This window comes from Phyllobates terribilis, unplaced genomic scaffold (genome assembly GCF_046119375.1).
Source record: "Phyllobates terribilis strain yellow unplaced genomic scaffold, ASM4611937v1 Scaffold_12__6_contigs__length_324123572, whole genome shotgun sequence".
Classification (NCBI taxonomy): Eukaryota; Metazoa; Chordata; class Amphibia; order Anura; family Dendrobatidae; genus Phyllobates; species Phyllobates terribilis.
This window is the reverse complement of record NW_027362772.1, coordinates 153706931-153779019: the sequence shown is the minus strand read 5'-3', so window position 1 is coordinate 153779019 and position 72089 is coordinate 153706931. Positions and strand designations below refer to the sequence as shown.

The following is a 72089-nucleotide window of genomic DNA, read 5'->3' as shown; positions in this document are numbered from 1 at the left end:
TTATACGGACGTGTGAAGGGGGCGTTAATCTGAACGGTTGACGTAACAGAGCCGAAGTGAAGTAGATGTACTGAAAGTCTTAGCATGAAGAATGGGGAATGGCCAAGCTGGTAGAGAACAAAACCTCAGTGCTGATCCTCATTATTCATTTTCTGTTCACAGAGGTGTAATAAGTCATTAATAATAGTATTATATACATTACCTGTCCCAAGTCTTTGTGCTGGATCTTTTCTGAGCAGCTCAATGATGATATCCCGAGCTGTGGCTGGAAAAGCCGAATTAGTAAGTTTCCAATATATGTCATCTGTTATGTAAAAAGCAAATATTACAGAAAATGAAACATCTTAATTTATTTTATCAAAACAAAAATCTTTTATATTAACAAAAGTAACTAAATCACACAACTAATCTATTCAAATAACAATGACATTACACAGCAATCAGATTATTTTACTTACCCCTGACAATATGGCTGTAAATGTCATATTTGGAAGGCCCATAAAATGGTACACGTCCTACAAGAAATGTATATAGGATGATCCCAATTGACCACCAGTCAGCTGGCCTTCCATAGCCTTCCTTTAAGATAACTTCTGGGGCTATGTAATGAGGGGAGCCAGCAATCTGGAAAAAACAGAGGAATGAGATAATGATCAGAGAACATAATTGTGACAAATAACATCAGTGGAAACGTTTTCTAGATGAGAAAGTATAAGAGAAGGAGAAATGGAGGAGATGAGTAAAGAACAAGTTCCTGCCTACCTCCTTATCATGGAACTCTCTGGTGATGTCCTCAATTGGAGCCTTGTAGATCTCTGATGTTGGTCTCATGAGGCAGAGTTTGGAAAGCCCAAAATCTGTAACTTGAATATGACCAGTTGACGTTATCAGGAGGCTGTGAAAAAAAGAGGATGTCAGCCCCAAGTTGCAAATAGATTGTATAATAAACGATATCTTTTTTCCCCTTTCTTATACTACAAGTGTCACTTACTTTTCAGGCTTCAGGTCTCTGTGCATTACACCATAGCTGTGCAGATATTCCACAGCTAGAACCGTTTCTGCAATGTACAGACGAGCCAAGGGGACAGGTAAACACCCATAGTTCTTCATAAAACTGCCACAGTCTCCTCCTACAGCAGAAAGCAAATATGACAGGAGAGGGTTTGTTACAATGTAAGTGACACATGAGGAGTGTGAATGAGAAATGAGCGGAGACATTGGGGCAGGACGTCATACACAGAGATATACTGTATAATAATGCAAAAAACCCTCCATTGGAGCATACCCGAATAGTAACTAGGACTGCACTAAATGTCTATGAAGCAAAACCACAAAGGTGCAAGAGCTGCACAAATAAGTGCAATGAAGCAACATCCCATATAAAAGCATGAATCTTTATTAGTCACGTGGAATAAATATTTAAAAATAACAAGGTAACTCATACAAAAAAGAGACACTATTCTGGCCAAAAAAGTATGAGCTATATATACTATGTATCTTGCAATAAATAAATATATAATTAGTTAAAGGTGTTAGCAGTCTCATTTGTGGTTTTGCTTTATATACTGTATAAGGCCGGTTTCACACGTCCGGATATTTCTGGTACCGGAAAAACCTGTGTCGGAGATGTCCGTGTGCCGCATCAGGAGCACACGTACCGGCGTTTGGGAATCAGTGTACAGTTAGCGTTATTCCCAAAAGCCGGGTACTGAACGCTGCGCTCATCATTTTCCCCTGCCGGCACTGCGATCAGCACCAGCAGGAGTTAATAATGAGAGTTGTAGTCTGCTCCCGGTGTCTCCACCTGTAAAAATAAGAATAAAATAAAAAAAAACCCTTATACTCACCTACCTGTCCTAAGTATCTCCTGCTGTAATCCATGCGACTACTCAGCAGAGGAGCTGGGGAGAATGACTCCTGCAGCGAGCGACGCCAGACCTCAGCTGAGCTCAGTGAGTGACAGGACACCGCTCGCTGAGCTCAGCGCAGATTCGGGGCCGCTCGCTGCAGGAGTCATTCTCCCCGGCTCCTCTGCTGAGCGGTCTCATGGATTACAGTGGGGGACATTTAGGACAGGTGAGGGTATAGATTTTTTTTTTATTCTTATTTTTACAGGTAGAAATACACTGGGAGAAGACAACCCTCATCATTAACCCCTGCTGGTTCTGATCGCAGCGCCGGCAGGGGACAATGATGAGGGCAGCGTTTAGCACCCGGCGCTAACTTTATCGCTAATTCCCAGGCGCCGACACATGTCACACGGATGGCATCCGTGTGCGGTATGTGTTTACACTGAACCATTGACTTGAATGGGTCTGTGTGATCCGTCCTGCTGGCCAAAAACAGACATGTCTACGTGTGGATCACATGGACACACGGTCCGTGGAAACACTGACATGTGCGCACATGTGTCAGTGTCTCCAGTACGTGTGGTAAACTGTCACCTCACGTACCAGAAATACTGAAGCGTGAAAGAGGCCTAATGTAGAGCGTATAAAGCAGAGTGACCCAATATAAAAAGACAGAGCCGTGCCTCATCTGCAAGCCTCTTATTCATTACTCTGTGAAATGCTCATCTATACAAACTGTTAGAATTGAGTCAAATCCTCCTTTTATCCTCAGTGGATATTTTTGCCATTCTCAGTGAGGACATTCACCAGAGACTTTCACAGAGATAATGATTTTCCTGGCATCTTGGTAACAGATAACTTATAGTAAATGCAGTATGGACATGTATCCGTCCATGTGGTCACATTCAGATTATGGAGAAGATGCTAGAGATAAGCAGATTGAGGCTGGATATAGGCACAATGGATATGACTTACCTGCTGCATACTCCATGACCATACACAGATGATGAGGAGTTGGAAAGGAGCACAACATGGAGGCCACAAAGGGACAATCAGCAAATGTTAGGATGTCCCTCTCTAGAAAGGCACGTTCAAGTCTTCTTGGAATATTCACGTTCTCCTTGTCCAGCTTCTTCATAGCGAATAGCTGGCTTGTGTATTTGTGTCGCACTAAGTGGACGGCTCTGGAGAGAAGGAAAATCCATGATTTATAATGAATTCTTACTAACATTTTGTCTATAAACCTCATCACATGATTGTCTGGTTACTACTAGATGTCACTAGAAATCCATGTAGAAATCCATCAAGTTACACAACATAAATGATGACCTATGCGAGGTCCTCATCTATGTCACGTCCTAACTGACCTAAATAATGACATATAGATGTGGCCAGTAGACATGAGCTAACACATTTGAGTGGAATTAAATTCTACTCAGATTTTGCAAAATTCTGCATTCACCAAAATGGCGTTTTGTTTTTTTGTTTGTTTTGTTTTTTGTAATTTGCTTACTCATGGATTTAGCAAAATGTCAAGCGTTGGCCACCATTTTCAAAATCTTGAAAGGCCATAAAAAAGTTTAAAAATAAACAAATTTTTATACTCACTTCTACGGCCCCTCCGCCTCAACCGTCCGTTCCTTGCCGCATCCTCAAATCTCTGCTGCTAATGCTGAAATCCAAATGCCTCTCATACTGGGACGGGACTTCCAACATTGATGAGATCTGGGAGGATTATGCACAAGCGCAAGAACAGTCACGGTGTCACAATGTTGTGACTTTTTATGCTCTTGCATAGAACTCTCTCAGACCTTCTCAAAGCCTGAAGTCCTTGCATAGCGTGAGCGGTGGCAAACTGAAGAGGCAGTGAGGACCGGACGGGTGACGGTGAGAAGTGGAGGGGCTAGAGAATTGAGCAGTAAGGGGAGTATAAGTATGTTTCTTATGCTTATTATGTTCTGGGGCCTGGTGAGGCCCCAGAGCATAATAAGGGACATTAATTTCTCCTTGAATCGTATTTTCACAAGTCCACGTGAACAAGCAAATTAGAATTTTGCCTGATTCGCTCATCTCTTGTGGACAGTATGGACTCAGAGCATTTCTCTGTTGTACGGGCTGGGCACAGAGACAGAAGCATTGTCATAAGGAACACTAGGAAATGTATATTATGCAAACATAAAGCTCACCCATAAGCTCCACTGCTGATCAGTTTGATTGGTTTAAAGTCGGTCTTACTAGGACTTGTCTCCAAGTTCAATGATCCGGTCAAGGCCTAGAAATAATAAGAAATGACATTAAGACATAGAATCTGCAGGAAAATAAAAGCTCCAGATGCAGGAACTTCTCCTCTATATTATGTCCACGCTGATTACATTGCAGCAGATGTAGAGGACATGATGCAAGCCGGACCCTCCACAGACAGTATTATATTTTAAGGGGATATTCCCCATGCATAGATATCACTGTACTGCAGGGTATGATAAGGGGCATCACACAGAAGAGGCAGAATAACAATGCCATCATTACTCACAATAGATCTGATCTACATAAAAGCAAAGATATCCCATTGTCATCTGGGGTATAATATTATATGTGTAATTCATACCCCGTTATCTGATGATAAACAGACGTCTCCTCTGATACTTACACTGGCAGATTCGTGGATCTCTGGTGTCTCACATATTCCACCATCAGTACTGGCCGTCGACACAGTTATTTCTAAAATAATGATAAAATAATGAAAAGATGTCATGTATCAGTCTATATCAGTACTTAATATATAACACATCCATATAATGAAGGACATGACAAGATCTCTGTAAATGATATAAAAACTAGATATCTGGTATTCTGCACATACTAAATATACAGTATTTATGGCACATCCAGAGATAGATACACTGGGCGATTGTTCAGGATCTGATTACCGTATTTTTCAAGTTATAAGACACACTTTTTTCTGTAAAATGGGGGTGCGTCTTATCCCAACGTAGCTTACTGAGGGGGGGGGGGTTGCGGTGAAGCGAGGCCCCAGGACGCAGGGTCACTGCTGCAGGAAGCTGGCGGCGGCAGGAGTGGGGCGATGCTGTGGGCCCCAGGCTGGGAGGAGGGGGTGTTCGGCGGTGCAAGGATGCAGCGGCCCCTGGGCTTTCAGAAAATGTCGCCGGAGACTCCGCACTTCCATGATTTTCAGTGTGGTGGACTTCGGAAAAATGGATTCTGGAGATGGCGCATGCAGATTGAGATCTTGTCTCCCGAGATCTCAATCTGTGCATGCGCCACCTCCGGTGGAGATTTTCCCAAGGTCCACCAGATTGAAAACCATGGAAGTGCAGGGACTTCAGTGCAGCATCGCCCCACTCCTGCTGCTGCCATCTTTCCGCCGCCTTTCCCCTAGAAAAGTTACCACAAAATTGGATTATAAGTTGCTCCACCATTTTATTAAAAAAATGTTTTTCCTATTTTCCGCTCCAAAATTTCACCTGCTTCTTATGGTCCGGTGCATCTTATAGTCTTCAAAATATGGTATTTTTGAACAATTACATGATTGGGGATCTATGACCCTCATTTTGGAGCCGAGAAGACCACACAGGCGTGAAGTAGAATTACATGATCCCTCTCCATTACAGGGAATGAAGAGTAAATCTACATATTCTCTGCCATTCTCTATAATATCTGGATATTTGAATGTAAAATATTAGATGATCGGCTTACCTTCAATCAGATCAGTTTTTAGCTCTAACTGACTAATATTAGGGTCAGGCATGTTCACGGTTTGCCCCTCTTCGGAGTCACCTTCGGATGTTTCCTGATGGTTATAATATGTACAATTAGTATAACATTTCACAAATACTAAATTATCATATACAATAGATAGGAAGGACTAAACATTGGATTTACTGGTAATTTCAGTATTGGATGGACTATACACAGCCACTCCCTCCAGTAAATCAACGATAATATATAAGGTACTTGTATATACAAGTGATCTCTGTTATCAGAATTGCAGCATTTACAAGAAGGAAGATTGTGATGATCGAGCAAAACAGAGGCAGAAATACAAACTCCCACCGCTGAGTACAGACTGCCATCACAGATGATGGAGCCGCAGGGACAGGCGGTCATGAAATATCCTGTGCCTGCCTGGAGGGGACAAGGACATGTGATATAGAAGATGATGGCTCCTTACCAGGTGCTCCAGTGAGCGGGCCGGACTCTCCAGTATATTCAGGACATTTTGGGCCAGTTGTTTAAAAAAGGCCAATTTTCCACTTTGGGCTTTTTCTTCAGCCTATAAAGATGGAAATAAATACAAAAGGAAAATCATGAGAGAAAGTGCAGAATGGAGGAGGCCATTTATGTCACCATTTTACTCCTGTCTATCTGCAGCTACAATTACTACACATTTGGTACATTTTATATATTATATTGGTGTCGATCTAAAGAACAATTTTCTGTAAATAAACTTGTATTCCATTATTATTATTTGATTTGTATTATTATTATTATTATTATTTTTTATACAGCATAAAAACACTTGTATAATTAGTGGTGGTGAATTATGATGTCATAATAGCAGTGATGTCGTGATGGAATCTTGTGATGGAATCTTAACGGGGCATCTCACCGTGAAAGGAAGTTTCCTAGCAATAGTTAAGGTGGCAAAACCATAGTTTGTGCATCAGTACCAGATGCTTGAATGTAAGAAAGAACTGTGGGTACTTTACATTTCTAATCAGTGAGGCTAGTTCTATGGTCTGAGATAAATTATTAATATTTGTTATACACAATAAAAATCATAATTACATATTTATAAGAAATCCGGATTAAGGTGCTAAATGAAGTGTCTTTACTAAGGGACAAGGACTGGACTAGGAATGAAATCTAGCCCTGACATTTGAATCATACAGGCTCATGCTGCACTTTTACACCCTCTTCCCAAAATGGGGATCTCTATTACAAATATGACCCTGCCTGACACTGAAGAAAGTCTAAATTTTATTACTACCAATAATACCACTATACAGTAAGGGAGACCAACTAGACATAATAATAATAATTTGTGCAGATTGTCTGCTATTTACCTGTTGTACTAATGTCCTGATGTTCTGCTGTAAATGCTGAAGATATTCTGAGGTAATACGACCTTGGTAGTATTTGGTCAAGCAGTCCCGTACAAGCTCCATAACCAGCCGGTAAGTGAAGCTGAGGACGCCATCGGGTAGTGGTAGCACACAGTTAGGGGTATAGGTGGTAAGAATCCCCTGGAGTAGTGCCAACTCCTGAAGTCTGTCTGGAGAAATTCCAGACATTTCAATGAAATGCGCAATCAGTATATCACTAGATAAGTAGCTAAACACTGACAACAATGACACCGGGGTATCAAAGTGACACTGAAGTGTAAACGCTTGTATAAGTAGTGGTTGTGAATTATGATGTCATAATAGCAGTGATGTCATGATGGAATCTTGTGATGGAATCTTACAGGTGCATCTCACCTTATAAGGAAGTTGCCTAGCAACAGCTAAGATGCCATCTACATAGACTGAGCATGAGCATCAGATGCTTGAATGTAAGAAAGAGCTATGGGTACTTCACTTTTACTTTGATAGGCAGGTGAGTATAAGGATTTTTTAATTTTATTCTTATTTTTACACTAGGACACAGCGGGAGCAGACTACTACTCTCATCATTGTCCCTTGGTTGTGCTGATCACAGCGCCAGCAGGTTACAATGATGAGGGCAGCATTCAGCACCCGGTGATTGGGAACAGCGGTAACTGTACTGCTGATTCCCAGGTGGCGGAATGTGCGCTCCTGATGCGGCACACGGTTGCCACACAGGTGCACATGGACACGTATATCTCCCGTACCGGTTTTTCCGATACTGGAAATATCAGGACATGTGAAACCGGCCTAACTCTGGACTCTGTAAACAGAAAAAACTGATGGCACTTCTAATACGAGAAATAGGTGTGAACAGGTGCTTACTAGGAGAAGCTACCTCCATATACAATTAACAAATAAAGTAGCAAACTGCAATGCTAAGTATGTAAGCATGAAATATGGAATATAAATAGCATTACTGCTATAGAAAATAGAAATAAATGAGAAATCTTAGCGCATAAATTGGCCAATTCATGTGTACCTGTCCCTTAGAGAGGTATTCACATTGGTAGGGTCCTGGCACTGAGAAACGCCTTACCGTGGCTGCCAGATACACATGAATTGGCCAATTTATGTGCTAAGATTTCTCATTTATTTCTATTTTCTACAGCAGTAATGCTATTCATATTCCATATTTCATGTTTACATACTTAGCCTTGCAGTGTGCTACCTTATTTGTTAATTACTCTGGACTCTGTGTGGCCTCTGTTCAGCGGTGTTCTTTTTATCAGAGGCTCGCAAAACTGTGGCCGACGGCACTTTTATTCACGCCTAATAAAAAGACGGACACCGTGGGATCACAGGCCAGACGGTGCCTCCATCTGCCTCATTACAGGGAATCTTCCGCCGGAGGCTCCGTCTGGATCACGTATTTCAGAGATTTACATGGAAACCCCGGTGTAAGCGCTGAGCGTAGAGCACAGGATAAATGTGGGCAGAGCCATATTGCGAACTCTGGGAGGCTGAATGAACAAACCAACAGCAGGTGAAGAATTGGTTTTATTTATTTATTTACACCGTTCCTCGTGCGGTTTAAGTGATTAGATGACTTTATTCTTCGGGTCGGTGCGATTACAGTGATACCAGATTCATATCGGGTTTTTACATTTGGCAGCTGTCACACACTAAACTTTTTTTTTTGCAAAGACTAGTTTTTGCATCGCCATATTTTCAGAGCTATAATTTTTCCATATTTCGGTCGACAGAGTTATGTGATAGCTTGTATTTTGCGGGACAAGTTGATGTTTTTATTGGTACCATTTTCGGGCATGTGACATTTTTTGATCGCTTTCTATTCTGATTTTTGGGAGGCAGAATAAACAAAAACCAACAATTCAGTAATTGTTTTTTTAGTTTTTTTTATGCAGCTCTGCGTGTGGTAAAATTAATAAGGCAGCTTTATTCCTCGGGTCAGTACATTTACAGCCATACTGCATTTATATCTTTTTTTATGTTTTGGCGCTTTTACACAATAAAAACTATTTCATAGAAAAAATCGCTTTATTCTAAGAGCTATAACTTTTTTATTTTTTGGCTGATGGAGCTGTATGGTGGCTTGCTTTTTGCGGGACAAGATGATGTTTTCAGTGGTATAATTTTTATTTATATTCGTCTCTTTGATCGCGTTTTATTCCACTTTTTGTTCGTTGGTATGATGATAAAGCACCGTTTTTTGATTCTTTTTTTTTTACTGTGTTCACTAAAGGGGTTAACTAGTGGGACAGTTTTATAGATCAGGTCGTTCCGGATGCGGCGATACTAAATATGTGTACTCTTATTGTTTTTCTTCATAATAATATTTTATTTTTTTATTATTTTTTTATTTTTAAAAAAATATTTTTACAACTTTTTTTTCACTTTTTTTACTTTGTCCCACTATGGGACTTTCACTTTCAGCAGGCTGATCGCAGTTCTAAGGTATAGCAGTGCAGGATCACTGCTATACCTTGTAAACTGTCAGTGCTGCAGACACAAGCTAGTTTGATCATGCACTGCGCATGGTCAAACTAACTTGCTGGTGCCTGGTGACACAGGTGTCGTCATGATGACATCGTGTCACCATGGCAACGATCGGGACCCCGTGAGGACAGCGCAGGGTCTCCGATCCAAGAGCAGAGGTGCTTCTGTCCCTCCACTCACTTGCTAAATGCTGCGATCGCAGCATTTAGGGGGTTAAAGTGCCGGGTGTCAGCTGTCAAAATCAGCTGACAACCGGTGGCGATTGATCCCGCACAGCCTGTGTCGTAATAATACGTACCTGGTCCATAAGGCCCAGGGCACAGGGACGTATTATTATGCACAATGTCAGAAAGGGGTTAAAGCTTCTGACGCGCCCCTGGGCCTGCTGTGTCGTGCGGCATCGCGCGCACGGGGGCTTACCCGGAGCCGGATCAGATGGGGGTAGTAGTCTCGTGGCGGTGACCCGGTCCGTGCCCAGGGAGTCAAACTGAGCGGCAGTATTTAGCAGTAGATGTTATATTGCTCGACTACGCCACCCGTTGAATGCAGTCATGAGACCGCCGCTGCAGGGCAGACCGCTGAGGCCGGTGGTACGGTTGTGCAGCGGGGATGGTATAACCCCCAACGGGAGGGGTATGGCCTCAGGGCAGCGGATGTGGATGATGAAACACTCAGAGACGGTGCGGTGTAGTTCAGGGTCTTTACTGGTGGCAAAGGTAGACCCTCCCGGAGTACTGGCTAGCGATCGGGGCCTGGTCAGTCCGTGAGCAGATGGAATCTTCCCTGGCCAGGCGGAGTTGTAGGCCTCCCCAACTAATCGTACTCTTCTGGCTACCTTGCTAGAGGCTGGTAAAAGTAGCCCACGTCCCTGAGTGTACCGTGTGGTGCTCACCCGTATGGCCGGTGACTCATAGAATCATAGAATCATAGAATGGTAGAGTTGGAAGGGACCTCCTGGGTCATCTGGTCCAACCCCCTGCTCAAAGCAGGATTCACTAAATCATCTCAGACAGATGTCTGTCCAGCCTCTGTTTGAAGACGTCCATTGAAGGGGAACTCACCACCTCTGGTGGCAGCCTGTTCCACTCATTAATCACCCTAACTGTCAAAAAGTTTTTTCTAATATCTAATCTGTGTCTCCTCCCATTTAGTTTCATCCCATTGCTTCTAGTCTTTCCTTGTGCAAATGAGAATAAAGATGATCCTTCTACAATGTGACAGCCCTTGACATATTTGTAGACAGCTATTAAGTCTCCTCTCAGTCTTCTTTTTTGCAAGCTAAACATTCCCAAATCCTGCAACCGTTCCTCATAGGACATGGTTTGCAGACCAGTCACCATTCTGGTCGCTCTTCTCTGAACTTGCTCCAGTTTGTCTATGTCTTTTTTAAAATGTGGTGCCCAAAACTGTACACAGTATTCCAGATGAGGTCTGACCAAAGAGGAGTAAAGACCGATAATGACTTCACGTGATCTAGACTGTATGCATCTGTTAATACATCCCAGAATTGTATTTGCCTTTTTTGCTGCTGCATCACACTGTTGACTCATGTTCAGTCTATGATCTATTAGTATACCTAAGTCTTTTTCACATGTACTGTTGCTTAGCTCTATTCCTCCCATTCTGTATATGCTTTTTTCATTTTTATTGCCCAGATGTAGTACTTTGCATTTTTCCCTGTTAAAAACCATTCTATTGGTTGCTGCCCACTGCTCCAGTTTATTTAGGTCTTTTTGAATCCTCTCTCTCTCTTCTCTAGTATTAGCTATCCCTCCTAGCTTTGTGTCATCAGCAAATTTAATCAGTTTACCCTCAATTCCTTCATCTAAATCATTGATAAAGATGATGAACAATACAGGTCCCAGGACGGAGCCCTGTGGTACCCCACTTGAGACATTCATCCAGCTGGATGTGAAGCCATTTACAACCACCCTTTGAGTCCGATCACTAAGCCAGTTATGAATCCACCTAACAGTTGCCTGGTCCATTGCATACTTGGTCATTTTTTCAATAAGGATGGTGTGAGATACTTTGTCAAATGCTTTGCTGAAGTCAAGATATACTATATCTACAGCATTTCCCTGATCCACCCGGGGCCTTCTGGTAGCTTCTGCTCCACGACGGCGGTGCTGGTCCCTTGCGTGTGACCGTGCCTTCGGGTTTCTTGGCCAGAGGACCTGAAATCCCCTGCCGGGCGGTTTCTGCTGCTGGGTAAGGATTAGTCCCCACAGCCTCGGACTCCGGGTCCGGTAAGAACTCTTCAATCAGGGCGAGCTCTACAGCTTCCAGCCCCTGATCTCTTTTAGCACAGCTCCCACAGAGCTCCTGATCTTTCTTGCTCCTAAAGCTGCTCCACTACAGACCAGACTGTGTCTCTGTCTGTGTTCTCTCACTCTCTTCTAACCCTGCCTCAGCCCCAGCTTTATATAGGGGAAGTTCTTCCCCTCCCAGGACTGGGCAGGAGGTGTGGCATGCATAGGATGTCTGACCAGGAAACCTCCCACCTGCTCACAGACGTAATATTGCTATTACTGTGGAAACCAGACCCCTGGGGTGCCACACTTCCGGCGCAACTTCAGACACCGCTCAATATACAGTGATCGGCAGCTGTAACAACGCCCCGGCACTGACTGACAGCTCAGCAGTACATCAGTACAGATCCGGCTGTCAGTCTTTACAGGGAGCGATTACAGGGGCCGCTTAGCCGGCTGTCAGTCAGTGCCAGGGTGCGGTTATAGCCGCCGCTCACTATGTACTGAACAATGACTGAAGCCACGCCGGCCGCGCCTCTATGACTGAAAGCTGGAGGCTGCCGTGGGGAATAAAGTGCATTTCCTCCCGGTAGCCGGCCTTTCAGTAAGACGCCCGGCAGCTTTATAAACCTGCAGATTAACCCCATATCTGCAGGTTAATAGCGTTTAGGGACATGACAGGTTCCCTTTAAAGTATAGAGTGAAAACCACCGGTGGCAGAGCTTCACCAAGGACAACTCACCGGCGTCTAAATGATGTGCACATACCCTTAGGCTACGTTCTCACAATGAGTTTTGGGTGAGTTTTTTATGCTGTATATTTTCGAAAAAAATTCAAGTAACCTATTTTACTTAATGGGGCAGAAAATCTGCTATATCTAAAACTCACTAGAAGCTCATTGTGGGGACGTAGCCTTATACCTCGAAAATCAGAGGGTCCGAGTCATCATTTTGCTTGTTTTTTTAACAATTGATAGCATGTGAACCCCTCTTAGTAATCCTGCAAAACCTTTACTAAAATCTGTGCTGTGCCGTCATAGGGCCCAATACAACATTGTATTTTTTCAAGTCCCTTTTCTCTTTTGTATCATTTGATTTTTTTGTGCCAAATTCCTGAAAGTGGCGCACCTGGTTCATGGATTTTGCCCAAAATCAAAACTGTATTTTTTTTGTCTTTAAACCTTTTTGTGTCTTTGTATCGCAAAAAAGTGGCATGCTAAAATGTTGCAAAGTTTGTGCAAAAAAACCTCCCGGACTACAGAACACAAAATCACTTGAAATATATTTGAGTAAAAATGTGACAACTTTTTAAAAAGTCACAATTAGATAATTAGCCGGAAACCCCATAATGATCAATGAAAAAAAAGGGAACGCTGCAGACTTCAAAAAGGCGCAAATTAAAAGAAGAACAAGGCGCAAATGAAAAACACTAAAAACTAGAAAAAAAAGGTGCAAATACACTAATGAATTGTCCCATAGCTTTATAACAGTGCCATAATATGCAGCTTGTGTTGGAACACCCCCCATTATAAAGGGGAACGTGACATCTAGTAGTCAGGTGGTATTACATTTCCAGGAACAGCACAATATGGAGGTCACAGAAGATACATGAACTGTTCCTTCATGGAGGATATTTTATAAAATGAACACGCGGTATCTATACGCTATGGGGGAGTCACTTACATGAGGGTCCGCATGGTCCATAGCAATCTTGTGGAGGTCCAGCAGAGCCTTATTTACGCCCTTTTCAATTTTCAAGGCATTCTCCATAGCATTGGTGCCATTCCCCCATTCATCGGCCTCAGATTTGTGGAGCAAAAATGGACAAAACATTTCATTAATGGCGGATAAATAACGACTTCTATCTACGGATATCTACGCACAACCTGAAGTGACATTCCCTCCAGGTTTCATAATTTCACCTGATTTGTACCTTAAAGTCCAAGTGTTTTCATCATCTAGGTAGATCCAGGTATGGGAGTAAGTTAGTAGCAGCGAGGGCTTCATGCTTCTTGGAGGACCAATACCGGCTTGGGATATTTTTATGGACGTTATTCCATAATGTCTACAAGTCTCAAAAACTCTATTTCTTCAGAGCAGATGTCCGTCCTGACAGACTATTGACCAACATCTGCTAATTGGCTGCAGAGGACATAACAAGTCATAGCAATGTCCGGAAAAAGCGGTGCTGAAGTCCTAAATGTAATAAGCTGGGGATGTGCAGTAGTGGACAACCCCTTTAATGAACTTGATTACTTAAAGGGGATGTCCACTAATCAGACAACCCCTTCTAAATCCCTATGTTTCTCCCCAGTAAAATAACACTTATATTCACCTTCGGTGTTGGTGTTGTACCAGCTGTCTCGGCACTGGCTCTCCCGGGGCTCATGTCACATAACAATGGCACTGGCATACCGCTAATAACGGCAGACCCCGCAGCTGCTTTGCAACTGTGAGACAGGTGGCGATGTCAGCACAGGCATCGGGCCCCCCGCATCCAGCATCACACTTTCAACTGTATCCGCATTCTGGATGCAGATACAATTGAAAGGAATGATGGAGGAGGGAACCGTCTGCTCCCTCCTCCATCATTCTCCTCTGTGCTTCTGACGTCTCAGCTCAGTGGACGTGATAACGTCCCAAAATCGCGTCCACTGTGCCGAGCTGAGCATAGTTTCAAACCACATGCTGCAAAGACCAGAACAGCAGGGGAATGGGGAGAGGTGAGTATTTTTTTTTTAATTAATAAGTAGTTTGTGAGGGCCATCATATTATTTGGAGGGCAAACTGGAAGGCCATGATACTATTTGTAGGGCTACTTGGAGGCCATCATATTATTTGAAGGGTTATTTGGGGGGCATCATCATATTTGGGGTGCTAAAATACTAATTTTAGGGCTGTCTTGGGGACCATCATACTATTTGGAGAACTATGTGGGGGCCATCATTCTACTATTTGGAGGATTATGTGGGGAGCATCATACTATTTGTAGTGCTCTGTGGGGGCCATTATACTACTATTTGAATGGCTATGTGTCAGGCTATCATACTATTTGGAGGGCTATGTGGGGACCGTTCTATTATTTGGAGAGCTGTATGGGGACTATTATACTATTTGGAGGCCTATGTGGGGTCCATTATATTATTTGGAGGGCTGGGTGGGGACTATTATATTGTTTAGAGGCTTATGTGAGGACTATTATTTTATTTGGAGCGTTGTGTTTGGGCCATTATACTATTTGGAGGGCTGTGTGGTGAGGGGCATTATACTGTATAAGTGGCTGATGGGGGTCATTATACTGCTTGGGTGGATAGTGGGGGCCATTACACTGTATGAGGACCATTATACAGTGTGGAGGGCTGTGCGGGGTCCATTATACTGTGTGGAGGGTTATGCGGGGGCCATCATACTGTGTAGAGGTCACTGGGGTTTATCATACTTTGCGGGGGTACTGTAGAGTCATCATACTGTATGTGTGGAGGGTACAGTGGAGAAATTCACTGTGGGGGTATCTTACTGTGTTTGGGGGCACATTTTTGGCCATTAAAGGAGTATCTTAGTACGTGGGAACACTAGGGGGCTTCAATTGGGGCAAAATTACTATGGAAGGGTTGCAAACTTGTGAGGTATGCTCTTCTGTGACCCCGCTGAATATTAATGTTTTTTTGTGGGGGTTTAATTATTTCTTCTGCTATGGGACCCCATGATTTCCATGTATGCTCAGGGAAGGTGATAAATCATAAATTAGCTGAATGGAGCTCAAAAGAATAAAAACAAGAGTAGTTACTTCTCCAGTCAGATCAAACTCACTGATGATATCCCAGTTAACTCATTCTGCAGCCAGCAATAGAAATCTTGCTTTAATCTGTTCATATAATCTTATATTTGTGATTCTGCTATTACTATGATGTGGCGTTCTCATCGCAGGCGTTGATACCATGTAAAGGCCTCATACAGGGTCGGACTGGGGTGCCTAGGGCCCACCAGGAGAATTGACTCTAGGGGTCCACACTACAGCATCCATAAACGGTTGTATTACTCGTTCATTTTTCGGCCTCTCCCACTAAAACGTGTGCCTTTTAGCAAACTATACAGTGTGTAAAAGAGAACTGTATTGTGTAGTGCACTATATCAAAGTGTTTCTTGTTAACCAACTTATTTATTGTAGTTAACAGAATCTGTAATTTACAATCAGTAGCGGTTTTTCTTACACATGGCCATTCCTTGTCCTAGGTAAACCACCCAGTCCCTCAGCCAACTTAAACAATTTTCAAAGTGAAGAAAAAGTCATAATCACACAGCCTCACTGCGCATGCGCTTTAACGCGCTATGTTCCCAGAGCATGCGCAGTGAATCTGGTAATCACAGAGCCTCACTGCGCAGGCGGCCGGACATCTACAAGTGCGCCTGCGTCCCACAATATCAGCGCTGGTCAGGAACAGGATTCAAATACATGGACGGCGCCAGCAGTGAGTGAATGCTGCGCTCGCCCTTGACTGAATATGACAAGCACGCCCCTATGATTGAAAAGGCAGGTAGGATATAAGTAGGGCCGGCGTCAGCACCCGGCGCACCCGGGCAAGTGCCGGGGCCCTGAGCAGGCAGGGGGGCCCACTGGCGGTCGCGCACCCCGTTGGGCTATGGGCGGAGGAGAGCGGTGTCAGCGCCCGCCCTTCTCCCCCGCTTCCTCAGGGCCCCGGCCTCTGCAGATCCGCCGTCTTCCTGCTCTGCACTCTCTGTGACGTCTCAGGTCAGAGGGTGCGGTGAAGTCTTTCCACCGCGCCCTCCCCCTGAGCTGTCACAGGGAGCACAGAGCGGAAAGACGCCGCCAACGCTGGAGTCCCGACCCGAGCAGCTGCAGCAGGTGAGGAGGGAGGTGAGTATTTGATTTTTTTTTTAATGTATGGAGGCATGGGGCATAATATGGGGGGGGGGTGACATCCTGCATGGGGCATAATATGGGGGGGTGACATCCTGCATGGGGCATTATAAAGAGAGGGGGGGTGACATCCTGCATGGGGCATTATAAAGAGAGGGGGGGTGACATCCTGCATGGGGCATTATAAAGAGAGGGGGGGTGACATCCTGCATGGGGCATTATAGAGAGAGGGGGTGACATCCTGCATGGGGCATTATAAAGAGAGGGGGGTGACATCTTGCATGGGGCATTATAAAGAGAGGGGGTGACATCCTGCATGGGGCATTATAAAGAGAGGGGGGCTGACATCCTGCATGGGGCATTATAAAGAGAGGGGGGTGACATCCTGCATAGGACATTGTAAAGAGAGGGGGTGACATCCTGCATGGGGCATTATAAAGAGAGGGGGTGACATCCTGCATGGGGCATTATAAAGAGAGGGGGTGACATCCTGCATGGGGCATTATAAAGAGAGGGGGTGACATCCTGCATGGGGCATTATAAACAGAGGGGAGTGACATCCTGCATGGGGCATTATGAAGAGAGGGGGTGACATCCTGAATGGGGCATTATAAAGAGGGGGGGTGACATCCTGATTGGGGATTATAAAGAGGGGGGGTGACATCCTGTTTGGGGCATTATAGAGAGAGGGGGTGACATCTTGCATGGGGCATTATAAAGAGGAGGGGTGACAGCCTGCATGGGGCAATATAAGGGGGGAACAGCCTGCATGGGGCATTATAAGGGGGGGGGACAGCCTGCTTAGTGCATTATGTGGGGGGAACAGCCTGCATGGAGCATTATACGGTGGGGGGACAGCCTGTATGGGGCATTATGTGGGGGGTAACAGCTTGCATGGAGCATTATAAGGGGGGAGACAGCCTGTATGGGGCATTATGTGGGGGGTAACAGCCTGCATGGAGCATTATATGGAGGCCAGTATCCTGTATGGAGCGTTATAAGGGGACCAGTATCCTGTATGGAGCGTTATATGGGGGCCAGTATCCTGTATGGAGCTTTATAAGAGGACCAGTATCCTGTATGGAGCGTTATATGGGGGCCAGTATTCTGTATGGAGCCTTATATGGGGGGCAGTATTCCGTATGGAGCCTTATATGGGGGCCAGTATTCCGTATGGAGCGTTATATGGGGGCCAGTATTCCGTATGGAGCCTTATATGGGGGCCAGTATTCCGTAGGGGGCCTTACATGGGGGCCAGTATTCCGTATGGGGCCTTATATGGGGGCCAGTATTCCGTATGGGGCCTTATATGGGGGCCAGTATTCCTTCATGGGGTCTTATATGGGGGCCAGTATTCCTTTATGGGGCCTTATATGGGGGCAAGTATTCCGTATGGGGCCTTATATGGGGGCCAGTATTTCGTATGGGGGCCAGTATTCCGTATGGGGCCTTATATGGGGGCCAGTATTCCATATGGGGCCTTATATGGGGGCCAGTATTCCGTATGGGGCCTTATATGGGGGCCAGTATTCCTTTATGGAGCCTTATATGGGGGCCAGTATTCCGTATGCGGCCTTATATGGGGGCCAGTATTCTGTATGGAGATATGTGGTGCCCATTATACTGTACGAGGACTATGTGGGGTCATTATTCTGTATGGAGCAATATATAATGGGGCCCATAAAACTGTATGGAGGACTTAGTGGTGCCCATAATACTGTATGGAGGACTATATTGTCCGGTCTGCACTGTGTGCTGCGAGGATTCTCCGGCTTCTGAGCTATTGTAGAATTTACAGTAGATATGACTCATGTAATGTAAGAAGTGAAATCTTTGCATTGTACTATATATATAGATTTCTCTGCGGTATCTGTGCATCATGAATCGTGGTATGTGTTAGAGGGGCCCACTGAGACTCGCCCGGGGCCCAGAAAAACCTGGAGCCGGCCCTAGATATAAGTATATTAAACGTTATAAATTCATTATAGCTGCAGCGATTTTCATGAAAACAGCTTGCTAGTGATGCACATTGCGTCACTACCAACGCTATGGGGGCAGTGTAGAGGGCAGCTAGGACGTGACGGGTTCTCTTTAAAGTGTGAATGACTTGATGCTGTGGGTTCAAATGCAATACCCGTCCCCGCATCATCCCTGCAGTAACAAACCTACAACTCCCAGCAGGCCCGGAAGGGTTAAATCTGACGGTGCATGCTGGGAGTGGTACATATCAGAGGGTAAACCACTCAAATTATTATTATTTTACATCTTATTTTACCAGTGCAGTGTGTATATACAGATACTGAGAATTACACCCAGTATAGAGGACAGAAGTGGTACTCTGCAATATATATGTATATATTATATATACAGACACACACATTATACAGTATATACATATACACTGTGTTCAGGAATATAGAGCGGAGCAGTGTATATACTATATAATGTATAGATATGGCAGTGAATAGAATGTGGATTCCACACCATATACGCAGCACCATACTATCTAACCGTCTGTACACTATATACTGCATATAGTAGCATATATAGACCCTTGTAGCGTCTGTGTGCACACCCTCCATGCACTTAATAGCCCTCTGTGGCCATACACATACTGGCTGGTGACCGGTTCATGCAGCGTTATGTGCAGACCCTATTTAGTGTATAATGGTTGTATCATACAATATAAGCACATTTTATCATTTACCTTTCGTGTCTCCCTATTTCCTCATAGATTGTAGCTTGCGAGCAGGGCCCTCACTCCTCTTGGTATCTGAGTTATGTTTATTCTGTAATGTCTTTATTGTCTGTACAAGTCCCCTCTGTAATGTAAAGTGCTTTTTCAATAAATTTGTAGTCAAGATGGGGTGCAGAGTGTACTTTAATGAGAAGAATAATGAACTTTTTAGAATTTACCAAATGGCTGCAATGAAATATAGGAGGCCAAATGCATTGTATATGTCATATAGGAGGCAGAGAGTGCGGTCTGTTTGTCATATATGAGGTAGAAAGTGCGATCTATACATCATATAGGAGGTATGAAATAGACAGCACTCACCAATGGATGCCAAAAAAAGATCCTTTTATTTCAGATCCAGCATACAGACGTTGCGGCTGGTTCAGGGGTGCGGGAGTGAACTATACTGGACCCGTAGTGGCGCTGCTTGTGCGCGAAACGGCCGTCGTCCTCTTTTCACCCCTGAACCAGCCACAACGTCTGTACGCTGAATCTGAAATAAAAGGATCTTTTTTTGGGATCCATTGGTGAGTGCTGTCTTTTTCATACTTCCTTGGACATTTGATTAACACTGCTTATTTAGACATTGCACCTCCTGATGTGGATAGCCAACGGCTAAAAAACCCGTTTGGGAAGATTTGGGAACTGGTGGCGGCATACTTCACTTCTATGTGGTATACATCATATTGGCCCCACACATGACATATATCGCACTCTCGGCCTCCTATATGACGTACAGACTGCACATTCGGTCTCCTATAATATATACTTTATATATCAGGCTGAGTGTGTTGTATACGTCATATAGGCCCGCACTCTCAGCCTCCTATATGACATATACACTGTATAATTCATGAGTCCAAGAGTGTGATCTATATTTCATATAGGAGGTAGAGAGTGTGATCTATTATGTCATATAGGCCCCATATATAACGTATACCGCACTCTTGGTCTCCAATGTGACATACAAACTCTTGGCCTCCTATATGGCATAGGGCTCTTTCATACATCCGGATATTTCCGGTACTGGAAAAAACAGTACCGGAGATATCCGTGTCAGTGTGGCATACGTGTGCTCCATCAGGATCACACATACCGTACCACCACTTGGGAATCAGCGGTACAGTTTGTGCTGTTCCCAAGCACCGGGTGCTGAAGGAATCGCTCATCACTGTCCCCTGCCGGCGCTGCAATCAGTGTTAGCAAGGGACAATGAAGAGACAATGTTGAAAGTAGTATTCACCTCCAAATGTCTCCAAAACCTGTAAAAATAATACTAAAATTAAAAAAAACAACAATATATTCACCTGGCTTAAAGTGACCACACACGATGAGGAGCGTAGGAGAATGACTTGCTGCAGTGAGCGGTCCCCCGACCTATGCTGAGCTCAGTGAGCATAGGGGCCTGCTTGCTGCAGGGAGTCAAGCTCCTCAGCGTGTGTGGTCGCCTCAAGCCAGGTGAATATTTTTTTTTAAATTTTCTTATATTTACAGGTTTTGGCAACATCGGGAGGTGAACCTACTGCTCTCAACATTGTCCCTTGCTAGCGCTGATCGCTGATTCCTTAAGCACCTGGGAACAGCATGAACTGTACCGCTAATTCCCAGGCGCCGGTATGTGTCACACCAACGACACACGCACGTCATCTGTGTGCTCGTGTGCGGGACGTTTTTCGGCCCGTGCAGTGTATAAAAAAAACTGACATGTCAGCGTGTTTTGCCCACGGACACACGGTCCGTGGAAACAGTATATACTTTATGTAGGAGGCCGAGTGCATTGTACATCATGTAGGTCCGCACTCTAGGCCTCATATAAAACGTATACCGCACTCTCAGCCTCCTATAGTCTATACTTTATATAGGAGGCCGAGTGCGTTGTACATCTTGTAGGTCCGCACTCTAGGCCTCATATAAAACGTATACCGTACTCTCAGCCTCCTATAGTCTATACTTTATATAGGAGGCCGAGTGCGTTGTACATCATGTAGGCCCGCACTCTAGGCCTCATATAAAACGTATACCGCACTCTCAGCCTCCTATAGTCTATACTTTATATAGGAGGCCGAGTGCATTGTACATCATGTAGGCCCGCACTCTAGGCCTCATATAAAATGCATACCGCACTCTCAGCCTCCTATATGGCATATACACTGTCTGTATATGTCATATAGGAGGCCAAGAGTATGATCTACATGTCATATAGGAGGCCTAGAGTGCAATGCATAATGTATAAAATAAATTATATTATTGTTGGCCAGTGCTGGGAACACTCACTCATAAAAACCTTATTGAATATTTGGCACGGTACTTTTGACATGAAATTAAAGCAGTGAGAGCTGTAGGCCTGCAGCCTTGTTTCCAATTCCAGTGTGCAAATTGAAGTGGTCAGTGGGGCGCTAGAAACTGGATAAGGCGCTGGAAAAGGATAAAACAAACCTCTTTATTTAAGTATTAATGCCCACAACGCGTTTCTGCAGCGGTCTGCTGCCTTCATCAGGTGGAGTTATTGTTTCCAATTCCAGGCCAGGTTGGAGAGTTGAACTGTAGAGGACGGTCACTGTCCACATATCCAGCCCCGGAACCGGTATAAAAAAGCCCAGAATCAGAGCAGGAGAGAAGGGGGCGGTGCGCCGGTGCTGGTGCCACCACCCGGTCCGGAACAGGTATTACTACAGGGGAGTAGGCCAGAACAGGTAAGGAGCCGGGATGGGACCACATCAGAAGCCCGGGAGCAGGGAGAGCAGAGCGAGACGTCGGGTTCGTTGGCGCCAGCGTATCATAGGAGGACGGCCCCGGAGCTGAGAGAGAGCACTGCAGAGCGTGGCCAGAAGAGAGCGGCGTCAGCGTCAGTGTCACCTGACACCACACCACAGTCTGCCAGCCAGCGGGAAAGCAGAGCGCAGTGCGTGTCACCACCCAGAAAGAGTCCATCCTCAGGGACTACTCACGTGGTAAGTATGCTGCATGCACGTCACTGCAGGCCCGCTGTCACCAATGAATGTTCAGTGCGCGCGACGCTACATTTCCTTCAGCCGCGCTTTTAAAGGGCCCACATTTTTAAAGGGCCCCCGCCACCAATTTTCTCACTCTCATATTGGGGCCCACCGGGAAATTTCCCGATTTCCCGCCAGGCCAGACCGACCCTGGAATTAACTCCATTCTGGAGGTTTCAGTCATGAGCCGTCTAGATTGGATTTGATCCTATGAGGAAAACGCTCCAGCAACTCTATTCTAGTCAGGTCAGCAATGAACTGTACAGAATAGAGGCTACAGGGAGATCATCTAAAAATCCACTCCGATCTAGATGGCTCAATGGTGAATCAGCTAGAATGGAGTTGCTCAAATGAGGTCCTCAAAAAAGCCACTCCGATCCAGTGTGGTAAATTATGAGGACTCTGTCTCTGCGCTCTGTTACGTTTCTCCCCGTGAGGCTCCGCTCACTCTCCGAAAAACTCAATTCCAGTCTCTTCAGCACGAAACTGTACAGTCATGGCCAAAAGTATTGAGAATGACACCAAAATTATATTTTCACATGATCTGCTGGCCTCTGGTTTTTATTAGTGTTTGTCTGATGTTTATATCACATACAGAAATATAATTGCAATCATATTATGAGTACCAATAGGTTATATTGACAGTTAGAATGAGTTAATGCAGCAAGTCAATATTTGCAGTGTTGCCCCTTCTTCTTCAAGACCTCTGTAATTCTCCCTGGCATGCTCTCAATCAACTTTTGGACCAAATCCTGACTGATAGCAGTCCATTCTTGCATAATCAATGCTTGCATTTTGCCAGAATTTGTTGGTTTTTGTTTGTCCACCTGTCTCTTGATGATTGACCACAAGTTCTCAATGGGATTAAGATCTAGGGAGTTTCCAGGCCATGGACCCAAAATCTCTATGTTTTGTTCCATGAGCCATTTAGTTATCACCTTTGCTTTATGTCAAGGTGCTCCATCATGCTGGAAAAGGCATTGTTGGGCGCCAAACTGCTCTTGGACGGTTGGGAGAAGTTGCTCTTGGAGGACATTCTGGTACCATTCTTTATTCATGGCTGTGTTTTTAGGCAAGACAGTGAGTGAGCCAATTCCCTTGGCTGAGAAGCAACCCCACACATGAATGGTTTCAGGATGCTTTACAGTTGGCATGAGACAAGACTGGTGGTAGCGCTCACCTCTTCTTCTCCGAATAAGCTGTTTTCCAGATGTCCCAAACAGTCGAAAAGGGGATCATCAGAGAAAATGACTTTGCCCCAGTCCTCAGCAGTCCACTCCCTGTACCTTTTGCAGAATATCAGTCGGTCCCTAATGTTTTTTTCTAGAGAGAAGTGGCTTCTTTGCTGCCCTCCTTGAAACCAGCCCTTGCTCAAAGAGTCTCCGCCTCACAGTGCGTGCAGAAGCACTCACACCAGCCTGCTGCCATTCCTGAGCAAGCTCGGCACTGCTGGTAGTCCGATCCCGCAGCTGAAACAGTTTTAAGATACGGTCCTGGCGCTTGCTGGTCTTTCTTGGGCGCCCTGGAGCCTTTTTGACAACAATGGAAGCTCTCTCCTTGAAGTTCTTGATGATGCGATAGATTGTTGACTGAGGTGCAATCTTTGTAGCTGCGATACTCTTCCCTGTTAGGCCATTTTTGTGCAGTGCAATGATGGCTGCACGTGTTTCTTTAGGGATAACCATGGTTAACTGAAGAGAAACAATGATACCAAGAACCAGCCTCCTTTTAAAGTGTCCAGTGATGTCATTCTTACTTAATCATGATTGATTGATCGCCAGCCCTGTCCTCATCAACACCCACACCTGTGTTAATGGATCAATCACTAAAACGATGTTAGCTGCTCCTTTTAAGGCAGGACTGCAATGATGTAGAAATGTGTTTTGGGGGTTAAAGTTCATTTTCTGGGCAAATATTGACTTTGCAAGTACAGTAATTGCTGTTAAGCTGATCACTCTTTGACATTCAGGAGTATATGCAAATTGCCATTACAAAAAATGAAGCAGTAAACTTTGGAAAAATTACTATTTGTCTCAATCTCAATACTTTTGGCCATGACGGTAGAGAATGGGGTTGCTAAAAGATGTCCACAAAAAATCCACTCCGATCTAGATGGCTCAATGGTGAATCAGCTAGAATAGAGTTACTAAAATGAGGTCCTCAAAAAATCCACTCCAATACAATGTTGTAAATTATGAGGACTCTGTTGCTGCGCTCTGTTATGTTTCTCCCTGCGAAGCTCCACTCACTCTTTGAAAAACTTGATTACAGTCACCTCAGCACCAAACAGTACAGATTGGAGGCTACAAGGAACATCCTCAAAATACCCACTCCAATCTAGACGGCTCACTAGTGAATCAGCTAGAATGGAGTTGCTCAAATAAGGTCCTCAAAAAATCCACTCCGATACAATGTTGTAAATTATGAGGACTCTGTTGCTGCGCTCTGTTACGTTTTTCCCCACGTAAAACTGAATGATCAGCGCTGTGTGTGATTATTTATATTACAAAAAGCGATAATAAAATGCAAGTTCGATTAATTATGAAAAAAATAAAATTTTGCCCTTTGGAAATACGTAATAAATATAACAGTTTGAGCAAGTACTTAAAAAATAAAAACATGAAATCATTAGAATTATAAGGCTGATATATATCTACAATGTGTGTACATTCCAATTCCACTACATTGCAGGCTATGAGGATCCGGGAATCTGCTCCATTCTGGACATTGGAGGTGATTTTTTGAGGAACTTCAGTGTAGAAACTGAACTGTCTAGAATGGAGAAGCTGCAGAGAGATCATCAAAAGATCAACTCCGATCCAGTCACCTGACCAGTGAATCAGCTAGAGTGGAGATGCTGGAATGAGGACCACAAAATATCCCTCCGATCCAGTCACCTGACCAGTGAATCAGCTAGAGTGGAGATGCTGGAATGAGATCCTCAAAATATCCCTCCGATCCAGTCACCTGACCAGTGAATCAGCTAGAGTGGAGCTGCTAAAATGAGGACCACAAAATATCCCCCCGATCCAGTCACTTCACCAGTGAATCAGCTAGAGTGGAGATGCTGGAATGAGGACCACAAAATATCCCCCCGATCCAGTCACTTCAGTAGTGATCCGTCTAGAGTGGAGCTGCTAAAATGAGGACCACAAAATATCCCTCCGATCCAGTCACCTGACCAGTGAATCAGCTAGAGTGGAGATGCTGGAATGAGATCCTCAAAATATCCCTCCGATCCAGTCACCTCACCAGTGAATCAGCTAGAGTGGAGATGCTGGAATGAGATCCTCAAAATATCCCTCCGATCCAGTCACCTCACCAGTGAATCAGCTAGAGTGGAGCTGCTAAAATGAGGACCACAAAATATCCCCCCGATCCAGTCACTTCACCAGTGAATCAGCTAGAGTGGAGATGCTGGAATGAGATCCTCAAAATATCCCTCCGATCCAGTCACCTGACCAGTGAATCAGCTAGAGTGGAGCTGCTAAAATGAGGACCACAAAATATCCCCCCGATCCAGTCACTTCACCAGTGAATCAGCTAGAGTGGAGATGCTGGAATGAGGACCACAAAATATCCCCCCGATCCAGTCACTTCACCAGTGAATCAGCTAGAGTGGAGATGCTGGAATGAGGACCACAAAATATCCGCTTCGATCCAGTCACTTCAGTAGTGATCCGTCTAGAGTGGAGCTGATAAAATGAGGACCACAAAAAAGCAACTCCAAACTAGACGGCTCAATGGTGAATCAGCTAGAATGGAGTTGATTGTTTGAGGACCACAAATAATCAACTCCAAACTAGATGCAACCCTACTCTGACTGCAATCACCCAGCTACAGCGTCACCACGCCTCAGCAACAGGCTGTGTCCGCGCATGCGCACACTTCCGGGTCGGACACTCACTTCCGTTTGACCCTTTTCCTTCCCTCCCCTCACTATTTCTGACACACAGTACTTTACAGCACAACGCAGCAATTTACAGATATAAAAAAAATACACTAACACCTATAGGGACCAGACGCGGTGAATGGAGGATTACAATCCTGTTAGTGTGTAATAATATGACTTTCTTCCAGCGGAAGTGACGTGCGTACTCTGCAGCGCCGCAGTGTTAGAGCTCCCCCTTGTGGTTGGCTGGGCTGACGGGCTGTTACTCATTGCTGAATGTCATGGCCGCCTCTACGGGGACAGACTGACCGTCAGTGCGGGAGATCTTCACCTCCATGCAGTACGGCCCGGCTCCTGAGGCCGCCAGTGTCGCGCAGGTGAGGCGTCAGTGCGGGCTGCTCTGTGTTCTGGGGCTCCGGCATCACCTGTAAGAGCCGCAGGCTACAAATTGCAGGTGTGCACAAGACTGATGGGAAAAGTGTCGTGCGATGACGCTTTTTTTTCAGTGCAGTGATTGTGCTCTTCTAATATTGCGACATTTTTAAAAAAAATAATCTAAACTTGCCTGATTGTTTGTCTGCTGTAAGGGCCTGTTCACACAGTGCGTTTTTTTTGGTAAAAAATAAATAAATTTAGTGATAAAAGATTGCATTAAAATTTAGCTTTAAATCTGCATTAAATAAAGGGTAAAATGCAGCAATAATCAGAAAAAAATGTATTTTGGCATAAAAAAACTGCAGCATGTGAACACGGAAAGATTTCTGCAACTTTGCATTTTTTTTTGCAGCAAGGTCGCCTAAAATAAACGAACAACATCGCGGATATTGAACTCCACAACACAAGTTTTGGGAAAACCCGCTAATAAAAAAAAAAAAAAAAAATGCATCCGGATTTATATGCGTTTGCAATCTTCTGAGTTTGTCAATTAAGTTTTATTAAAGGCGTATTCACATGTTGCAATTTTTCCATAGGAAAAAAAAAAAATCGCTGCATTTTATAGGACCAGCAAAGTGAATGAGTTTCCTGAAATCGTATTTTTCTTTCCATTTGCGCCTTTTTTAAAGTCTATTTTATATGTCCATTTTTTTTTATTTATTTACTTTATTTATTTATTAATTGATTTATTTATTTCCCATTGTCGGCACAGGTTGGAGGTCTCAGATGTTTTTGCTTAAATGTATCCATCTCCCACCCCAGAGGGATTTTTTTTTAATGTCCATCTGCATTTTTTCGCTGAAATGTTGCAACCTGTGGCTTTTTGCACTAAAAAATAGCGAAAAAAAAAATTAGAGCATTTTTTATTCTGGGCAAAAGTTCTGAACACGTGCTCAAAAGAAAATAGGTGACCATAAGACAAAAAAATAAATAAGTGACTTAAAAATATACAAATGATGAATCTGGGACTTTAGTTTTTTTTTATTTTTTTTGTGATTTTTTTTAAATTTATTTTTATAAATCATAATGTGACAAAAAAAGTATTTTTAATTTATTTGTTGTTCCGTTCTTTTCCCATATTTGGTCCATGCAGACCCTCGGTCCACGAAAAAAGAGAATAGCCCCATAAAATGTGCGTCAGTTGGGATAATGCACAACAAGGTGACAAACACCAATGTGTGAATGCGGCTTAATGGTGTGAGAGAGTCTCCGGCAAATCGTCACCTTCTGTCTATATACAAAGCCCGTTTCCATTACCTGGATATTACCACCAGGTAATATTACATTGCACTCTGTATCAGACCGTACAACCATCTTGCTGGGTTGCAATACCATACACCGCCAACAGACAAGAGTGGTGCTGTTTCTAGAAAGAAAAGAAAAAAACACTTTTTTTTTAAATTTTGATCAAACATTTAAGCATCAGAAGTTAATTAACTTTTAGAAACTTTTTTTTTTTAATGTTTGTGAAAGTTTTCATTAGTCAATAACAAAATAACTTCAGGATCCAAGGGATTTTTTTTTCAACAGTAGATGAATCCTTCTCTATATATGTAACTCAAGGCTGTTGGGGAACTATAACACCCATCATGCCATGATGTGGCCATTTCTTGGAGTTGTAGACCTCCGATCCAGATGTTGATTGAGGTCAGATTGGAGGTTGTTGAGGACAGATTGCTGACTGTTTCCCTCATCAGATTCACGTGATGGCTTGGTAAGGTTTTGCTCTGTGTAATCCTCCAGTTCCTCTTCGTTGTTGCACATGACTTGTACACGACTTCCTGGAGGCGTCTTCTTTCCTTGAGAAAGATCAGAAAGGAGCCGTCGTGTTCTCCTGGAATCACCAAACCCAGACTCCTCCATCAGACGTAGATAGAGAAGTGTGATCCGTCACTGCACAGAACACGTCTCCTCCAGAGTCCAGTGGTGATGGCTTTACACCACTCCATCCGACACTCTGCATTGTGCTTGGTGATATACGGCTGCATGAAGCTTCCGGCAGGGGCGCAGTGTTTGTGCTCATATTAATACCAGAGGAGGTCTGGACTCTTATTACAGGACCGCTCTGGTATCAGTGAGCTCTTTTCCTTCCTTAATTCCAAAAACAAAAAATGGCCAATCAAGATCATTGCATTTTGGAAGTCAAAAAAAGAAGGGGAGGGAACTGAGCCCCTTTATTTTTCCAGGACAGGGGTCTTTTGTGGTGAAGGTGTGGACAACAGCAGCTGATGCACCGAGTCTTAAAGCGAGGCAATGCTCCCTGGGGATAAAAAAGGTATACACCAAAAGGCAAAAATACTGCCACTGGTTGGAGACGGGTGCACTGTGAGTGAATGTAGTATAAAGTACAGCTAAAGCCTCCTCAAAAAAGATTGAAGCACCATTTATAGGCGGCTGCTTCAGTATTGCTGGCATGTTTCTCTTCACAATCTAGTGGTGTCTGCAGTACCCCCTAAGATCCAATTTAAAGCCTTGCCCTGTACTGACGAGAATGCCAAAACAGCTGACGGGTTTCTCTTCATTTTGGAAGAGTTCTAGTTTTGTCTTATAGGTACTTTGTATCGCCACTCTTTTCTTAAAGGGTAATTTGTCAGTAGGTTTTGCTATGTAATCTGAGAGCACTATGAGGGTGGAGAGACCCTGATTCCACCGATGTGTCACTTACTAGGCTGTGTTTTGCCTTTTCATTAAAATCAGTGATTTATCAGCAGGAGATTATCACTACAGGACGAGGTGTCTCGTGCCTCCTGGTCCAACCATGCCTCCATCACTGATTGTCGGCGCTGCTGTTCTCTTTGATTGGCAGCAGCAGTTACATGGCACCACACTGTCAATCAGTGGCCATTGACTGGCTGCAGCCTTTGCTATTTTGTTCGATTTTACGGAATATTGATGCGCTGCAGCTGATCAGCAACGGCTCATTGGCTGCAGTGGTCACTTGACACTACTGGTAGCAGCAGCGCTGACAATGCTGAAGCGGTGCGGCTGCGGGAGGCGAGTGTATAATGATTTTACCTTCTATGGGGCCCTGAATTGATCAAGTTTTTCAAAATTTTGAAATCCGTCCACAAATAGTTAACGCTGTTGCTCCTGTATTGTATAGCAGTGCGTGACGGAGGCGACTTGAGAGCGTTCGCCCCCCAGGTCTGCAGGGATTGGCTGGGAGCCGCGGCCTCCCCTGTGTACATGGCTCCCTATACATCACAATGACCGGGAATGGACAAAGGTTCCTTTCTTGTTAGTCAGTGCAGGCTACATTTTAACAGGATCCTCGTGCCTCCAGGAGCCCAGCGTCATCTTGTAACCCTTTGTCTGAAGTTGATCTGCAGCTTCAAAGCTAAAAAAAAAAAAAAATCTTCAGTTCTTTAAGGCAAATATTTTATGAATATGCTTGTCCCAGTGCAGCCACAATGAAGATTTTTTTTGTTAGATTACCCTTAAAGGGAATCTGTCAGCAGGTTTTACTATGTAATCTGAGGACTGCATCATATAGGAGCAGAGACCCTGATTCCGGTGATGTCACTTACTGAGCTGTTTGGTGCAGTTATGATAGAATCCCTGTTTTCTCTGCTGTAGATCTCGGAATGCTGAGCCGTATATAACCCCGCCCACACCCCTGATTGGCTGCTTCCTGTGTACACTGTCAGCAAACTGCCAATCAGTGGTGGAGTTACAAATTAACTGGACTGCTGTGCAAGTGATAAAACAGATTGAATTGAAACTACAGCAAACAGCCTAATAAGTGACACATCGCTGGAACCAGACTCTCTGCCCCTACATCATGCTGCTCTGATTCCCTTTAAATAGTAATTTAAATACAATTTTTTTTTTCATTTATTTTGTCCAGCATGGTTTTTTTTTTTTACAGGAATGAGGACAAATTCCCTGATAAAGTGATTTAAAAAGTTTTATAACTTTTCCTACTGAAAAAATAAACTTTTTCTAACTCTGCATATATGCTGACTTTTACAGTGGTCACAATCTTGCTCCCTGGTCCATGTTTTTTCTCCCCGGTATCATTGATAAGTCCCCATGATCTGTACACACTGTGTCTTCCTCCTTGGCCTTGTCCTCTCATTATATGGGGTCACTCCCCCGCAGTCCGGTGGGTCATCACCCCCAAGAACATCAGAATGAAGGAGTTGAAAATCTGTTTGCACTTCATGGTATTTCATCACTGACCTTCACAGTCTGGTGGATTTTCGGTGATTGCAGAGTGTAAGAGACCTAAAGATAAGACCGAGCCGCGCGTGTCCCCCATATCACTGGAGGCTGTAATCCACAATCTATCTGTCCCACATGATGGCTGCACGTATCTAGGAGCTGTAATACTGTCAAGTACATGGTGCGTCACTTGCTCAGCCTGTTCATTTTAAGAGCATTAAGCCTACTTACAGGCACAATTAGTATATACGGCACCTCCCTATAAACAACAACAACCTACAAATTTAATGGAAGCAAACAGCCAGTAGCATAGAAATAATAATCTTTATTACCAAAAAAAGCTAACATATTTTTAAAAAGGGAAAATAACTAGCAAAATTTAAAAAAAAAAAAAAAAAGATCATATCAAACTATACCACTGGAGGGAGCTGATGTTCACTAGTAGTTATAGTTTATAGTGAAAATCAAGAGTAAGCTCCATATGTTAGCAGCGTATGCATAGGCCAGTAGTTCTAAGTAATTCCAAATGGTATTAGCGTCTATACATATAAAGCTAGCAAGTCCACAATAGCATCATTCAAAATAAATGGGAGGATACCCATCCCCCTGGAAGAGGCATCGTGTGAAACGCGCGTTGGGGCCATTATTTTCAAACTCAGGTCATACCTGCTGCTCCCTATTTCACTATAAGCACTTTATATTCTTTGTGACTATATTGGATGTGTAATCCTGTGCACTATACCTTGTCTAATGTGATTGATTTATATGCATTTGCACATAGCACTTGCAATTCTTCACTTTGCTTGTGGTGGCGCTGCAGGAAAAGTGAGCACTTGCCATGGGGTTCACTTGTGGATTACTGATTTTTGAGACGACTTTTACAATAGAAGATTTTAAACCAAACAATCCCTCTCTGGTCATTTCTAAGCGTGGTTTCCATCAAAAGGCGGGCAATAAACGCTTTTTCTCATCATGATCAATGGCCAAAAAATGTCAAAGTCCTCTTGATAACGGGTAACTTTGCTAAATACCCTTGGATTTTTAATTCTATAGTTAATGGCTCATTGTCTAAGATACCGGATACCGCTGCAGTCTATCGTTGGTGACTGATCTCCAAGGCAAAGAGAGCAGCGCTTACAAGCTCTTTCCTCCAGTATGGGGAAGAGCACAGCTGGAATCAGTGGCGTGACAACACCACTGGCCGTAAGTGCCTCTCGAGCGGTGAGTGCGCGCCGCCTCTCGAATGGTGAGTGCGCGCCGCCTCTCGAGCGAGGCCTGATTTCTCATTATCAGTCTTTTTTTTTTTTTCCCTGATTTTATGATTTTATTTTTATCTTTTTATACTTATGGTTTTATTTGTTTTTTTCCCTCTCTAGGCCTGGCTTGACAGTCACGAACGAAGCTTTGGTCATTTTATCGGTGGCAAATGGATAAAACCGAATGGAAGGCAGACGTACGCTACTAAGAATCCAGCAACGGGTGAGTGGTCACTTTCGGAATAATGTAATCAAATCTACACGTAACCTGATCGTCCTGAACTGCAAAGTGTAAATGAGGCTTAAGTATATGATAATGGCAATACCGCCTTTGACCACTAGATGCTGCCATTATACATCTATAATCTTCAGCACATGTAATCTTTCAGTGGACATTGGATTTATCAGGTCCTGGGAAAGCTGGGTGACAACTGATATGGTCACCTCAATGGCTTCTCTTCCAAATAGATTTAACCTAGAAACGGCCCATATTGTCATGGCACCTCCAAATAATTGCAAAAACCTATAAAGGAATGGAAACAAATGCCACCCAGAATCAACATACACAGTATTTTATTAATCAAAACCAAGATGTATAAAACATACTTAAAACAAGGGGAAACCAAGCAGGATTAATCACATCCACTGGCAGTACCAAACTGATCCACATGGAGGAGCCAAAGCACTATTTGTGTATAGTTATAGCAGCACAGATTAATTCATTTTCTATTAACAACTCCTATTAAAGTTTGCATGTATAAGCTGCCCTAAGACGTATTTCACGGAGAACAAGTCCAGTAAGAGTGGGGAAAAATTCCTGCAAAGAAATGGTATGCAACCAATGATTCAATAATGAGCATAAATTACAATAATTACATTTTTAGAACTACAAGTAGAAGGATAGAAAAGTGCTTAACATCGTGTGATAATTACACAGTGGAGTACCCAGACTGCACATATATTGAGGACATAGCAATGTACTTAAGCGGAAAACAATCCTGCTAGACACAAATAAGGTCTGAGCAATATATACTGTAAATTCATAAGAATAGGTCGCGAGACCAATAGCTTTAAGAAAAACGTGCTGAATATAGTGCAGAAAGGTACTGGGCAGGGTAGAAATTAAAACAGATTAATACATAGCTGCATAGTGCAGAGAGTAAGAGATACTACCTGAAGATGTGGTACAGGCCCTGACGCGCGTTTTGCAATTTAGCTTATTCCAGGGGGTTAAATATAGTGGCAGGGGGAGATGTGGTCTTTTTATAGTTGTGCAAGTTCAGTCGTGGCAGCGGTTTGAATGCGGCGGCATTCCCGCCGGCAAACCAGAAGTAGCGTCACGGCCGGTCAGCGTCACACTCACACATAGGTAACACAGGATCCACCATTCACAGTAGAGGATGTCACAGCTCACCTCCTCCTGTACAATGACTGATAACACCTCTATATACAGTAGATAACACAGGATCCACCATTCACAATAGGTGATGTCACAGCTCACCTTCTCCTCCTCCTCCTGTACAATGATTGCCAGTGTGAAAATTTGCAAGACTTTAATATAGATAATAATACGTAAAAAAAACAAACAAACAAAACATAAAAACCTGTCACTTAATTAACAACAGGTCCCATTCCCATGAAGTCGTCTTTTCTCCATTGATTCTTGACCCTGGTAAGTCACGACGTCCATCCCGGGACCGTGTGTCCAGTAATCAGCGACATTGTGAGTGGGGAGGGATTAGGGACGCTGCGGGTTTATTCCAAGGTTAATCTGTGAGCAGCTGTACTGGAGAAGATGTAGGACACTGCATCGAGGAGGGGAAATCCTGGCCTGGCACAGCGCCCCCTATACAACATACTGGGAATTGTGCTCAGTGGGACATGTATTTCCGGTCCACGTACAGAACGTGATCATGTGATATTATTGGTGTATTGCATGGCCAATCTACAACACATGCAGAGTACATTGATGTTCTCCTTCAGCCCCATGTTAAAAGGTTGAGGAGTTACCTTCGTGACTCCAGCCACCTCATCAACCTTACTAAGGACATCCAATGGGAAGAATCATTTGTATTTTTAAGCCTTGATGTTACATCCCTTTACACCAATATTGATTGGGAAATTGGTTTATTATGTGTTGAACATATGATCTCCAAAGACACCGGCCTGTCGTCCTCCCACAAATCATTTATTCTATCTGGGTTATCTTTCATCCTTAATAACAATTATTTCACTTTCCTCCAACACACTTACCATCAGATCAAAGGGACCGCGATGGGGTCAAAGGTCGCAGCTACGTTCGCTAATATTTTCATGGGCATATTTGAACTGGTGTTCATCTATGGGGGTCCATTTTGGGAAGGCATTATATTTTACAAAAGATACATTGACGACTTAATTTTCATTCTTAATAAGGACATCGCAGAACCCTCAGCCCTTGCCAGTTTTCTAAATAACAACTGCTGGGGTATTTCCTTCAATTCCGATACAAATAACACCAGTATTCATTTTCTGGATCTGACCTTATTTATAGAGAACAATAGGATTTGCTCCAAGACTTATTTTAAACAAGTGGATGCGAATAGTTCCATCCACTACAGCAGTGGTCACTACCAGAAATGGCTGCGTAATATTCCTTTTAATCAATTTCAGAAGATCAGAAGGAATTGCACTTCTGAAAATGATTTTTCAGAGCAATCAGGTATGCTGAAACAGAAAGTTCTACAACAGGGCTATCCCAAAAATCTTGTTGGCGAATCATGTGAAAGGGTAAGGGATACCTGTAGCCAGAATTCATTTCTATTAAAATCTAATTCAGATAAAATGTCCTATGAGCGCTGTGTAAAATTCATCACTACATAGAATTTTCAGCATAAATCATTTAGAGATATTCTGCAGAAGAATTGGCATATTCTGTTAAATGATCCGATACTCAAGAAGATTATCCCAGAAAAACCCTCCATTGTGTATAGGAGAGCCCCCACTCTAAGGAACATTTGAGCCCCCCGTAGGATACACACCCTTTCTACTCTAGATTGTAGCAAGATCAATAATAAGAATAAAACCATCACCAGATGTGGCAAAAAGAACGGCATGTGCGGCATGAATATTACTCATGGAGCCGACACTTCTGCATCCACATCAAGCAATGAACGCTTCACAATAAATAGTAATATGTCCTGTGACACTGATTCTGTCATATATCTGATTGAATGCACATGTCCCAAGCAATATGGCGGTAGAACTATGCAACCCTTTCATAAAAGACTAAATTCTCATAGGCATAATGTCGCTACAGGTTTTTTAAAACATGGTTTATCACGACATATGGCAATCCATCACAATAAAGACTTTGGGTGTCTTAAAATCCTGCCCATAGAGCATATTCCATGCACCACTCCCAATAGAATTCAGGGTCTCAATAGGAAAGAGATATACTGGATAGATCAACTAAATACTTGGAAACCTTGGGGTCTCAATGAAATATCAGAGGTTTTTATTTGAAAGCACTGACAAATATAATTGACCTCTACATGGTCAGGAACATGTGTCTTGGCTTGTTCTTGATCCACTGTCCCGATCCAGGGTTTCACTGAGTTCAGTTTCCTTTCTTCTTATGATCATTGCGTTCTGTTCCCAGTAGTCTGCACCATTCCCTAGGACACTTTCAGTGCTCATCATACCACCTAGTGGACATTAATGCGCACGACTATTCTCTAGTACTACACCGATAATACGGACACACTCCTAAAGAAATTATTCATGTTGCCGATACGATCACATATTCTATTATAAGAAGAATTAAAATTATTTTGTTTAGTATGTAGGTATAAGTTAGATATATCGTCTAATATCCGTTTATTACCTCCTATCAGAACAAGATCAATCACAATATACATGAGCACCCGTGGCTTAGAGGGTTGTACCATGATTAAGATCTAAACATGATCCATTTGATTGCAATACACCAGGTTCAATTCCTGCTTCAGGAATTATCTATATATTTTAATTATTTATTATATTTTTTTTGCATTGAACTATATCGGTTTTTAATTAATTTTTAATCATGCTAGCAATATTTTATTCCCGATGCATATATACATTGATGGATACTCAAATTTCTGCCTTTTTATTGATTGTATTTTTCTGCCTTAACGGCCACATTGTTTTGGCGCCAGTTGTTTTCACATTTTTTGTATATATATGTCCACTCCTTGCTATACCGGACACAAGCTATGCACTGATGAAGTGGACAGGACGTCCAGGAAACGCCTCTTATTTTAGCTTCTAAATAAATGGATTCTTAACCAACCACTGGGTATTGCATCACTTCGTGTGACCCGGAGGAGCGGAATCATGGGCATTTTCTTGCATCCACAACTTCTGGTACATTCCCTTTTCGGCATATGATTTTCTATATGTTCTCAGCCTGATATCCCTCCTAACTGATGTCTACTGCTTCCACAGCACGAAGACTTGCTGAGCCTTAGAAAGAAATGATTGCGCTCTTGGACCCAACCCCTGCAGTACTTGTCCATGGGGGCGCCAAATAACATGGAGAAAAAAGTGACAGAAGCTGAGGAGCACACCAGGATTCTTCAAGGAGGAATAGACTGGATCTCTGGAAGAGTAAGCAGCATTATTATCACACACATCCTCTCTTCCTTCACGTAGGTCATGAATTTAGGCTATATGGTACGAGTATAAACCAAAGCGGAACTGACTAAGTAAAAAGTAGAGTTGCTGAGAAGCGGCAATAAGTGTAACAATAAATTCTCTTTAAATGGAATCTGTCAACAGGTTTTTATGTAATCCAAGAGCAGCATGACGTAGGGGCAGAAATTCTGATTCCAGCGATATGTCACTTGTTGGTCTGCATGCTGTCATTTTGATACGATCACTGTTGATTGTATTAGAGCAGGTTGACTAGGAAGCACAAGACCCCTAGTCCTGTAGTGATAATCTCCTTCTGATAAAACACTTATTGTATCGAAACAGCTAAAAACAGACTAGTAAGTGACACATCGCTGGAATCAGGGTCTCAGCACCTACATCATATTGCTGACAGATTCCCTTTTAGAAAGCATGTCCATCCACAATATTTTTCCTTTTAGGAAGATATTGAGTTTGCTTGTGACTGGTGGTAATGCTGTAATAGGCACAACGTTTGGATAATTGTAGTGTTAGATTGTACCTTTACTCCAACCAAATTCTACACCCACATTCACCCATTGTTTATTGCAGATGCTGACTGATCTAGAACACGTTTACCCCCAGTGGTTTGGACCAATCGATGTAACGGCACCACAGGGCGATTCCTACGTGTTCCCCGTCTACCACTTGCTTCAGTGTTTCCGCAGAGATTCCCACAAGATTGACAGCTACTTGAAGATCCTGCGATGTCGCCTGATACACGCCAACTGCTAGGGACGGGAGCATTGTACATTATATGCCAGCATTTATCTCTGGTGCCTCAAAGTGGACATTTTAGATTGGTAAACAAATAAAAAAACAACTAATTGAGAGTTTGTGTTCCAACCTGTTTTTTTTAGAAAATGAGAGCAACATTATTAATATTTCTCACATATTGTCATTTCATATACAGTATAGAGGTAGCAGGTAAGGAATAGAGGATCACGGCAACTGCCAGGAGGACAACTCCGTATATAATATTATGGCATATTGCCAGGATATAATATTGTGATTGGCGATGGTCTGACCACCGATCCTTAGAATGAAGGAATGGGGAACCTATCAGCTTTTTTTTTTCCTGCACAGCTGTGCTTCCAACCACCCACCCATAGTGCAAAAAAAAAAAAAACCCTAAAAAACCACAATGGGTTCAACCGTACTCAAATTGTTAACTGGGAGCAACGATTAATGTGAAGGATATAATATTTTGATTGGAGATGATCCACACTCTGGTTCCACCACTGATCCTGAGAATGAAGGCATGGGGAACCTATCAGCTTTTTTTTTTCTGCACAGCTGTGCTCCCAACCACCCACCCACAGTGCAAAAAAAAAAACCCTAAAAAAACAATAGGTATAACCGTAATCAAATTGATAATTGGGAGCAACGATTAGTGAGAAGGATATAATATTGTGATTGGCGATGTTCCATCCACTGATTCTGAGAATGAAGGAATGGGGAACCTATCAGCTTTTTTTTCCTGCACAGTTGTGCTCCCACCCATTGCACAAAAATACCCTAAAAAAATATGCACGTACTCAAATTGTTAATTGGGAGCAATGATGAGTGTGAAGGGATATAATATCTTGATTGGTGATGGTCCGACCTCTGGTTCTGCCACCGATCCCAAGAATGAACGAATTGAGAACCTATAAGCTTTTTTTTTTCCTGCACAGCTGTGCTCCCAACCACCCACCCATAGTGCAAAAAAACCCAATAGATCTAACTGTACTCAAATTGTTAAATTGGGAGCGTGAAAAAAAACACCAAGGTTACTTACCGGTAGCCGGTTTTTCCTGAACCCATGACAACACACCTTGAGAGAGGGATCCGCCCCACCAAGGACAGGAAACCGTCTGAAATAAAAAGGCGGTACCTTTCCCTCGCTTCAGTTGGATTACAGAGCATTGAGAGGACCTCCAGAAAAGGTTAGACACATAACCAACACCTACTATATATATATATCACCCAAAATGTAAAGTGCTTCACCAGGGCGTGAGAAAGACAGGGGGGGGGGGGTGACTACGGGTGCTGTCATGGGTTCAGGAAAAATTGGCTACCGGTAAGTAACCTTGGTGTTTTCCCCTCACCCATGCCAGTACACCTTGAGAGAATTTTGGAAAATATGAGCACCCTAGGGAGGGACCACCGCCTGAAGTACCCTTCTCCCAAAGGTAAGGTCAGAGGAGGATAGATCCAACCGATAGTGCTTATAGAAGGTGGATGGTGCAGACCAAGTAGCAGCTTTACATATCTGGTCAATCGAGACATCTGCTCTCTCTGCCCAGGAGGTTGCAACAGCTCCGGTGGAATGAGCTTTAATACCGTCCGGTGCCGGAACACCTGTAGATGTATAAGCTAGACAAATGGCCTCCCTAAGCCACCTAGCAATAGTTCCCTTTGATACCCCGTGACCTTTCCTACTCCCCTGAAAAGCCAGAAACAAGGACTTGTCCTTCCTCCACTGACTAGTCATGTCTATGTACTGTAGTAATGCCCTTCTAACATCTAGATTTTGGAACCTAACCTCCCCAGGGTTTTTAGGGTTACTGCAGAAAGAGGGAAGTACAATTACAGTGGAATCTGGATACAACTTTTGGAAGGTACGATGGATCTGTACGCAGGACGACCCGGTCATCATGAATTTGGGTGTATGGGGGATCAACAGAAAGGGCCTGCAGGTCACTCACCCTACGGGCCGACGTTAGGGCCACAAAGAGGATGGTTTTGAGGGTGAGGATCTTTGGAGAGATAACCTGCAGGGGTTCAAATGGGTCGCCAGAGAGTGCATTTAAAACCAAATTCAGGTCCCAGGGAGGAAGAGCCCGAACTGGCTTAGCTCTGGAACAGGATTTAATGAATCTAGAGACCCATCTGTTCCCTGCCAGGTTACAATTATAGATCGCCCCTAGGGCGGACACCTGAACTTTAAGTGTTCCCGTAGCCAACCCTAGGTCACGTCCCTTTTGTAAAAACTCTAGGACTTCTCTAACTGGAGGTTTATCCGACAATGGGGAGTCTATAAAATCCAGGAATTTTCAACAGATTCTGGAATAAATTTTAGTTGTTATGGGCTTTCAACTACCCAACAGGGTAGAAACTAGGCCTGGTGAAAACCCCCTATTGCTCAGTAACAACCTCTCAAATTCCAAGCCGCCAGATGGAAACCTTTGGCTTGTGCATGGAATATTGGCCCCTGGATGAGAAGGTCCGGCCTGTCAGGCAGGACCCAGGGATCTGATTATCCTCGCCCCCTCCTCCCGAATTTTCCTCACAACTGCCGGGATCATCACTATCGGTGGAAAGGCGTAGGCCTTCCTGAACTTCCAGGGAATGTGGAGAGCGTCTACAGCATAGGGATTCTCTGTTGGATTTAGTGAACAGAATCTCTCCACCTTCCTGTTCGCCCTGGTGGCGAACAAATATATGTCCGGTGACCCCCATATCTGGATAATCTTTTGGAAGACTATCGGGTTTAGAGGCCACTCTCCTTGTCTTAAAGTGTGGCGACTGAGGAAATCTGCTCTTGAATTTTATACCCCCGGATGAAAAGAGCACTGAGGGATGGGAGATGTTGTTCTGCTAGATGCAGGATCCTGTTTGCCACTACCATAAGGGAGTGAAATCTTGTTCCTCCCTGGTGATTTATATATGCCACTGTCGTCCGATTGTCGGACCTGATCTGGACATGGCGACCCTGTATGTGGGGAAGGAAGCTTATCAAGGATTTCTCCACGGCCAAAAGCTCTTTTAGGTTTGATGACGCTTCTTTTTCGTGACGTAGTAAGAGCCCCTGAACTGAGAACTCTGCCAGATGACACCCCCAGCAGGAGCCACTTGCATCTGTTGTAATTGTGTGGTCGACTGGTTTGGACCATTGTAAGCCTGCGGTCAGATTCTCCCTGTTTGTCCACCAGGAGAGGGAGTTTACTGTCTCCAAAGACGGAGAGTTTTTTTTCCTATATGTCCGTTGAAGGATTTCTGAGCCGACAGGACCTCCCACTGAAGAAGCCTCATATGACTCTGGGCCCATTTGACTGCCGGGAGACAGGAAGTCATGGAGCCTAGTAGGGACATTGCTTCTCTCAAGGACATCACGGGAGACCTTATTGCCCTTGAGACCAGGCTGATTATTTTGCAAACCTTGTCTTCCGGGAGGAAACAGGATTGGCGTTGGGAATCTAGGGTCAAATCCAGAAAGATCTGAGTCCTTGAGGGGGATAGCTTTGATTTTTGAATATTTATTAACCACCCCAGGTGATATAAAGCTGTCTGGACTTCTAAAAGTTGAGAGGAACAGTGGTCCTCCGATTTCCCTATTATCAGAAAGTCGTCCAGATAGGGAACAATCACCACGTTCTTGATTCGGAGAAAAGCTGTCACCTCCGCTATAACCTTTGTAAATACTCTCGGTGCTATCGAGAGTCCAAAAGGTAGGGCAGTGAATTGGAAATGTCTCAATTGACCTTGGATGAACAGGGCTACCCTTAGGTACTTCCGGTAGTCTGGATGGATTGGGACGTGATAGTAGGCATCTTTTAGGTAGATGACTGCCATGAAACAATTGTGGTGTAAGAGTTTCACTGCAGAGTTCACTGATTCCATATTGAAAGTCTGGTTGATTATCAGCTGATTTAGACTTTTGAGGTTGACAATGGTCCTTAAGGACCCATTTGGTTTTTTTATCACAAACAGGGGGGAATAAAATCCCCTCCCCATTGTGAAACTGGAACTTCGTGAAGGACCTGCTTGTTGACTAAGTCTAATACCTCTGATTCTAGAGCCATCTGCTCCTCCCTGGACTTCCTCCTGGAGGTGATCATGAAGGTTCGGTGAGGGACCTGACAGAAGCGTATCTTTAGGCCGTTCTTTATGATATCCAACACCCAGGGATTTGAAGTGATGGCTTCCCAAGCTGGGATAAAATGGGAAAGCCTTCCCCCGACCTCTAGCCTCGCGTCATTGGGGAGATTTTTTGGAACTGGAGGATGGTCCTCCAAGCATGTAACCAGAGTCCTTTTTAGATCTGGGCTCCCATCTTTTCCTTTATCCCGGAGGGCGACCCTGGTTAAATCTCTTCTTCCGAAAATAGGACCTTTTTGTTTCCCCCGTGAACCCTGGGAAACCTCTCTTTCTGTCGCCAGCCTTCTCCAAAAACTCGTCCAGTTTTTGGCCAAACAAAAGTTTACCATCACAAGGAAGAGAACAAAGCTTATGCTTAGATTGTAGATCTCCCGGGCAACCCTTGAGCCACAGGGCTCGTCTGGCAGCATTAGACAAATTTGCAGACCTGGCAGCGAGTTTAACTGAATCCACTGAGGAGTCGGCCAAAAAAGCAGATGCTGCTTGTAGCAAAGGCAGATTGGAGAGGATTTTATCTCTGGACATCTTTTTATCCTTTAGCTGGTCTCCTAATTGCTGAAGCCACACCATAAGTGACCTAGCGACACAAGTGCCTGCTACCGCTGGCTTCAGGCCCCCTGCTGCTGCTTCACAGGTGTGACGCAGGAAGGAATCTGCCTTCTTATCCAGAGCATCCTTTAGACTGCCCGAATCTTCCAGGGGTAGGGACGATCTTTAGGATAATCGGGCGACAGACCCGCCAACTTTAGGAATTTTGTCCCAGGACTCAGAGACATTATCCTCGAAGGGGTACCTCCTTTTAGAGGATGAGGACAATACTCCTGATTTCTCCGGCTTCCTCCATTCCAGGTCTATAAGGGTCTGAATTTGGGGATTCACTGGAAAGGAGCGTCTTTTTTTCCTCCAGGCCTGCGAACATATCTTCCAGGGACCTGGCTGCCTTCTCCTCCCTCAACCCCATGGTAGATCTGACCGCTCTGACCAACTTGTCAGTATCCTCAATAGGGAAACAGGGCCTACCACTGTCTGATGAAGAGGAGGATGCCGAGGCAAAGATCCTCTGACTGGGAGGATAAATCATAGTCAGAGGAGATATCTTTATGGGATCTCTTTTTCCACTTTAGTAAGCCTTACAGGGAATCCTGCACCTCTGAACGGATTACGGACCTCAAATTAGAAGCGAAATCCGGGGTGCTCTCCGCTATCGTTTGGTTAATACAGCTTGCACAAAGCTGTTTCTGCCAATCTATGGAAAGGGGGGCCTGGCATAAGGAACAAACCCAGTGGGTTCTTTTTGCCGCTACTCTTCTTCCTAAGGAATGAAGGACATAATAACTTTCCATTACTATTAAGTGACATTCACGAAGATCACTCACCCCTGAAGTCACAAAAGGGTACCGGATTTTGAGGCTGTGGCGGGACATAAGATGAATCCCTTCTGGATGGCCCTGAAGCGTCCGACACCTTACTCCTCCTGCTGCCGCTGCGGTTGCTGGAGCGGCCGTCCGTGTGCGAGGTGTCCGACTGCTTCTTCCGCTGGCGTTGATGCGGTGGAGGGGTCAGCTGCTGCTGCACCTAGCTGTCCTGGTCTGCCATAGCTGCTACACCCGAGCTTGAGTATAAGCAGCGCTTGTCAGGAGGCCCCCACCTTAAATAGGGCACATCCGGACCTCCTCCGGTCCATGTGTCCTCCCCCCTCCTGACACCCACCGGCCGATCTTTGAAAAAAAACGGCCGGCAAGCGTTTACAGGGCGCCGCCATCTTGGTTCCGGGTGCAGCCCCCGACGTCATCGGGCACGCCTCTCCAAGCGTGCACCGCGCCGTGACGTCAGGCGCGTCATATCCGGAAGACACTGCTCCCAGCGTGCGACCACCCAGGAGCCTGCGGCAGGGAGAGGACAGCGCAGCGGTCTGCGGGGAGCCGGAGCCCTCATAACCGCATGCGCCTGCTCGAACACGGCTCCAGGGAACCGCGGACGGCGCTTCTGGGACCCGGAACCCGGTGCACAGGCAGGTGCCCGCACTTCCACACCGGAACGGGCCCAGGTAAGAAGACACCCTTCTTCAGACAGGTTCCCATCAAGGACAGGAAACCAACTGAAGCAAGGGAGAGGTACCGCCCTTTTATTTCAGACGGTTTCCTGTCCTTGGTGGGGCGGATCCCTCTCTCAAGGTGTGTTGTAATGGGTGAGGGGAAAATAATGCATCCACTTCTTTCTAAATTAGGCTGTCAGACCCCCAAGAATGACATCCTAGTAATATGCCATGACTTATACCTCTTTAAATGTATGCAAAGAATAAACCTAGATATCCAGGTATACGTTCTATTGATTGATTTCTATAAGGGCCTATTTACACATGGAAATGTGTATCTGCTACGTACATGAATGATCGGCTGCAGCCCTTCCACTTGGCCAGTCAATGGATCCGCAAACCACAACAAGTAATTCAAGGAGATGGAAAAGTAAAAAAAAAAATTCTAGTAACATTGCATAGCGTACCGGCGATTGCGCTATTTAACTTGTCATCAGTGATTGACGGCATATAAATGGTTAAACAGCAGTGATTCACGCTCCGCTCTGGCCGCTGCTGTTACAGCAAGATGTCGGCTGTGTAGGATGGGGGCTCTGCTCCTGAGCCCACCCGAAACAGCAATCCAATGGACGGTTTCACACACCACATTATCCAGTGGTGTTTAATTTGCTTTTCTATTTAGGAAACAAAACCGTTTTAATAAAGTTTTCCTTCTCTGGTATCTAGGAGCCATTTCAGCTATTTGTAAAGGGAATCTGTCAGCAGGTTTTTCTTGGCTATTCTGAGAGCAGCATGATGGGGTGAGCGCCACACTAGGAGTAGGACCACCGAGCCCAGAGCTATTGCAAGACGTGCAGACAATATATACCAGGTATGAATGAATCCAATGCAACATTATTGTTACTTGGGAATTAACCTACTTGGATATAATACAACCCTTGATATATGTATATACCAAAAGGTCATTATCTTGGGAATGCCTATATTGGCTTTTATTATTTAGGATTATATCCTTTTACTATGTGACCTAGGATATACTATCAGTATGCATTAGCACAATTGGAGCTACTACTATCCAGCCCTGATGTCTCTGCAATTCAAATATTTACATTATACCTCCTCACTATTATATGGTATTACTATATATATGTGTGTGTGCTCTTTTCTTTTGCCGCCATGTACCCAAATTGTTATAATAAAGTTCTTTTTTAACACATTGACCCCTTGTCGGATGTACTATATATTGGTTGTTGTTGAGAGCAGCATGATGTAGAGACAAAGACCCTGATTCTAGGGACGTCTCACTTACAGGGCTGCTTGTTGTAGTTTTGATAAAAATCACACTTTTATCAGCAGAAGATTATCACTAGAGGACTAGTAAACCTGCTGCCACGTAGTCCAACCACGCCCCCCACCACTGATTGGCAGCTTTCTGTGTACACTGTATATAAACTGCCAATCAGTGGTGTGGGTGGGGTTATTATACAGAGCTCAGCATTCAGAGATCTGCATGAGAAAAAAAAACTGTAATTTTATCAAAATAACACCAAGCAGCCCAGTAAGTGATACATCGTTGGAATCAGGGCCTCGGATTATGCTGCTCTCAAATGGGGTAGCAAAAACCTGCTGACATATTCCATTTAAAGGGGCAGCTGCTACTAAATCCAGACATGGTGCAAAATTTAAATTCTGCTGCAGATTTACTGCTGTAGATTTTTAATTCCTAAAAATCCATGTAGATTCAGAGGATCTCAACCTTTTCAATGCAAATTATTTTCAAGACTTATTCACAGATATTATGAAATATTACAGTAGAAATAAAAAAAAAAAAAGAAAAAAGCACAATACCTAAACTCCCTCCTTGGGAAAAATATACGGCAAGTATAAGAAAGACAAAAATTTATTCTGGAGTCATATTGAAGTCTAAATAGAATTGTAAGCATACAATGTAAACAGCAGCGAATGTAAGTAGGATCCACAGGATCTATATAAGAGGAACGTTTTCCAAAGCTGATCTTCTGAGCCCACCGCTATGCTGGCTGGACCGGCATTGTGATCGTCAGCACCTGGAATATACGTCACGTTTTACTGCAGCTCATAGAACCAATGATAAGACGCAGAGCAGTGCGAGGCTTGTGACTCGCTATACACAAAATATACGACATGTTTGATGAATGGCATAAAGGAAAGCCGATGCATTCAGATGTCTCTGGGCAACTATATGTTGTGATAGGATGCTGCCCCTCACCCTGACAGGAACTTATCTATCTGCTCACTCATCATGACAGGTTTACAGCATGTTGACTCATGGACGTGATCAGTCAGTCAATCGATGACATAGATGCAAATTCTTGATTCCGACAGGTAGGTCAGAGATGTCCGTCTCAAACAGTTTACCTTCACCCATCTAGGATGGATGGCTGCTGACATCGTTGGCCATTATGTCCATAAGCAATTATTATCCTGTAATTGCGATGTACAGTACAAATTTATATTGTGTTACCGTGCTAGCCAGAAAATTTGATGTAAATACATTTATGCCCAAAAATGGCAAAAGTATTCTCGGAGTGATACCTTTATTGGCTAACCAGAAAAAAATATATTACTCTGTCGCCTCATTGGGGGACACAGGACCTTGGGTGTTATGCTGCTGTCCACTAGGAGGCGACACTAGGCTTAATCTGAAAAAGATTAACGGTGGCTCCTCCTCGGCAGTAAACACCCCCTGACGGCGTCAGCCATGTTCAGTTTTTTGCTTAGTGTCGCAAGAAGGCACACCTAAAGATTTTTACTCCATTTTTTTCTGATTTTTTCTTTTTCCATGGAGTTACAAATGAAGATAAGTGGGTCTCTGGAGAGACCCCCGGCATGGCTCCTCCTCTGCCCCCTTCTAGGGGTGCACAGTTGAAGTCGAGACGTCTCCTTACCATGTCGCTCCTTCCCCAGCCCCTCGGGTGTTGGTTCGAAGTTGAGACCCCCCCTCCTTCCCCAATTCCTTTTGGTCTTGGGTTGAGGTCGAGGGAGGGTTACAGCCTCCTGACTGTGAAGGCAGCACCCTCCCTGTCACGAAAAACACTTGGTCAGACCTTGCAGCCCTCTGGCGCCCCCTTATCCTGCTGGTCAACCACGGTATTGACCGAGGATAAGCACGGGCGCAGCTGCTCTAATTTATGTCGACTATTGTGGCACGTGATGTGACAGGACGTATATATACCACCAGTTCCTTCCAGGAACGTATATATACCTCCGTCCAGCCACCCTCAAACCACAATATCACAAATACCGGTATACTGCCACCACCGATCGCTTAACAGGTTGATCGGGTACCTGTTAGGTAATGTGAATTAGCGGGTGAGGAACGTGTTTGCTCGACATAGGACAAGAAGAACGAAGCTGGTAAATAATAATGAAATACTCCCGAAAGTGGGCAGTGTTTACAAAAGATATACAAGATTTTATAAAAGAGACAATTTACATATATGCATAAAACAGTTATTAAAATACAAGGGGTAAATAATAGCAAAACCTGCGCCACGAGGTGATGGTCTCAGATTGTGTGGGGTGCACAGCTCCCCGGAAACTAGGTGTGATTCCTCCATGCAGCGAAGAGTGCTTGCGTCTGACGTCCCTGGTTAAGAATGAAGTAAAATGTCCGTTCTGGTTTTTAGTAAGGGGCCAAAACACTAGGAGACACCCATGTTGTTTACCTCACACGGTTTTGTGAACCCACCCAGCTGCCTAAGACATAAAAAGCCTTCAGATTTCATATCTTGGTATGGGGGGGTCTCACATCCAAGATGGATACATCATGTTTGCCGTCACCAATATTCATGAAGATGGATATCAAATATCAGAACCCATTTCCTGGGTTTCTGGTGGTTTCCCAGTTATGTAAGATATACCGGCATAATTGGAAAAAGGTGAACATCCCAAAAATGTGGTCCCTGTGTTTGTGACAGTCATGTGCATTATTAAACTCGACATTAAAAGTTTGTACAGTTAGACAATAGGATTTTGGAGGGAATTTCCAGTTTACACCAGTATGCTTGCTCTGGCTGAGGTTTTATGGCGGTAATAAAAATTCCTTGTTTGGGGAAAGCAAGAGTGAATTCTATGTAGGACCATTCTAAATGAGCAGGGGATGGAGATTTAAGACATCTCTCATTTTTAAAACTAGGACAAAAATACATTTTGCCTGACACTCCCCAATCCCCCTCATGGGGGCATTAGGTTTAGACACCGCAGGTAGGATTTGTGCAGACAGCAATATATAGCTCCCAGTAGCTGTCGCTCTGCACCAACGTTCAGGAATCGCAGCTCCGCTGCAGACTCCTGATGGACCGGGGGACAGTACTGGCAGAAGGGCACACAGAGACACAGGCTGGCTTCAGCTCTGTCTCTCTGCCGGCACCAGCGCTACAGTGCCTCAGAGGAACCCTTTAAGGGCTCCCTTTTAATATAGTATCCCACCGCCTTTCCTGCCATTAAAAACCGGGGGGGGGGTCCGATTCAGATCCGGTACCCCCTCGGACTACCGCGCCGGCCTGCAGCCCTTTTGGGCATACATTCTAAATTTACACCGCCTAGCTGAAGCCGCCGCCCACTCTCCGCGCCCCACCCCCCGGATGACCAATATGACACTACACAGTGTCATACAGGGGGCGGAGACGAACTGAAAGGGCGCGCTTTCTAGCAATACGGCCGCCTTTCCAGCGCTCCGCCCCCTTTCTTCTCCACACTCCGGCGGCCATTAACCAGCAGAGGGAGAACGGAAGTTAACGCTTCACATACCGGTCGCCAGCTGGTCTCTGGGGAGCACAGGATCTTGGATTTTACCGGCGCTGTACTACAGCACACTAAGGTGGGATAAAATTACAGCTACAGTCTCGACTCGGCTGTGAAGTCTATAACTTTCTCTGCATTGCTGGCCCCCTCTGCAAAGCCACTCTGCATCGCTGGCCCCATCTGCATCATCCCATACCACACGGTCATCCCCTTCCAGTGTGAGACACCGTACTCACAGCTCATCTAGACCGTCCCCTGACAGGGACAGACAACGCAGATCCCCACAGCCATCCCCGACCAGAGAAGGTCTCCGCTCCGGTTCTCCCAGCAGGAGTCGCCTTAGCGAGATACAGGATTCGGAAGACATCTGTGATTCAGACTCAGACAAGGAAACCGAAGGGTCCCTGATCCCTATTCGCCCGGGCAATACAGTGCTAGTTGATGATTTAATCTCATCTATCCATTGGGTGCTGGACATCTCCGATCCACCCCTGGAGACACCAGGACATAAAATTTCCTTTGAAGGAGTCCTGAAACCGCCTAAGGTGTTCTTTGACCACCCAGAGTTTAAGGCGATCCTTAAAAAGCAGTTCTCACAACCTGAGAAAAAGTTTACTAATCGCAAATATCTGGAGGCGCGGTACCCCTTTCCACAGGAGGTCACCAAAAAGTGGACAGATCCACCTGAAGTGGATCCTCCAGTCTCCAGACTAGCAGCACTTTCTCTGCCAGATAGCTCAACCCTCAGGGACACAGCAGACCGGCAGGTGGAACGCATGGCCCGTTCAATTTTCGAGGCCGCAGGGGCCTCCCTGGCTCTCACGTTCGCCTCAGTTTTTTTGGGCTGCCAAGGCAATCCTGGCCTGGGCCCAAAATTTACAAACTGGCCTACAAAATACCTACCCCTGAACTGTCGGACCAAGCGGCCCAAATAGCAGTCGTGGTAGATTACAAGCTCCATGCAGCTCTGGATTCTGCAATGGGTGCAGCCGGGATAGCTTCATCACAATTCGGTGTATCCTCTGGCTGCAGGAATGGAAAGCAGATGCAGCTTCAAAGAAGTCCCTCACTCACCTCCCGTACCTCAGTGGTCGGCTTTTCGGTGAACAGTTGGACACAATGATATCCAACGCCACCGGGGGTAAAAGTATCTCTCTCCCCCAACTGAAGCCCAAACACACTTACAAAAAGCGCAATCAGGCACGTTACCGATCCTTTCGGAACTCTTCCGGCTGATCCGTCTCACGACCAGCAAAGAATAACAGCCGCGCTCCACGCTGGGACAACTCGAGGTCGACGCAAAAGTCGGACAAAACCTGGCAAACAAAGGCAGGCCAGTCAAAATTTAAGGGAGGAAAGTCTTGCACTTCCTCCTCATCATGACTCACGAACTCTGGAAGACACCCCACCTGTAGGCGGCCGTCTTTTGCTCTTTCACCAGCTCTGGCTGCCTATTACAGAAGACAGGTGGATCAGGGAACTAGTGTCTTCAGGATACAAGATAGAGTTCACTTCCAACCCGCCAAACAGATTCTTCCTGTCTGTTCCCCCAAAACCGCCAGCCAAGGCTCGTGCCTTCCACCACGCGGTTTCATTACTTCTCCAAGCAGGTGTCTTAGTAACGGTCCCTACGGCCAAGCGCTTCCAAGGGTTCTGCTCAAATCTATTCGTAGTCCCCAAAAAAGGAGGCAGCGTACGGCCCATATTGGATCTAAAACAGCTCAACAAATAAGTACGGGTACGTCACTTTCGCATGGAGTCCCTTCGGTCCATCATTGCGTCCATGGAGACGGGAGAATTTCTCGCCTCCATAGACTTTCAAGACGCATGCCTCCATATACCAATTGCACCGGCTCAACTTGAAAAAGTCATCACCAACCCCGAGTCAATCTCTGACCTTTTTGGGAATGTTATCCAACACCCTCAAGGGTCTAGTACTCCTCCCCAAGGACAAAGCACTGCCTCTCCGAATAGGGGTCCGCATCCTACTTCGCAAACCCCCTCAGTCTCTCCGGTTTGCCATGAGAGTCCTTGGTAGGATGGTGGCGGCAATAGAAGCGGTCCCATTTGCCCAGCTTCACCTCAGGCCTCTCCAACTAGCCATCCTCAAGTCATGGGACAGGAATCCTTTTTCCCTCGACAGGGAGTTTCAGTTGACGTCATCAACCAAGAGATCCCTGCACTGGTGGCTCAAACCAACCTCGCTAACAAAGGGGAAATCCTTTCTCACGAGTCAATGGAAGGTTCTGACCACCAATGCGAGCCTGATGGGTTGGGATGCAGTACACCTGCACCACAGAGCACAGGGCAAGTGGTCCCCAACAGAAGCGACCATGCCCATCAACATCTTGGATATTCGTGCCATTCTCCTGGCGTTGAGAGCCTTCCATCATTTACTGGCAGCCACTCACATCAGAGTACAGTCAGACAATGCCACGGCTGTGGCATACGTAAATCACCAAGGGGGGACCCGCAGTGCCCAGGCGATGCGAGAAGTGACACACATTCTCCACTGGGCGGTAGCCTTCTTATAGGCATAATTATGTTATTCATGTTACGTTCCTCCTACTGCTTTTGCACAAAACTGAACATGGCTGATGCCGTCAGGGGGTGTATACTGCAGAGGAGGAGCCACCGTTAATCTTTTTCAGATTAAGCCTAGTGTCGCCTCCTAGTGGACAGCAGCATAACACCCAAGGTCCTGTGTCCCCCAATTAGAGGCTAAGAGAAAGAGATTTGACGATGAGTACACAAAAATCTCCTTACAGAGCACACAGGCTCCTTCTTCAGGCAGGATTACAAATGTTATGAATTCATTTGTAATATTGCCTGAAGAAGGAGCCTCTGTGCTCTGAAAGCTTGCATATATATATTTTTTTTCTGGTTAGCCAGTAAAGGTATCACTCCGAGAATACTTTTGCCATTCTTGGGCATAAAAGTATTCACATAGAATTATCCCCTAATTAAAACAATTTATTTTTGCTAAATAAATGTATACATTTTTTAAAATTTTATTTTATACATTTTCTCAGAGAACCTCTTTAAGAAGGAGATTTCAGAATGGGCTATAAGACATGTCCAACTTTGCTTTATTGTCTCACCTTACTGTCCTTGTTGAACTGAGCTCCACTTTGTTCTTGGATGATATTGTAAGGAATGAAGACGTCTAGATGATACAAATCGGGACGTCCGACTAAGACTATTCTGTCTTCACCCAAGTCCAACACGAGATCTAGCAGAAGACTGTAAAGAGAAGACCAGCGTGGTAACAACGCTTATGTCGCTGAATGCTTCTGTACGGGAAAGAAAGTTGTAACCAACAAGTGCACAAAAATCTAAACTTTTATCTTGATATGTGGCCAACTAGAAGTTACTGTGTAGCTCCAGACGTCTCATACATTAAATCTGACACTTGGAGTAACTGCTCACAGAAAATGCTTCAAATATTTTTTATGATTCACACGGCATTAAAAGGGGTTGTCCACCACTTTAATACTAATGGAATATCCTTAGGATAGATCATCAATATTAAAGTGCCAGACAACCCCTTTAAGTGAGGCATAATGAATGGTACCAGAATTTCAGATAATGTAGCCTTCATTAGGCAGAAGGCCCAGTCGGTTATATGAAGAAATCTGGGGTCCCCAAAAGCAAACCCAGTAATCACCAGATTCCCGTGTGGTGACTACTTAATCTGCTTTTTGGGAAGACCAGAACTGACCCCTATATTTAACCAAGTGGGTCCCCTTAAGCTACATTATCCTGTCTGATGAAGGATACAGCTGAAACATTCTTAATCTTCATTATGCCTCATTTAACGCAATGTGAATCATGGACATGAGAAAAATCAAATTAAAAAATAAATACATTTAAAGCATTTTCTGTGCGATTCCTCCAAATGTCGCATTAATATAGAAAAAATAAACAGCGGCGTGTTCTACACTATCGCAACAAGCCTCTTTCATCATTTATATCATCATTATAACATCATTTATATGCACCAGCGCCATGGAATCAATGGCACTATATAATTGAATAATCTACTATATAATCGTCTTATCCCGTCTGTCTGTCTGTCTGTCCAGGAAATCCCGCGTCGCTCATTGGTCCGGCAGCGGCCAATCAGCGCCGCGGGATTTCTGAAAAAAGATGGCGGCCGTTAGCGGCTCATCTGCGGGACGGAGCGGAGCGGCGATGCAGCCGGGAGATGAGCGCCGCGAGGCGCTCATCTCCCGGCCGGCAACAGCAGAAAGAACCCTACCGCTGGACCCATCTGCGGGACGGAGATGCAGCAGGGAGATGAGCGGCGCGAGGCGCTTATCTCCCAGCCGGTAGCAGCGGAAGGACCGCCGGCGCCGCTGACCTCCATGCGGAAGGGAGGACCGGGGAGCGGCGCTGGGGGTCGGGATACTTCTGCTGCGAGCGCCCGCTATGTCCCGGGGTCTCGCAACGTAAGTAGCCGCACAGGCAGCGCAGCTCCCCGGTCCTCACCAAGACGATTCGTTGATTGGTCGCGGTCTTCGGACCCGACCAATCACTGATCTTAGCGCAAAACTTAAGCACCGCTGTGCTGATTGGACGCGGGCGCTGACCGCGACCAATCACCGATTTGGGCGCCAAATTTAAATATCGGCCGCGATCAATCAGCACAGCGGTGTTTAAATCTGGAGCCAAGATCGGTGATTGGTCGCGGCCGATATTTAAATTTGGCGCCCAAATCGGTGATTGGTCGCGGGCAGCGTCCACGACCAATCAGCACAATAGTGTTTAACTTTGGCGCCAAGATCAGTGATTGGTCGCGGGCCAAGACAGCGACCAATCACCGATTTGTGCGGCAGATTTAAATAGCGGCCGCGACCAATTGGATGTCAGCGCCGCTCCACGGTCCTCCCTTCACACCCTAGCCGCATGGATGTCAGCGGCGCTGCCTGTGCGGGTACTTCCGCTCGGAGAACCCGGGACATGAGCGGGCGCTCGGAGCAGAAGTATCCTGACCCGCAGCGCCGCTCCCCGGTCTCCCTTCACACCCTAGCCGCTGATGTCCCCACAGTATCCGCATGGTGTTACAAAGGTCCATTTGTGTTAAAAATCGCTGATTGGTCGCGGGCGCTGCCCGCGACCAATCACCAATTTGGGCGCCAATTTTAAATATCGGCCGCGACCAATCACCGATCTTGGTTCCACATTTAAACCCCGCTCTGCTAATTGTTCGCACCTGGTGGACGCGCCAATCAGCAATTTTGGCGCCAAATGTAAACCCCGCTCTGCTGACTGGTAGCGGTCGACGGCCGCGACCAATCAGCAATATTGGCGCCAAATTTAAACACCGCTCTGCTGATTAGTCGCGGTCGCCGGCCGCAACCAATCAGCAGTATTGGCGCCAAATTTAAATCTCGCTCTGCTAATTAGTCGCAACCACCGGCCGTGACCAATCAGCCATATTGGCGCCAAATTTAAACACCGTTTCGCTGATTGGTTGCAGTGGCCAGCCGCGACCAAGCAGAGAAATTGGCGCCAAATTTAAACACCGCTCTGCTGATTGGTCGCGGTTACCGGTCGTGAATAATCAGCATTATTAGTGCCAAATTTAAACACAGCTCTACTGATTGGTCACGGCAGCGACCAATCACCATTATTGGTGCCAAATTTAAATACCGCTCTGCTGATTGGTCACGTTCGCTGGCCGCGACCAATCAGCATTATTGGCGCCAAATTTAAACCCCGCTCTGCTGATTAGTCGTGACCGCCGGCCGTGACCAATCTGCGATTTAGGCGCCAAATTTTAACACCGCTTTGCTGATTGGTCGAGGCCGGCAACCGTGACCAATCAGCGATTTTGGCGCAAAATTTAAACACAGCTCTGCTCATTGCGCCCGGTCGGCCGCATACCTATTCTAGAATACCCGATGCATTAGAATCGGGCCACCATCTAGTATAATATATACATCTTCCCACCAGCTTGTTTTCCCTCTATCTCCTCTCTGGATCTATGAAGCCAGAACTGTCAAAGAAGAGGTGATGGTGGAGATGGAGGGGAAACAAGCAGGGGGGAAGGTTTATATAAATGACTGGTCCCGCTGTGAAGCACCGGGCGTCTGTGCTTGGTTTGAACAGTCGTTCTCTGGTGACAGAGTCATTCTTTCCCATTCCAATAGCTTGCAAACAACCCACCATGGTATGAAAAAACAATTATATCATCATCATCCAGCAAATGTGTCACAACTGCCAGCAATTGGCTACTGTGGACACATCAAAGCTGTGATGATAAAAGTTGGCAGAGGAGGACTGGTAGCACGAGGTTGGCACAGACTTTTAATAAGGGAAGACTATTGGAAATCACATGAAATGCATAAAGATCACAATCCTAAACCACATCTGAGGGTCTCACCACTTTAGGTAAAGAGATTTCAGCCACCAGAAAACTTGGGTGTCCTACAGGAGGTTCCGCCACAATCATGTAATCTGGTTTCACGGGTGAACTGATAAAAAAAGGAAGGAAGCAGTATATTAAAGAGTACACTATCAATTTATGATCTGTTGGGGTCAATCTCTAATATAATAAAGTGGCACTGATGCTTGTAATGAGGAACAGCCCCTTTCACAGTCATTCCCTGCACATTGGCATCATGGCCTCCACTGTGCAGCGGAACGACAGCATAGATCCAGAAAAGTGAATGGGCTTAGCTGCAGTTCTCCTGCACAGTGAATATCCGGGTAGCTGCCCCACTCCAGCATATTCTTTAAAAAGGGCAGCGGGGTTACTTCCAGGCTGCAGCCCCCTTATTCTTGGAGTCCAAGAAGTTGGATATCCTATATCTTTTGTAAGATGGGATTCTAAAAAAAGTAAATGCATGCATTAAACCTCAAAGTAACCCAAACCTTTCAACTTCTGAGATGAGGGACTTGCTTGGAGTTAGTGACGCGCCCCTGGGCCTGCTGTGTCGCGTAGCGTCTCGCACACGGGGGCTTACCCGGAGCCGGATCTGTTGAGGGTTGTAGTCTCGTGGCGGTGACCCGGTCCGTGCCCAGGGAGTCAGACTAAGTGGCGATGTTATAGCAGTAGATGTTAGATGACTACGCCACCCGTTGAGTGCAGCCAGGGAGCTGCTGCTGCAGGGCAGACCGCTGAGGCCGGTGGTAGGATTGTGCAGCGTGGATGGTATAACCCCCAACGGGAGGGGTATGGCCTCAGGGCAGCCGACGTGGATGATGGGGGTAGCAGGAACCACTCGGAGACGGTACTGTGTAGTTCAGGGTCTTTACTGGTGACAAAGATAGACCCTCCCGGAGTACTGGCTAGCGATTGGGGCCTGGTCAGTCCTTGAGCAGATGGGATCTCCCCTGGCCAGGCGGAGTTGTAGGCCTCCCAGACTAACTGTACTCTTCTGGCTACCTTGCTAGAGGCGGGTATAAGTAGCCCACGTCCCTGAGTGTACCGTGTGGTGCTCACCCGTATGGCCGGTGACTCGGGGCCTTATAATGGCTTCCGCTCCACGATGGCGGTGCTGGTCCCACGCGTGTGACCGTGCCTTCGGGCTTCTGGGCCAGAGGACCTGAAATCCTCTGCCGGACGGTTTCTGCTGCTGGGTAGGAGTTAGTCCCCACAGCCTCGGACTCCGGGTCCGGTAAGAAATCTTCTCAGTCAGGGCGAGCTCTGCAGCTGCCAGCCCCTGACTCGTTGTAACACTGCTCCCCACAGAGCTCCTGATGTTTCTTGCTATGCTGCTTCTCTTCTCTACTCTTGTTCTGTCTTCTTTCTCCAGGCTCAGGCCCCAGCCAGGGCCTGCCTGTGGAGCAGAGCCCATAGAGCAGCTCTGCTCCCTGTCTTCTTCTCTCAGAACTCTCTAACCCTGCCTCAGCCCCGGGTTTATATAGGGGAAGTCCTTCCCCTCCCAAGACTGGGCAGGAGGTGTGGCATGCACAGGATCCCTGACCAAAGGACCTCCCACCTGCTCTCAGACATAACATTACATTACTGTGGAAACCAGACCCCTGGGGTGCCACATTCCCCCCTAGTAAAATTTAGTACTCCGGGACTAAACAAATTTTAGAAAAACATAACAAGATATAAACATTAATAATACAACAAGAAAATCACATAAAGATGGTCACGGCGTGTCCGCAACCGGGTGCAGTCTCTGAAGAAAAGCAAGGTGTCCATTTCACCAAAACAGGGAGACGTAACCAGGTAGGGGTTTGTCCTGCCCCGAGTCCTTAACAGTCTTTAGTCCATCCCGGGTTACGCTCCAACTATGTACAGGGTGGCCGCTCTCAGTCCTTGGCCAGTGGGGATAAGGGATGGCTGCTCACAGTCCTCAGCCTGTGGGAATAAGGAATGGCTGCTCACAGTCCTCAGCCTGGTAAGGGATAGGGACACACGGGAAACAGTTCACACTTGTCCCAACAGGGACCATATTTTAGTTAGCAGCAGTTCTTGTACCCTAACGAGTAACTATTTACAGTTTCAGTTTATGCTACTTCCCTTCAGCAGCGGTGTCCTCTCCTTGTCTCCTCCTGAGGATAGTCTTCAGACCCGTCCGGGTCCTCTTGTAGGTTCAGGGCATAGTCCCTTATACTCTCATGTGCCCGCTGTTTGCACCCGTAGAATCTAAGCTTGATCTCGGCTGAGGTGCGGGCATCAAAGGTGTCCCTCAGCCGGGTTAGTATTCCTGCGACAGTCCTCCTCCCAGGTGGCCAGGATTTTACTTCCCTTTTGGCTGCCCCGGTTAGTTGGGCCACCAGGATGCTCACTTTTTGCTCTTCTGTGAGGGGGTACACCTGGAAGAGGCTATCCAGCTTTTCTCTAAAGTCATGCAGGGTATGTGACTCCCCTGAGTACTGGGGTAGCCAAGCTGCTCCCGGGATATAGGGCATGGTGAAGGGCATAACTGCAGCAGCGGTGACGCTGGCGGGGGTTGAGGCAGTGAAGCTCTCCTCCGTATCCGACATCTTCCTCCCCCCTAGTGGACCGTGGCCTACCTTGCGATGATCCTCTTCCGTAGGCCGCGGCTCCGCAGTGGATCGTCAGGGTTGAGGACCTTCCGTCGCGCTCCTGTGACGTCGGCGTCTGCTGGGCTCCTTCCAGGACCTTACGCAACGTCCGGACGTGAGGCGGGGCTTCAGTTCTCGCGCGCTTTCGGAGTCCACGCCCCTCTTCTTCCCGCGCGGCGTCCTCAAGATGGCGTCCAATGGCGGGAAAACTCCACGGATGGCGGGAAGAAGGCTGAAGATGGCGCTTGATGGCGGGAATCTTCACCGATGGCGGGAAGAAGGCTGAAGATGGCGCCGGATGGCGGGAATCTTCACCACAGGTAAGTTTTAAAAGTCTCTTTTTCAGGCACGCAGTACCCGGTGGTTGCGGGCACGTATCCTGCCGACTACGCCAAAATTGACGCGCCCCTGGGCCTGCTGTGTCGCGTAGCGTCTCGCACACGGGGGCTTACCCGGAGCCGGATCTGTTGAGGGTTGTAGTCTCGTGGCGGTGACCCGGTCCGTGCCCAGGGAGTCAGACTAAGTGGCGATGTTATAGCAGTAGATGTTAGATGACTACGCCACCCGTTGAGTGCAGCCAGGGAGCTGCTGCTGCAGGGCAGACCGCTGAGGCCGGTGGTAGGATTGTGCAGCGTGGATGGTATAACCCCCAACGGGAGGGGTATGGCCTCAGGGCAGCCGACGTGGATGATGGGGGTAGCAGGAACCACTCGGAGACGGTACTGTGTAGTTCAGGGTCTTTACTGGTGACAAAGATAGACCCTCCCGGAGTACTGGCTAGCGATTGGGGCCTGGTCAGTCCTTGAGCAGATGGGATCTCCCCTGGCCAGGCGGAGTTGTAGGCCTCCCAGACTAACTGTACTCTTCTGGCTACCTTGCTAGAGGCGGGTATAAGTAGCCCACGTCCCTGAGTGTACCGTGTGGTGCTCACCCGTATGGCCGGTGACTCAGGGCCTTCTAATGGCTTCCGCTCCACGATGGCGGTGCTGGTCCCACGCGTGTGACCGTGCCTTCGGGCTTCTGGGCCAGAGGACCTGAAATCCTCTGCCGGACGGTTTCTGCTGCTGGGTAGGAGTTAGTCCCCACAGCCTCGGACTCCGGGTCCGGTAAGAAATCTTCTCAGTCAGGGCGAGCTCTGCAGCTGCCAGCCCCTGACTCGTTGTAACACTGCTCCCCACAGAGCTCCTGATGTTTCTTGCTATGCTGCTTCTCTTCTCTACTCTTGTTCTGTCTTCTTTCTCCAGGCTCAGGCCCCAGCCAGGGCCTGCCTGTGGAGCAGAGCCCATAGAGCAGCTCTGCTCCCTGTCTTCTTCTCTCAGAACTCTCTAACCCTGCCTCAGCCCCGGGTTTATATAGGGGAAGTCCTTCCCCTCCCAAGACTGGGCAGGAGGTGTGGCATGCACAGGATCCCTGACCAAAGGACCTCCCACCTGCTCTCAGACATAACATTACATTACTGTGGAAACCAGACCCCTGGGGTGCCACATTAGCTGGGAGGGTCTGTAGGAAAAAAATAAAGAACATAAAGGCAAAATAGTTAAAAAAAAAAAAAAAAAAACAATGTCCACAATGTTCTTGCACCATAACAAGCCATTCTGTAACTTCCCCCATCTGTTGGGTATAACCCATCACCACGAGGAGTGGTGCTCCCCCATCTGTTGGGTATAACCTATCACCTCAAGGAGTGGCGCTCCCCCATCTGTTGGGTGTAATCCATCAGCACGAGGAGTGGCGCTCCCCCATCTGTTGGGTGTAACCCATCAGCATGAGGAGTGGCGCTCCCCCATCTGTTGGGTGTAACCCATCAGCACGAGGAGTGGCGCTCCCCCATCTGTTGGGTATAACCCATCACCATGAGGAGTGGCGCTCCCCCATCTGTTGGGTATAACCTATCACCACAAGGAGTGGCGCTCCCCCATCTGTTGGGTGTAACCCATCACCACGAGGAGTGGCGCTGCCCCATCTGTTGGGTATAACCTATCACCAGGAGGAGTGGAGCTCTTCATACTTTGTGTCCCTAGGGGAAATGTGGTATTATAAGACATCCAATCAATTGAATGGCCGACCATGTACTGCATAGATGAGCGAGGAACATCAGAGAAGCCGCCGATGCTCAACAGCAGCCTACTCTGTCATCTTTTACAGACTGTATGCCATAGACTTGTACCTTAGAGTTGGGACATTGTGTCCATTCCCTGAATCATCGGTTTTGATTTGGTTCTGATATTCTGTTCAAAAATGGATCCCAGGAACTTCCGATTTTTCAGCATTTTCCACTCTGAAGGGAAACTATAGATGATTAACAGGGTCGGACTGGAACTGAAACTCAGCCCTGGCATGTGAGAGCACGCAGGCCCGTCCGACGCGCGTTGAATGTGAAATATTTTCGTGAATGATTTGGGTATATGTCACAATAAAAATTGCTGCAAACTGCACTTTATCATCGATAGACAAAAACTGACATAATGTAAAATATAAACTTCCCTCCAGGAAAATGTTAATTTCTTTCAACTGGAGGGACGGACATATTTGTAATATAGAGCTCCAAGTTCCCAAAAATGCTATGTTTGATAGTACCAGGAAAAGCAGGAATAGTGAATCCTTGCAGATTTGAAGCAGTTTCATGTTTATTGTTTCAGTATTTTTGCAGCGTTTCTAAAGAACGGAAAAAAAAAATCTCAAAAAACGCAATATCAAGGGGATTTTCCTGCCGAGCGACACGTTTTTTGTGCAGAAATGTTCTTCCCTTGACAGTGTCCGATCGGACGATTCGACGACGATTGGTAAAAGCGGAGTTAAGAGCCAGAATACCAGGTAAAAGCCATTTTTGAATGCCTCACAGCGTCAGAAACGTCTGCAGTGGGCCAAAGAACATTGTAAATGGACCACTGAACAATGGAGAAATGTTATATGGAGCGATGAGACACGCCTACCCATGTTTGGCAGCGACGGTGTCTGCTACGTTCGACGACGACCTGGAGAGGACTGGTTGTCAGAGGGTACAGTACCCACCATGAAGCATCCTCTGAGTGTTATGGTAGGGGGCTGCGTGTCCAGAGATGCAGGTGGTAGGCTGCAGGTAATTGAAGGAACAGTTAATGCTGAAAAGGACATCAAGGAAGTCCTTCAGCCTAAACTCATTCCTTCGGCACATGATGTATTTAGTGAAGGGACACCGTTTATTTTTCAGCAAGATGGAGCCCCATGCCATACAGCTAAAAAATGTCTCTCTTGGTTCAAGGACAAAAATATCCAGCTATTGAATTGGCCAGGAAACAGCCCAGATCTCAATCCTATTGAGAATCTCTGGGCTCGCCTCAAAAGAGAGGTGTCAAAACAGCGGGCTTCACACAAGCAGGAACTCATTGCAGCCATCATCAAATCATGGCTTCATATCATCACACCATCTGATTTACACAAACTGGTAGATAGCATGCCAAGTAGATGCCAGGCAGTCATCAAGGCCAAGGGCTGTCCAACTGAGTAATAACATTTAGTGTTAGATATGAAAATAGGACAAATAAATGGCTTTTCTCCCACAGTCATCTGAGTGACAATAGTGTCCAATTTGTTGACAAATGAACAAATTTCCTGCTAATATTGTGTTTCTATATGAGATTTTATTTCTACTTAAAAACTTTACTGTGAAATCAAAAACATTCATGAAATTTGTATTTGTATTGGCAAAATGCTAAAAATTCGTAAATCTTGGGGGTGTTGACTCAATTTTGGCCACTAGTGTATAGCGTTCCTCAGTATATTTATATGTTGTTCCCCATCACCTTTTTCATCTCTCCTTACAAGTATGCCTTGTATCTTAGCTAAAACATGGTAGTAAGTAGCATATTACCCTTTTATAATGGGTAGTGTAGAATCGCTGCATATTTCAGGGTTATGCGCTCCTGAGGACTCATTAGTGCTGCCCTCCTCAGGCGAAACCTGGTTGTGACCTCGTATAATATGGGGCTAGCCGGTCTCACCTACCAGTTTGGGTCACAAACCCTTTTTCGTTTGCTTTGATGTTTTACTCATTGTTTATTAAGTTTACACCCCAAATCTCTCCTAATCCTGGAGATCAAACCTATGAAAGCAATTTATGAATGATCATAACACCTCTATGAAGGGTAATTATCATCTCCTTCATAAATAGACATTTATATGTATAAATACATATGTGGTCAATGCATAGTACTGGCACATGACTTATCACTTTCCAGGACCTTACAAAGCACCAGGAACATTCATAACAAGCGGAGGTGAGGCGAATCTGGCAACTCAATAGGAAAGGATTCTTTACAGATAGAGCAGTCAGACTGTGGAATGCCAACCACAAGATATAGTAATGGCAGATAGTATAACAGCATTTATAGAAGGGCTGGATACTTTTTTAACAAAACATGACATTGTGGGTTATAAATAATCTAGTAATAGAAAATGTATAACTTTGGAGGTAGACCTAGGACATTAAAGTTCAAACTTTTTCAACCTATGCAACTATGCAAGTATGTAGAATGCACATTAGGAAAATGCTTGAAATGCAATTCCCTATAATATTATTTTACAAGTAATTTCCTCTTAATTTTTGGCTTTGTACAGTGCTAGTTATAAGCCCAATCTATGGATCTAAAAAGTGCAAAACACTCCTGAAACACTTGTACGCATGTTCTATAATCTGTATTTCTTATGGTGCCTAAGGGAAGCCGTAATGATAAGACTTCTGCTTGGTAACAAGTGCAGTTAGTTGCCTCCATAATGAAAGTGAATTACCAATGATGAAAGGGTTAATACTTGGATCCTGCATCAGTAATAGCCTTTGTAGTAACCATGACAACTATTGTGAGGGCATAAACAAGTGTCATAAAGAAGATTCCATAAAAGAATGCCGCGCTGCCACGATCAGCGCCATTACTGATGATGCGCCTGAGGACCTTGAGCTTGACCACCCCACGTAATGTGCCAACGTTGGTGTAATTTGGAGGTTCTAGCAGGGAAAGGGGTTGTCTTCTTAGACACCCCGGGGGCATGGGAAGGTAACAGAGGGGGGGTCCCCAAAACAGGATCCCCTTCTGTTACTATGTACAAAGAGCTGCTCTTCTTTGGGAGTTCATGGATGGATCCTTGACTTTAATGGGTGATAAATTGGGAGGGGAAGGGGATACTCATCCTATTAGGGGTTATCCATAATGAGCAACCCCTTTAACCAAGTACCCAACTTCTTGAGAGACGGAGCTGGATCTGTAAGGGAGAAGTGGTAGATCCACCTGGGAAATCAGATCAACTAAATTCGTTCCAGCAATAAATGTGGTGACAGATATCGCAGCCAGATCTCTCCCACATCCAGTTTATCACAATTATAGTCTATATTTGTTATGTCGTTCTCTGTAAATATGTACAAATTCTAAAACTCCGTCATATATCGGCACTAACTCTCTAAGCGCAAGGGAAGCGCAGCCCTCCAGCCATGGTTCTCTAGAGGTTTCCTCCACAGGGGGTTTTCCTCTCCTGAGCGCTGGAGGGTGACTCTTCGTGAGTCGAGGGTTGTGCCATTTTCGGTGTCATGTAAATTTAAATAAAGTTGAGAACGTTTGACACCTAATTGCAATGCTTTGTGTATTTATTTTGTATGTGTCTGATTCATTTTGTTTGGGATTTGGGGTCCATCAAACATCACTGAGTCATACGTCTGGACATCTGCCGCCAGCAGTTTTGCCCCAGGGGTTGCCCCTGCTCTGGGGAGTTTGATGGAGCAGAGAAGACAAGAATTACAGCACTCATCCTCAGAATAAGGACTTCTATTACAGTATTACAAGCAGCTTCCTCGCCTCATTCACACAGTGAGTATTTTTGGCACTAATTTACATCAGTATTTGTAAGCTGAAAACCAGAGGGGAACAAACACAGTGAAAAATAGTAACTGAAACACTTTCACCTCTTCTGTTTTGGATCCATTCCTGGCGTCTGCTAACAAATGCTGATGCAAAATATCACAATGGAAGTGCCCTAAATTCTTACTGACTGATTCGACTGTTTGAGTTGCAGTCAAGAAACAGAGGTTGCAAGCGTTAAAAGAGTTTTCTGGTATCAAAAACCCCTGTCCCCCTTGCCATTTTTCTCTATCCTGAACCTGTGCTGCCTGCCCCGATCTCAGACTGTCTGACCTAGTCTTTATCTTAGCTCTCCTGTATTTGGTACCCTGGTACCTCCGGAATGCTGCTGCAGTCCCGGGGACTGCCCTGAAGTGGTACCTGGTGTCTACCGGCAGCCCAGTCTATCCTCACCACCAGAGGTTCTAGTGGAGACCCAGTAGACACCTAGTCACAACCCTCCTGTGGGGCAGTGGGTATATATCCACCAGCGTTACACCCACATAGCAAATGTGGTACCAATATTCAAGAAGGGGATAACATGTGAGCCTGGAATTTATAGGCCGGTAAGTTTAACTTGTACTGTGGGCAACATCTTTGTGGGTTTTCTAAGAGATACTAACCTGGAGCACCTCAATAAGAATAACCTATACATATGATTATGAGGGATCTGTCCTGCAAACTAATCTGAAAAGATTCTATGGGAGGTAAGTTCTAGGTTGGACCAGGGAAACTTAGTTGGTGTTGTCTATCTGGACTTTTCAAAGGCATTTGATACGGTGCCATACAACAGGTTGGTACATAAACATTTTCAATATATTATATGGTAAACTTGCTCCATGAAGGAACAAGTCCTTGTGTGGTCGATGGAAAAATCAAGGAAAATATCAGTGATGTGGTCGTTACCTCTTGACAGCTCCATTTCGTACTTGTTCTCTTGTCCATCCATGGCCACGGTGATAAAAAATTCCCTGAAAAGCTCATTATTCTAATAAAAAAAAATACAAAGTAAGGAGCTGACACAAAGGAGAGCAGACAGCTCGTATGTCAGAATAAGCAATTGCAGTTACCTTAATTTTCTCAAAGAAGGTGCCATTAATCACTATGTCGTATGCCGTGCAGCCGCCTCCACCTGTAGGACAAAGTGCACCAGGACTTAGATACTTTGCGGTGCCGACTCACCCACTGACCTTAGTAGGGCTGCTATGAATAAGTGGTATAAGTTCTTAAAGGGGACTCCAAGTAGTGGACAATCCCTTTAAGTCCCAAATCTAAACCAAAAAAGTTCAAAAGTCAACAACAAGATGTCAAACTGAAGTGGACCTACCAGAACCTGTGGAGATGGCACCTTTGACCATTGAGGATTAGTAAGTTGTAATACTTGCTATTTTAACCCCTTTAAGGATATCTCTGGACTACCCCTTTAAAAAGAGACGCGCTGTATTAAATAAAAAAAAACAAAAAAACGTACTATTATCAACTTCAACGTGGGGCTCTCCAAGGCTCATGGGGACTCGATAGCCGGAGGGATCATCAGATTCCAGGATGCTGACTAACTCCTGCTCCATCAGGTCCGGGGGCGCTGGGATCTGGTTCGACTTGCAGATGTTAATAAAGATTTCGGTATTTTTGGATGTGCGAGTTTTAATGCAGAAACCTAACACAAAAATAAAAACAAAAAGTGAACAAAAACACAATAAAATCGGCAAAAGCCAAGCAGCATTTACATGTAATCAACTGCAAAAGAAAAAACAATGTGACCCCCACATTGGTTGCATCATGTGACCGTTGTAGTCAATAAGACCCCACTGCCCCACTGTGGTATCTGTCACATAATATGCACAAAGTAATCTGGATAATAATCAGAGGACGCCCATCTCACCCGGCTGGGGTCTGATCTGTCTGCTTTCTGGTAAGTTCGGTATTCTGCTCTGTATCTCCTGTTTGGCCTGAAATGAGGCAACAAGTGAGAATCAGTGAGTAACATGAACAGGATGGTTCTGCAAACTGATTTTTCCTGCCCCAAAATAGTACAACTATGAGGGGTCTAAAGCCAACAATACACATTAGGTAAATGTTGGAGACTGTAGCGCCCCCGGCGGCTGACGGAGGAGACATTCACCCGGTGATTGCTGGCCTCTCCAATTCATCTTTCGTACCTTCATCAGCATCTGTTCATACAGCGCTTCCTCCATGCTTGTGTTCATTTCTGCAGACAGCAGCGACTTGTCAGACGCCATTTTTTCGGTCAAAGGCAGAAGCTCAGGGATCTTGTTTTATAAGAGAAAATCTGAAAAATTAAAATATGTATTAATCTTCTCCACAGACAACGACAAGGGGAGAGTGCGGGAGCCTGACAGCCCACGACACGAGGGGGTGCGGGAGCCTGACAGCCCATGGCACGAGGGGGTGCGGGAGCCCGACAGCCCACGACACGACGGGGTGCGGAAGCCTGACAGCCCACGACACGAGGGGGTGCGGGACCCTGACAGCCCATTGCACGAGGGGGTGCGGGAGCTCGACAGCCCACGACACGAGGGGGTGTGGGACCCTAACAGCCGACGACACGAAGGGGTGCGGGAGCCCGACAGCCCATGACACGAGGGGGTGCGGGAGCCTGACAGCCCACGACACGACGGGGTGCGGAAGCCTGACAGCCGACGACACGAGGGGGTGCGGGACCCTGACAGCCCATTGCACGAGGGGGTGCGGGAGCCCGACAGCCCACGACACGAGGGGGTGTGGGACCCTAACAGCCGACGACACGAGGGGGTGCGGGAGCCCGACAGCCCATGACACGAGGGGGTGCGGGAGCCTGACAGCCCATGACACGAGGGGGTGCGGGAGCCTGACAGCCCACGACACGAGGGGGTGCGGGACCCTGACAGCCGACGACACGAGGGGGTGCGGGAGCCTGACAGCCGACGACACGAGGGGGTGCGGGAGCCTGACAGCCGACGACACGAGGGGGTGCGGGAGCCTGACAGCTGACGACACGAGGGGGTGCGGGAGCCTGACAGCCGGCAACACGAGGGGGTGAGAGACCCTGACAATATTGGGAGTGGGATTCTGCACACCTACATCTAGCTACTTATTGTCCTGAATGTAGTAATCACCTTGGTACAGTCCCATCTTCTTACCTGTAGTACAGACGCCAAACACCACTACTCTGACTGCAATCACCCAGCTACAGCGTCACCACGCCTCAGCAACAGGGGAGCGTCTAGATTGGAGTAGATTTCTTGAGGGGGAGGAGTGATTTCATGGAATCATGACGTCACCGGAGGGGGCGGGGCCTTCTCAGTCCAGTGGATATTAGCCATGCAGCCGCAGCAGTGTGTACGTTGTGCTGGACGGGAGGACTGGTGATGAGGAGCTCCTGTAGTTGCTCCTGTAGTTACTCCTGAGTTGTACTGTGGAGAGGACTCCAGGACTCGGCTGAGGTTCCTGTACTGAGCTGTGTGCGGAGAGAGCTCCTGGGAAGGGAGGTTTGTTTTTCCATCTGGGACTTTTTGTCTGCCCCCTTCCCAGGAAAGAAGGCTCAGAGTGGGACTGGCCTCCGGTCTAAGCCGGCGGGGGGTGGGAGGAACACCAACCAGGCTATGGCTGCAACATCAGGCCGAGGCAGCAGGGGTTCCAGCATGAAGACCCGAAGGACCCCCGAGGCTACGACCGCGGCAGCTCCTCCCTCTGGAGGTAGGTCGAGTGCCAGCAGAGGTGCTGCAGCGGTGCCCCCTGATTGGGGTACCAAGGTGGCGAGGGAGGCAACCGTCACCTATGCCTCCCGTGTCCATGCGCACCTCTGTGAGTATGAGGACACCGCAAAAAAGCTAAGTTCCCTCTGGGGGGAGTTGAGGGTAGCTCAGGAGAGGTCCGAGAGGGCCTCTGGCACCAAGAAGCCTGAGCTATCCGCCGCGGTCCGGAAAATCAAGCAAGCCATCCAAGAGCTGCAGGACCGCAGGAGCACCATATTGGCAGGCAGTGGACCCTTCATGGAGAAGCTGCGGAATGATGACCAGTTCAGAGCCATGACCGGTGTGGCTCTGGAGGGGTCGCAGGGCCCCGGCCAGGCGGTGGAGGAGGAGGAAGAGGTATTCGTGGAGGAGGTCGCACCCTACCCACCGCCTGGTGGCCTGGTAAGTGATCTCCAGGCATCACATAGCGGGATAGCCCCTGAGCAGATGGCTCTCCCGTCTGATTCTAGCCCTTCAGAGGGCAGCGGGAGCGAGGGGGAGGATGAGGAGGATGGGAGTAGCAGCAGTGAGGGGGGCTGCCTTATCATGCAGCAGATCCAGCAGATCGAGTCCCCGGTACGTTTTGGTCAGCTTACGTTCGGGGATGAGATCTGCGAGGATGAGGCACCCGGGAGGGGGACGAAGAGAAAAGCAAAAAAAAAAAGAAAACATCTATTGCACATAAATTTGTGTATGTCCCCCTCTCTGGGGCCCCCTTGTCCCGTTGTGCGGCACCCGCCACCCACCCCGGCTTGGACTCTGTTGTGGGTCCACAGCGAGGGAGCGGGGAGAACATAGGCCATGGCACGCAGAGCGCTGCCTCTGTTTGTGGTAATGGAGGCAGTGGGTCCGAGGTGTTTGATAAGGAGCATGGCGTGGAGGGCGGCCCGACGGTGGGTGTCATTGGTGGTGGTGCTCGTGCTGGAGCCCCTGTAAAAAGGGGGTCTGGCCTGGCACCTGGTGCTCCTGCTGGCGTGCAGGAGGCGGCGTGTACATCTGCCGCTGCCTCCTGCGCTGTCGGCGGCGCACCGACAGCCGGGGCCGCGTCTCCGGCGGCGTGTGCTGGGGTGTCTGGGTCCCTCACACACGGATCCACTAAAAAATCTGGATCACTTTTAGGGACCCAGAAACCTGGTAAGGTAAAGGGCACGGGGCCTGCGGCTCCGGCAGAGCCGGCTCATAAGCGTAAGGTGGGGCTTGCTCCCCTGGCAAAATCCGTGGTGAGGTCAGGGCCCCCTGCGCAGGGGCCCGGTAATGGGTCAGCGCGGGGGGCTCCACCGCCGCTGGGTGCCGAGGGGGAGTGGCCTAGCCTGGGGCCGGCCGCCGGAGCTGGGGTGGCCAGGCTTTTTGTGGCAAAGGGTGTGACGGTAGGGGGTGCTATGCCCCTGAGAGCTGGTGCCGCTGGTCCAGGGGCCCCTGTGAGTAGACCCGGTTCTCGGTCGACTTCGGGGGTCCCGGCGCGGCCGGCTTTGGGGGGCGTAGCCTCCCAGCCGTCCACGGCGCCAGTGGGAGTGGCCTCTGGGGCTCCCACCGTGCTGCCTGGTGCGGGGGGCGTGGCCTCCCTGTCACCAAAGGCACCGGTGGCAGTGGCCTCTGGGGCCCCCACCGTGCTGCCTGGTGTGGGGGGCGTGGCTTCCCTGTCATCCACGGCACCGGTGGGAGTGGCCTCTGGGGCCCCCACTGTGCTGCCTGGTGCGGGGGGCGTGGCCTCCCTGTCACCCACGGCACCGGTGGGAGTGGCCTCCGGGGCCCCCACCGTGCTGCCTGGTGCGGGGGCGTGGCCTCGCAGACAAAACCCGCCCAAGTGGGCGTGGCTCTGCCCGGAAAGGGGCGGGGCTTAGCGTTGGCAGCTGCTGGGAGCAGTGGTGCCACAGCTGTAACAGACAGCAGAGGTGGTGCCTGCCTGTCGGTGTCCCCTGTGCTCGTGGGCTTATCTGGGGCAAGGGCACCGGCAAAAGTCTCAGCACCTGGCTCCCAAATCCCCCCGGCAGGGAAGGTGCTGCCAGCAGGTGGCAGCAGTGGAAAAACTGCTGGCAAAAAATGCTTGCAAAAAATGAAAAACTGTGACCCCAGTGTGCATGTGAGTGAGAGTGGCCCAAGTGGGGTGACTGTTGACATGGATGGGGATGGCGTGGGTATGAATGTGGCTGTGGTTGAGGATACGAATGTTGGCGTGTCTGTGGCCGGGGGTAAGAATGGTATGTCTGTTGGTAGTGGGGGGAGTGGGGACAGGGCTGGTCCATCTGCCCCCCCGGCTGCTGGTCCTCGGAGTTTTGCGGGGGTAGTAGCCGGGGCCTCGGGGTCTTCTCGGGGGGCTTCCTCACCTCTGGACCTCAGGGATGGTGACTTGCGACGCCGTTTCCTGGAGGCCCTCAAGAAGGGAGAACGGACGATCCAGGTAGAGGGAAGAGAGGTGGACCTGGCCTTTTGGCTGGATAGACACGGCCTGGCCGCCTTCCAAGATAAAAGGGAGGGGGAGACAGTGTGGTCCCTCCCGACAGCCGGGCAGGGGGTGGCCAGGAGGAATGTAGTCCGTCTTCGGTGGAGGGGCAGTGAAGCGTGCCCGCCAAGAGCGAGGGTCGTGGAGCTCCTCCTGAAGATGGACTTCAGGGCGACTGACATCTTTGCCCTGATCCATCCTTTTGGTACCCCTGTCTTCGACATCAGTTTTGTTCGACCGGAGGGCCTAGAGCTTTTCTGGTCGAATTTTGAACTCGTGAAGGGGGAGCCCGGCTGGCGAGACTTTGCCGTGCAGGCGGTGTCCCGCCAAAATGGCGTAAAGAGGGTGACCGTTCTAACCAATAACGAGTCACTCTCTGGGGTCGATATCTTGACGTAGCTTTCTCGCTATGGGGAGGTCACGGACGTCCCAAAAAAGAACAGGGACGAGTTCGGCATTTGGTCAGGGGGCTGGACCTTCATGATGAGGTTGAAGGTCTCAGGCGGTACTGTCACCCACATCCCTTCCTCAGCATTTCTGGGGAGAGACAGGATCCTGATCTTCTACCAGGGGCAACCGAAGGTCTGCCACAGGTGCGGTGATCCCCGTCACTTCAGCGCGGGCTGCAAGGTGCAGAAATGTGCCTTGTGTGGTGGGGTAGGTCATCTTGCCGCGGCCTGTGGTGACATTAGGTGTCATCTGTGTGGTGACCTAGGTCACCCGTATAGCCGCTGCCCCCGCTCCGTTTCTAACACCATCTCTGGTCAGGCGGGGGAGAGCCGTGGGGGGGTCCCCAGCGGTGCATCCTCTGCTGGAGCTGGAGGTGGGGGCGGGAGAGGAGCTGAGGGGCCAGTGAGGGAAGGCGAGGCCAGTTCATCTGCCCACCAGTGGCAACAGGTGAGGCACCGTAGGGGTAGGGGGCAGGATAAGCCTCAGGCGACTGGGGTGATGTCTGTCCCCAGCCCAGAAGCGGCAGCCGGAGCCCCTGAGGCCCTGGGGGAGGAGGCGGTGAACGAGGAGATCAGGAGGATGGAGAGGGAGGAGGTGGCTGCTTCTGAAGATTCCTCCCAGTATGAAAGTCTGGATGAGGAGGTGGTGGAGCAGCCTAAAAAATCAGGTGACGGTAAGACCATTAAGAGTCGGAGGAGGAGGAACAAAAAAGGGGCAAAAACATCTAAAGCCCCCCCCCTGGCCGCTAAGGTGCCTACGGAAGGGCTCACCGGCTCCCCTCTGATCCCCCTCTCCAACCGGTTCCATGCCCTCAATGACTCTGCTGTGTCGGAGGTCAGGGGCGGGGGACCGGCGGTAACATCTGAGGTGCCTTCAGGGAGCGGCGGGGTCCATCCTCCGGGGGCTCACTTTCCTCTGGGGGGGGGACTGCCCTGGGGTCCAGGGGTGAGGAACCCAGTACTGGGAAGGAGGTGGCAGGTACCATGGACACCTCGGTGTCACTGAAGAGGAGGGGAGAGTCTGGCTCCTCCTCTGAAGGTGAGCGGAAAAAATCGGGGGGTACGGTCAAAAAGAAGGCCGTCTAACTCAATCACCCATGATGGCGGAACCTACCCCGTTGACTCTGGCGTCGATTAATGTCGCCAGTATAAAGTCAGATACGGCCAGATTTATGGCCTTTGATTTTTTCAACCGAGTTGAGGCTGACATTTTATTTTTGCAGGAGACCAGACTAACGGACATGGGAGCCATTTACAAAGCAAGGAGGGAGTGGAGGTGCGGGCCCTCATACTGGTCTCTTGCGGCCGAGCCGTATAGCGGGGTAGCGGTCCTTTTTAAGGCCGCTTCGGTGGAATGCAGACGGGTGATCGAGGTAGAAATGGGGAGGTGCTTGGTCCTTGACGTCTTCATGGGGGGACAGGAGCTCCGGCTCATTAACATCTATGGTCCACAGTCAAGGTGGGACCGTAAATGTCTCTTCCTGAAGATCAAGCCCTATCTTTTTACCAGCCGGCAGGTGGTCTTCGGTGGGGACTTTAATACTATAACTAGATCCCGTGATAGGGGAGGCCCCGGAGACCGAAGGCTGGATTTTGATAGTAATACTCTTAATAGTATAGCAAGCGAAGCTCGCCTGCTGGATGTCCACATCCGGCACACCCCAGGTCACGGAGGTTTCACCTTTCATAGGGGTAGTTGTAGGTCTAGGATAGATAGGTTTTTTTTAAAGGAGGAAGCCGTCTCTTCTGCAGTGTCCGCTGTTGTGGAATTCTCCGATCACTGTTTTATTTTCTTTTCCTTGAATGTTACAGAGACTCCCCGGATAGGGAGAGGCCTATGGAAGCTGAATTCGTCCCTGTTGGAAGAAGCGGATGTAAGACAATCCTTTGAAGAATTTCTTCAGAGCCAGGTACCTCTCTTGGGTCTCTGTAGCAGTAAGTCTGAGTGGTGGGAGATCTTCAAAAGAAGGGTTGCGGGGTTCTTCCGTCAGCTCTCGAGCCTCAGAGGCCTGAACAGGTACCGCCTGTATCGGGAGCTGGGGAGGAAACTCGAGCAGCTCGTATCGACTGGAGGGGACCGTGAGGAAATCTCCAGGGTGAAGGCCTTGCTGAAGGGGTGCCAGTATGATAGGCACACATCCTTAGTTTTTGAGA

General features: G+C 46.7%; 1 protein-coding gene across 1 annotated transcript; it reads right to left on the bottom strand.

Moving 5' to 3' along the window:
- Positions 1–36680: 36680 nt before the first annotated feature.
- On the bottom strand, positions 36681–65586 carry LOC141171736 (PIH1 domain-containing protein 1-like). The gene is made up of 4 exons (XM_073655380.1): positions 65472–65586; positions 65195–65261; positions 64817–64969; positions 36681–36703 (listed from the first exon to the last, which is right to left on the bottom strand). The coding sequence occupies exons 1-4, from the start codon at positions 65550–65552 to the stop codon at positions 36681–36683; spliced, it is 324 nt and encodes a 107-aa protein (XP_073511481.1). The 5' UTR covers positions 65553–65586.
- Positions 65587–72089: the final 6503 nt, after the last annotated feature.

Excerpts from the sequence above, each read along its gene's own strand:
- LOC141171736 (XM_073655380.1), bottom strand. The coding sequence starts at position 65,552 with ATGGCGTCTGACAAGTCGCTGCTGTCTGCAGAAATGAACACAAGCATG. Across the intron at positions 65,262-65,471 it reads ATGAACAGATGCTGATGAAG|GCCAAACAGGAGATACAGAG; the intron begins GTACGAAAGATG and ends GCCTCATTTCAG. Across the intron at positions 64,970-65,194 it reads ACAGATCAGACCCCAGCCGG|GTTTCTGCATTAAAACTCGC; the intron begins GTGAGATGGGCG and ends TTTTTGTGTTAG.